At 29.5% G+C, this 72,089-nt stretch overlaps 6 protein-coding genes, 1 long non-coding RNA gene and 1 other non-coding gene across 9 annotated transcripts; 6 read left to right on the forward strand and 2 right to left on the reverse strand.

The window, feature by feature from the left end:
- Nucleotides 1–11,868: 11,868 nt before the first annotated feature.
- Nucleotides 11,869–14,828, forward strand: LOC129315015 (pentatricopeptide repeat-containing protein At1g12775, mitochondrial-like). Its single transcript, XM_054958507.1, has one exon. The coding sequence runs from the start codon at nt 11,948–11,950 to the stop codon at nt 13,613–13,615; it is 1,668 nt and encodes a 555-aa protein (XP_054814482.1). The 5' UTR covers nt 11,869–11,947; the 3' UTR covers nt 13,616–14,828.
- A 6,508-nt stretch (nt 14,829–21,336) lies between these two features.
- Nucleotides 21,337–21,497, forward strand: LOC129316974 (U1 spliceosomal RNA). Its single transcript, XR_008594883.1, has one exon. It is a non-coding gene; the product is annotated as a U1 spliceosomal RNA (small nuclear RNA).
- Nucleotides 21,498–25,969: 4,472 nt separating this feature from the next.
- On the forward strand, nt 25,970–27,003 carry LOC129315129 (uncharacterized). The gene is made up of 2 exons (XM_054958687.1): nt 25,970–26,283; nt 26,670–27,003. The coding sequence occupies exons 1-2, from the start codon at nt 25,994–25,996 to the stop codon at nt 26,692–26,694; spliced, it is 315 nt and encodes a 104-aa protein (XP_054814662.1). The 5' UTR covers nt 25,970–25,993; the 3' UTR covers nt 26,695–27,003.
- Nucleotides 27,004–32,382: 5,379 nt separating this feature from the next.
- On the forward strand, nt 32,383–34,425 carry LOC129316636 (transcription factor MYBS2-like). Its single transcript, XM_054961044.1, has 2 exons — nt 32,383–32,633; nt 34,032–34,425. The coding sequence occupies exons 1-2, from the start codon at nt 32,383–32,385 to the stop codon at nt 34,423–34,425; spliced, it is 645 nt and encodes a 214-aa protein (XP_054817019.1).
- A 2,374-nt stretch (nt 34,426–36,799) lies between these two features.
- On the forward strand, nt 36,800–38,217 carry LOC129315305 (uncharacterized). Its single transcript, XR_008594444.1, has 2 exons — nt 36,800–36,858; nt 38,006–38,217. It is a non-coding gene; the product is annotated as an uncharacterized LOC129315305 (long non-coding RNA).
- An 11,293-nt stretch (nt 38,218–49,510) lies between these two features.
- On the forward strand, nt 49,511–55,819 carry LOC129315219 (probable pectinesterase/pectinesterase inhibitor 47). Its single transcript, XM_054958786.1, has 3 exons — nt 49,511–50,266; nt 54,008–54,368; nt 54,943–55,819. Exons 1-3 carry the CDS (start codon nt 49,592–49,594, stop codon nt 55,644–55,646), a joined length of 1,740 nt encoding a protein of 579 aa, XP_054814761.1. The 5' UTR covers nt 49,511–49,591; the 3' UTR covers nt 55,647–55,819.
- A 629-nt stretch (nt 55,820–56,448) lies between these two features.
- Nucleotides 56,449–60,614, reverse strand: LOC129314804 (putative pectinesterase/pectinesterase inhibitor 24). The gene is made up of 4 exons (XM_054958235.1): nt 59,950–60,614; nt 58,290–58,802; nt 57,404–57,660; nt 56,449–57,213 (listed from the first exon to the last, which is right to left on the reverse strand). The coding sequence occupies exons 1-4, from the start codon at nt 60,509–60,511 to the stop codon at nt 56,794–56,796; spliced, it is 1,752 nt and encodes a 583-aa protein (XP_054814210.1). The 5' UTR covers nt 60,512–60,614; the 3' UTR covers nt 56,449–56,793.
- A 1,979-nt stretch (nt 60,615–62,593) lies between these two features.
- Nucleotides 62,594–67,273, reverse strand: LOC129315953 (pentatricopeptide repeat-containing protein At1g12775, mitochondrial-like). 2 transcript variants are annotated; one of them, XM_054960140.1, is made up of 3 exons: nt 65,513–67,273; nt 63,689–63,750; nt 62,594–62,931 (listed from the first exon to the last, which is right to left on the reverse strand). In XM_054960140.1, the coding sequence occupies exon 1, from the start codon at nt 67,187–67,189 to the stop codon at nt 65,984–65,986; it is 1,206 nt and encodes a 401-aa protein (XP_054816115.1). In that variant the 5' UTR covers nt 67,190–67,273; the 3' UTR covers nt 62,594–62,931; nt 63,689–63,750; nt 65,513–65,983. The 2 variants fall into 2 exon arrangements, with proteins under 2 accessions (XP_054816115.1, XP_054816114.1); XM_054960139.1 differs by having other exon boundaries at nt 63,661–63,750.
- Nucleotides 67,274–72,089: the final 4,816 nt, after the last annotated feature.

The raw sequence follows: 72,089 nt of genomic DNA on the forward strand, positions 1-72,089 counted from the left end.
GGTAGGCATTTTCCACCGAAGTTGCTAGATACATGAGGATTAAAGTTCGATCAGCCAACCATTTATTTAAGTAATGAGTACCCTATTCATTCACATTAATTTTAGTTAATTACAAACTGTAAACATCTTTTAATGCAAAAATGCTCCAAAATCCAAGATTATAGAGAGGCATGGACATGACTTCAATATACCCCATAAAAGCTGCCTGTAGGATGTGTGCAATTGTGGGCATGGATTCTCTCCTCTTACTTTCCATCATCTTCCCTTCTTTCTTTTTTTTTAGCCATTAGATCAAGATTTAGACAGCTTAAATTTGATCACCCAGAAAATTATTATTAAAATGTTAAATTATAAAAATGTAAATAATAAAATTGAAACTCCTAAAATTTAATAAGAACAATTAAAAAATACATTAAAAATAAAATGAAAAGAAATATTTTGAAGGAAATTAAATTTGGATCATCCAAAAATTTGATCTAATGGTTACAAATTAAGATGAGGGGAAGAAGATGAAAAGGAAGAGGAAAGAATCATCTCTTGTGTAAACATTTTATGTTTTTTAATACTATTTGACTACATTTCAGAAAATACATTTATATATAAATTTCAAAAAAATTAATTCAGCCATTAATATTTAAAAAAATAATTAAAAAATTTAGGATAAATATTTATAAATAATTATACTTAAATTATCAAATTTTAAAATATTTGATGCTTTAACGATATTTTATTAAAACAAATATACATATTTTAATAAGTTGTAGATGTTTTCTGCATTGGAGATCACATAATAACGTGGTAGTTGAATCAGTCAAAATGATTAGTTAAAATGATATTTTCATATTTTATATGGGTAAAATATAACATTAGTCTAGTAGAATTTATTTGTAATTTAAGAGATTTAATTAATATTAATTTTCTTATAAGGTTTTTATGTAAATTTTTGGGTCCATTTTTATAATTTTTAGGTCGATTGATGGTTAGATTAACAAAAACTCTCTTCGTTAAAAAATGTAAAGTATTTTTTGAGGAGTTGAATGTTAAAAAATGTAAAGCATTTTTAATCTTTTGAGGTGTAATCATTACTTTTTTTAAAAATATCCTTATTGATAATGACTTTATATTCATTGTAAGATGTTTAATAATGATAAATATGAAAAGATAGGATTACTTAGAAAGTAGGTAACTATTTTAGTGAGAGATGAGATTCAATTAAAAATACTTACCTTCTTAAACGAAGGGGTATCTAATGGAGGGATAACAATATTATACTTCACTTAATTTTAGAGTGCCAAGTGTTAGAGCTAATAATTAAAGTCAAATGTCATGGGCCAACTCAAATAAGTTCAAAAAATTTTAAGGTTACATTTAGTAAAATCATGCTTTTTTTATGTTCTGCCCGAGTATAACAATATTGTACCTCTATTTTTATGTTCATTTTCTTAAAAAAATCATTTTAAAAAATATAATCGTATTAAATATTAATGAGTTCTTTAAGTTTTAGATTTTTTATACAAAAATATCATGTATCTGAATACATGATTAAGATATTTTTAAAAAAAATTCAAAACTTTTATATTATCATATTTTTATTATTTTTAATTTAGAAAATATCTCAACATAATATTTAAATTATATTTGAATATTAATTTTTAAATTTCAAGACTTGTATATTTTTTTAAAAAAAGTCTGAATCTTCTAAACCATTTAAGTATTCCAAAAAATATATTTTATATATTTTAGAAAATAAAAATAATTAATTTTAAAGTAAAAAATTAAATTAAAATTAATTTAAAAATGAAAAAATTAATAATTCATATATTTGAGCTGATTTAAAGAGGTTTAGGACACGCTTGACTAATCAAGCTTTTACTTAAGCTTAAGCTTATTTGAGCCAAACTAAATATACCCGACTTGTTTAAATTATTAGCTTTACTAAATGCACATAAAAAAAGTATAGGGAGAAATTATAATTGTTCCCCTATGTAAAATATTGTGAAAATCTGTTTTGCTTTTAAAATACTTAGAGAAATACATTATCCTAATTCTTTAATATTATTTTTATAAACATAATAACATTGTTTTTAACGATCAAGGAATTCAAACCAAAATATTAATGCAATTTATATGCTGATAAAAAAAATATGAATCTCTTTTATTTTTTGAAAAAAATTAAATTTAGGTCATGCATAAAAAAATTTATTATCAAAAAGTACTATCAAATTTATAAAATACTCTCAAGTGGGCATTGGAGTATGAGAGTATTTTGTAAATTTTAAGAAATTTTTTGATAATAAACTTTTTAATGTGAGATCTAAATATAAGTTTTTTTTCTTTTTTCAAATTCAAGTCAGTCGCACGTGCGAGTGTGTATGGGATCGGTATGATTTTTCTGCCCCTCCCGTTATATAAGACAGATTTAATAATCATTTGTGATGATGCGCATTATTTTGACATAAATTTAACAAATTTGTTAATGTTATGTTTTCTTTTACATTATTTATACGATAAACAAAACTTTTGATAAATTATTCTAAACATTTAAAAATTGTTTTCAGTCTAGTATATACTCTCTTTGATCTTATTTATAAGGCAGAGAGAGAATAATTTTTGTGGTCCTATTCATAAGTCAAATCATTAAATTTTCATCACAAATTTTTTTTTACCATCTATTGAAATAATGAAGAGAGAAAATATATTATAAAAGTATGGATATTTAATAGGGGTAAAATTGAAAACTTATTAAATTTTAAGACAGAGTTTATGAGTTACTAGTAAAACATGTTAAAATGACTTATAAATAGACAGAGGGTATTTGACTATTTTTCAAATTTTAATGACTTCACAAATTTCAATTATCTTCTATTTCAATAAAATATTTATCTTTTATATCATAAGGCTCTCCCAACTAAATTGAAATATATACAAAGGTTGAGATTCAAGCCCTCAACAATTTATTTAAGTGATAAGAATCCTTACCATTCAATTCAACTTTAATTGCTAATAAAATATTTATTTTTATTTGTTTAAATAATTACATCACATGTTTGCTCTCTACATTATATAATTCATATTTTCTTCTAATTGCTTGCCATGAAAAAAGGTTAAAATACAAATCTATCTCTGAACTTTTTTTGGCAAAGTACAATTGGTAATTTTAAGTCCTTAAAAGTATAATGTTTCCTAAACTTTAAAAAACAGTGTTATGCTGCCCGAGTTTAACATATTCAAATGTTTGACTGTCAGTTGACTTTAGTAAGATAGGTGGCATGTACACATATTATCCGCCTCATTTTTTTCCTTTTATAAGTCTAATTCACAACCACATACATACTTTAAAATTAAATAACAACACGGAGGAAGAGAAGAACCCTCTCTTTCATCACACTCGCCCTTCCCTCCATCCTCATCTTCACCTCTTTCCCGTCGCTGGCAAACCCCCTAACCACAATGATGCTACTGTTCATCTTTTTCTTCACTATGTTTGCATTGGGCTCATCTCTCAGATGATCTCCGTTTGAGTCTTGTTCACGAGGTTGGATCTGTTGTTTGTTTCTGGTTGTCACACTCTATACTCTATGGAGTCTTCGGCAACCTCCCTTGCTTCGCGTTTGGATCATGGTGTCACGTTGTTTGGTTGTTTGCTGCTCTTTGTTGCCAAGAACGCCGAAGAATGGTGGCAGCATGGCTGTCATGATTGTCGGTGTTGGGCTGTTGAAATCACCATGGTCAACTTGCCGAGATCTTCCAGCTCTCACATTCTGGTTTGCTTCGATGGAGAAAGTTGCAGATTTGCAAGATATGGTGATTGCTAGAGTCTTCCTTCCATCTTATGGTTCACAATGCCTCAAAGTCAAAGGTAGTGAAGTCGGGTCAACGTAAGAAGGAATTAATTGGGTCATTCTTCTCCAATGTTTGTTGATAACCATAGTCTTGGTTGCAATCATCCCTATCAATTTTTGATATTCAATCGTTCTTGGAAAATTTCAAGCAACACTACTAGTAAATGGAGCTTCGTCCTTCGAACTTGCAAGACAAGGCCATATGGTTTCACAGCCACAACAAACCTGGTCCTCTTGGTGGTCTATTTGTGTTGGTTAACTTCGGCTGATTTTCCTTGCTGCGATCATAAATGAATGATTCAGAAGGGTTCTTGAACACAGGATCTAGACTTGATGGCCACGAAGCTCTCCTGGGTATTTCATCACAGTCAAAGGCATGCGTGCATCTAAAAAACTAATTAGATAATACATACATGCATGCATGCATGCATAATGCATTTATTAATATCCTATATATATATATATATATATATAGATATAGATATAGTGGAATACTCTAAATAACTAATTGCATCTACAAAAGGGATCATGAAATTAGGAAGTTATTAGATCATGGGTTAAAAGGGTATTGAGATGAAGAAATAAAATAAATTATATTCACCAATTAAAAATAATTTTGTAATAGAATCTTATGTGACTTCACATGTGAGTTAAACAATGAAAGATGATCAAAGACTAGTGTGCTAAACAATGGAAGTGACTATCTAGAATTTTCTGTAACTACTTAAAATAATGTTAGAAGACAAAAAAGAACAATTTAAAATTTGTGAGAATTGAACAAAAACAATATGCAAGAAACTATGCCCTTAAAAATGAAGTTAAATTCATAGGGCTAAGTGGGAAAATATGTTGAAAGTTTTTGAAAGGAGTATTAAATATTCTTACCTTTTAGTTAGAGTAATGTTATCCTAAAAGTTTTAAAATGATATAATTTTATCCCATCATTAACCCAGACATTCATTGATTGTTAAGTCTCTTGTTTTGACTAATAAATTGACGTGTTTTGCTTTCCCTCTTTGTGAACTGATCTTTTTTCTCCTTCTCTCTCCCGCTTTGTCTTCTCTTTCATGTTTGCGTCTTCTTGATTTCATCGGTAACCCAACATCAAGAAAGCTAAAAAAAGAAACTGTACCATATCCACCCTAAAACATTCCATTATTTCTACCTATTTATTCACAAAGCAAACGAGGGGGACCCATACACATTCTTCTTGAAGAAAATTCAACAAGCAAAAAGATAAAACATAACTAGGCTAAAATTTTTTAATCTAGAAAAGTTGGGATCCACGAAGCCAAAAGATAGAATCGTCCCTCTGCAATGCACGAATTTGTAAAATATAGTTAGCTAATAACAATGAATTCCTTACTGTGTCACTCCTTTCTATTGGTGTTTATGGAAACTGAATTGTTCTACTCAATCAATGGAAAATAGCAAGATTTTCTACACTTCGAATTAGAGAAAATAGAAAATTTTCAGCTCAAACCAACATATGATGGAAATCATTTGATTGCGTTGACCGTTAAGTTAAAAATGTTAATTGTTATTTGCCATGCAAACCATCCATGTGGCACCATGGTTGTGGTGGATTTGGAATTTTAATTTTATTGTTATGGTATAAGTTGTTGATCTTGATTGTGTTACCATAGTCCTTGGCATTTAGCAAGGTGTAAGGGAAATAAAGCATTATGGTTGTGGTGATAGAGAAATGAAGAATGAAGAATGAATCTGCTTCAAGTTTTTTTTGTCCCCCCAATTTTTGCATGGAAAAGCTGAAGAATGGAGATGACTTATTTGCATGAGGGAAGAAGACTAATGATGTAGCTAAGAGGGAATTGTTTCTTTTTTTAATTTTAAAATATGCCATGTAACTACCAACTATGTATATAATATTCAAATCTCATTGACTTACAATCAATGAGATTCAATCTTAATGGTAGGTTAAATTGTACCAGAATAAAAAAATATCGGAGTGAAATTGTGTCAAAAAATATTTTAAAATATGGTGTGCGTTTTGGTGGAAACATTGAGAACAGATTTTTACCTTAACCTTAAAATATATTAGATAAGTATCTTAAAAAAAATGTGATTGTGAATGTCAATACTAAAGATTACACCCAAGAGGAACTAAAATACAAAATCAAACTAGAAATCATACTTGCATCCATGAAGAGCAAGATTTGTAAGATACCTCAATCCGATGCTCAATCAATATGGACGGCAACCAAGAAGAGCGGTGTGTTCCACATTTCTCCAACCATCATCTTCTCCTCCCAACATGGCATCGAGATTCCCTACCCATGCCTCAGTTCGTGCGCCAATGCTGTTGAAGACCTCACATTGCTAGATAGTGTCACCACACTTAAAACTAAGCTTGACCCTAATTCATCAAGCTTTCAAGCTCATTTGAGTTAACTTGAATTGTTAAATATTATTTTATTTTATTTTATATCTAATTTTAATTTTTATTTATAAAATTAATATTTTTAATTTTTATATCATTTTATTAATAATAAAAAAAGGAATTTTTTATTCATGCTTAGCTCATTTCAGGTTTGTTTGGGCTCAAAGTTTTTTCTAGACTATTCAAATAAGCTTGAAATAAATAAAAAAATCTTTTACACTTTCAAACTTGGCTTTAAGATTTGTTAGACTTATTCAAGCTAATTTATCAAACTTAACTCAAATTATTGCCTCCAGATTTGCGATCCAAGCTTGGATCTCCTAATCTTCCCATATATGTTTTTCTGAAGGACGGTCATACCCATCTACGAAAACCTCAATGGCATCCTCAGGATTGTCGATCCCTGAGTCTCGTCCTCTACCCTTCAGACTTTCTGAACTGTTTCTTGACATTGTTTTTGTGAAACTTTGCATATTGACGTCTATGTCCCATCTCTTCTTTTCGAATCTCAAGTTCCTTCTCAAGCATGTGAAATTCATATTTGATGAAAGCATTTTCCTGCACTGTGGAATCCAACCTAGTGGCAAACAAACCTGGGTTTTGTGTTGTTTCATGGCTTTGGAAGCTAACAAAGCCAAACCCATTTTTTGTTGTTTCGTCTTTTCTCTTCTTCAAATATACTTGAAAAAGAGATTGTGGATTTTGCGTTTTTATGTTGCTTCTAAACTTTTTCATTGTTGTTGAAAATCTGGGTTCGTTTTTCAACTTAGTGATCTAGGTTCGTTTTTGTGCTTTTAGTGTTCACATTGGTCAATGAAGAAAAGCAGCAGAAGATGAAGCTAAAGCACACTAGACGAGAATGCATAGTTTTGCTATTTTGTAGGCTAAAGACACTGCTTTTAATTTTATATAAAATTTTATTTTAATTTTTTAATTTTATAAAATATTTTTTTCAGACCTGTAGCTTTAATGCTAGTAGTTTCATCACAAAAAAAATTTACATTAAACTTTTAAATATTAATAAAATATTTTTAAATGTTGATATATTAAATTTAATTTTTTTAAAAAATAATAATGATTGAGAAAAAATATCATTTAAGACTAACGGTGTTATAGTTAAAAAACTAAAAATATACTTTTTAAAATTAAAAAATCAAATTAAAACATTACATAAAGTTAAACTATTAAAACTATACTTTAGCTTGTTTTTTATTAACCAATTGTCAACCTTATCATGCCGCTTGTACATCTATTGGTCAAACAAAGTTTTTAACAGTCAACTCGAAGCTTGATTGCACTGATTTTGAAAATTCCAAAGTGAACTTATTTTTAAAAAAAAATTAAGATACTAAATGCTTATTGTTAAAAAAGTATGAAGTATTTTTACCCTTTAACCCTATATAATTTTATATATTTTAATAAAGATAGTATTATCTTTACATACTAATTATAAATTACACTCAACTCTATTTTAAAAGATTTGATTGTGGTTTTTAAATTTTGCAAAAGTAATTTATAGATAAGTGGTATGCGAAACCAATACAAAAGTAATCACAATATTATATTCTGTGAAATATATGAAATGATTAATTAATTTATATACTTGCACTGATGCCCATGGTTTATAATGTAGTAACTATGCTCCATTCACTTAGTTGAATTTGTGGCAGTGGCATCATGGGTTGAAACAATTAACACCTAGTGGGATAATTATTTTTTCTTGTTATATGAATTGAAACTATCATCTAGGCCATGATGGTTATTTAGAATTTTGGATTGGTATAACTTATCTTTCAAATGGATATTGACTTGAAAATGACAAGTGATATGATTTTCAGTGTGAAGGAATAGGATTTAGCATTCCTTAATTTGTCTTGTTTGGATGTTTAGCTGCTCTTACTGTGACCATCAAGGTGTGATATAATTGTTTTTCCTGGTTAAATCTGAAAACTATTTTTGCTCATTTTGTGCAGTTTTATGTACAGTGTGTCTTGTATTTGGTCTAGCATTTCCAATTGCAATCTTCTATTAAAAATAAATAACATGTTCCATTTGCCATTCTCATATTAGGGGTGAAGTGGTTGATAAAAGCTGAAACTTGAAGGGATTTGAGAATACATTTACGTGAATGAACTTCTGACTGTTAATTCCATCTGGGGTGTGAAAACTTGGTGTTCAGAATGTTACTTTAGTTGGCAGCATGCCAGGGCGCACCATTTTGTTCCTTAAGTTCTCTCTTTTTGCTTGGTTTTCTGTACACTATTGAATAGCTGCCATATCTAACTTGTGGAATATATGATAGAATTGTTGTATTGTATTGTAATGATTTTGATTTATTTGAATAATTTTTATTTAAATTTATCATAAATTTTAATTTAATGTAATGTTAACATCATGTGGGCTTAATATAGGCTCAAAGCATATATAAATGCAGGTCTTGATAGGCTCAAAGCCTACGTAAAACCTTTAAGGCCTGACTCAAGAAGCCTTTTCTTGAATTACAAGCAGTGGGCCCAGAAGGTGGGCCTTTTGTGAAATTACCGGCAGCCACACAATTAATGCTGACATATTCATGGTCCTGTATATTCTAATTCATTTGTTTGTAAATGCCTTTTTTTTTTTCCTGGTTTTGCAGCGATCTTGGTGATTGTTTTCCTCTGTTATACGCCTAGTGACTGTCTCATTAATTTAGAGGAGGATCGGCATAGCTTGAAAGCTTCGTTTTTGGTGTAGTTCATGTTATTTCTGGTTATTTGCTTCTTCTTTCCCTAAAGGTTTGTTTCAATTTGAAAGCTTGCTTTTGATGACTTTAAGGTGAATATAGAGAATTTGAAATTTAGAAATAAGCAGGGCCTTAGATCGAACAAAATTGATCTCAATATCATTTGATTCATCTCATCAATTTTGACCAAGTATTCTTTAAAAATGAATCATGTTAACCATGATATATCACTCTTGACTCAATAGATTGATAATACAATTAGTGTTAGTAGCGGATATAACTATATATAAGGGTGGGCAAATACCCTCACTCAACTTGAAAAATTTGCAAAGAGTAGGTGAAACTTTTAAAAATTTACCCCTATTACTCAATAATTTTGAACCCAAACCCAAATTAAAATATAGAAAAAATGTAACTTTAAATATATACATTTTGTTATAATTCCTTACACTTTTTTTGATATTCTAAGTTCTTATACTTTTATTTTTTTAGTGTTATAGGTCCCTCCATGAACAAAATGCAAGGACTTTAAAAGGATCTAGAACACCAAAAAATAAAAGTATACGAATTTAGAACACACAAAAAAGTGTAAAAATCTATAACAAAACATAAACAAAATGCAGGGACTTGAAGTTATATTTTTTCTAAAATATGTTTGAGTTAAATTTTTTTTGGATCTTTTATATTTCACTTAAGTGTCGAGTTAAAAATAAGAGCCATGCCTAAATATCAAGTTTGGAAGCCCGGTTTAAATGAGGATTTAAGCTTTAAAAATTAATTTTTTTTAAAGTAACTACGCTTGAGGGCTTAGTCTTGATAAGCTATGTGAAAAAGAGCTCAGACTCGAGCGGCCTTGATAAGCCCAATTATCTCTCTCTCTCACACACACACATATTTGATTGATAATGACACAATTTAGTTAATATTTATTGTGAGTGATGAAGAAAAAGTTGCAAAAATAATTGACATTAAATCTCTACTTCTCTCTTCAACAAGCGCACATACATTTGAGGGATTTAATATTTTTTTTATTTTTAGATGACAATGTGAAAGATTTAGATTTATATTAATAAAGATTTTAATCTTCATCTTAAATTTAAAATTTTAAATCCTTGTCAAATTTTATATTGAATTTTAAAGTATTCTGTTTAAATTAAAATTTTGAATTTTTTTAAAACCTTATAAATAAGAATCGAGCCTCAAAATTAGGTCAAATTTTAAGTAATTAGGCTTTAACGCCTAAGCCTTTAAAGGCCAGGCTTACCTTGATTCTCACCTTAACTTAAGTGTAGTAAATTTTAAATTTTGAATCAATTATATTTAAATTTAGATTAATTTATAAAAATATCATTTTAATTTTTATTTTCTAATATTATTTTACAAATCTAAATATTTATTTTATATTAACTTATTTTTTTTAATATTTTTATATTGCCCAAGGTCTTTGATTAGTGTGAAACCTATATGTTGATGCTATGATGGAATGAAATGCTAATGTAAACTTGCTGCGAGTAAATAAAGACAAAGTAAACGTTAGCAATGAAAATCCACTGTGGACACTAAAAGATAATTATCATATACTATTTGTACAATAAACTCATGAATAATACAAATTACTTAAAGTTGAAAGTGCGGAATAAAATCGTAACAAAGCACATTTATTTATATTGATACAGTATTTACTTTGAAGGGGAAGTTGTATTTAAACTGTCAATCTAATTTAATCACCAAATATTGAAGTCTAAACAAATCTAACTTAAAAGCTTCTTATTATTAAATATTGATACATATGATTTACTCTTCAGAAAGCAAATATAGTATCATGATAACAAAAAATATAGCATCTTAGCAAGAGGCCAAAAAAAATTGTTGTATATTAAAGAATATTCTGGAGAATTAGTATAGTATTTATTTTGTGATCAGTGATATCAATTTTTAATATAATGATAAAAAAGAAAATCAGAGTAAAAAATTACTCAAATAAATTAATCATAAAGAAAGACTAATAAAGACTTTCATTTCAAAAAACCAAGTGTACGTTTTTATTTTAACAATAATTTATTTTATATTTAGCATTTATCATAGTATGTGAATGAATTGCTTGATTGATTTTTGAATGTAATTTTTTCTAAAAAATTTATGTATAATAATCATTTTTCAACTGTGCATCCTTTCCCCTATTTTTTTTGGAATCAATCACACCTTTCCTTGTATATTATATATGTATTGACAATTTATTAGATGTATACTCCCTTCATTTAAAAATATAAGATATTTTTAATTGAATCTCAAACTTTAATAAAGTAGTTATCTACGTTTCAACTAACCATATCTTTATATATTTACTCTTATTAAACACCCTACAATAAATATAAAATTATTATTAATATGGACATTTTTTAAAAAAAGACAATGATTACATCTCAAACGACTAAAAATGTTTTATATTTTTTAACATCCAACTCCTTAAAAAATACTTTATATTTTTAAACGGAAGGAATAATATACATCATTCTCATTGAATCTTTATTATAAACGATTATTTAATTAAATAATTATTTATACACACACTCTTTATTATATAATTGAAATTTTCAAAAATCATTAGCATACATCAATAATTTTTTATTCAATTTTTTAAATAAAATATTTATTATTCTATTTGAAAAAGGAACAGGTCACGTGTTACATTTTGGAACATGCACAAAAGAGTAAAGAGATTCATATATTATCCTTTATACATATAATGATATTCGAGATCAAAAAACCTAATTCAACATAAAATTATTTCAAACAAAAAGGGATGTAATTTGTTTTTTGGCCCATAAAATTTTGTTTTTTCGGCCAGCACTTACCCATAAAAATGTTAACAAAACGTGATTGCTCAAGCAAAGGCTGTCTTCCAAATGCTGTCCCCGCTTATCGACCTTCGCATCTCTCCCAGTAGCAGCACGAGTGTTTTGGCGAAGTATCTAAAAGCTGATGATGTTTTGTAGAGTTTCAAGGTATGCCTTCCCCAAATTTCTTCTCTTCTCTGTATCGTCTTCGTCTTCATTACTTCTTTCTCCTTCAATTGCCCTAACTCTCCACTTCTGTCTCCATTCCAATTCCACCCATCCTCGGAGCGTTGAGGAGGTTATCTCTTCTTTTAATCGCTTGCTTCATGTGCGCCCTCCACCCTCTATTATGCAAATTAATAAGATTTTAGGATCTGTTGCAAAGTTGAAACATCATCGAACTGTTATCCCCCTTTTCGCACAAGCGGAATCCAAGGGATTCACGCCAGATTTAGTCACTCTTAGCATCTTGATTAATTGTTACTGCCATGTGGGTCAAATGACTTTTGCTTTCTCTTCCTTGGGGAAGATTCTCAAGATGGGCTGTCAACCAAATACGATTACTCTGACTACACTTATGAAGGGCTTTTGCATCAATAATGACGTTGGGAACGCCTTAGATTTTCATGATGATCTTATAGCAAAAGGGTTTCAGTTAAATGAAGTTAGTTATGGCACCCTCATTAATGGGCTTTGTAAGTCTGGGAAAACAAGATGTGCGGTCAAATTGCTCCGAAAGATGGCCAGAGGGCAGGTTAAACCTGATTTGATCATGTATAGTACAATTATTGATGGCTTTTGCAAGGAAAGACTGATAAATGAAGCAAGTGATTTATTTCACGAAATGATTGACCATGGAATTTCTCCAAATGTTGTGACCTACAATTCTCTGTTATATGGTTTTTGTTTCATGAATTACTGGTCAGAAGTTGCAAAATTGTTTAATCAAATGATAATCAAAGGCATGAACCCTGATGTTCATACTTTTTCTATATTGGTCGATGCATTTTGTAAGGAAGGAATTGTAACCAAAGCTGAAGCTATTGTTGGCATGATGGTGAAGTATGGTATAAAACCCGATGTAGTTACTTACAACACTTTAATGGATGGGTATTGTTTGATCAATAATCTTGGTGAGTCAAGGGAATTGTTCAATAAGATGGTCAAGAGTGGTTTGGCTCCAGATATTATTAGTTATAATATTTTGATTAATGGACTTTGTAAAATCAAGATGGTTGATGATGCCTTCAACCTCTATAAAGAAATGAAGCGTAGAAATTTGTTCCCCACTATTGTCACATACAGCTCTCTTGTTGATGGTTTGTGCAAATCAGGGAAATTGTCACTAGTGCAGGATATTATTTATGAGATGCATGCAAGTAGTTGTGCCCCTGATATCATATTTTATAATATCTTATTTGATGGACTGTGCAAAAGTCATCATCTTGATGAGGCGATTGCCTTATTTCAGAGAATTGTTCACCAAGGAATTCGGCCTAGCATGCATACGTACACTATACTTATCCATGGTTTGTGCAAAGATAATAGAGTAAATGATGCGTGGCAGATTTTTCAATATCTCTTGGCTAGTGGCCATCCTTTAAATGTCCAGGCTCATAATGCTATGATCAACGGACTTTGTAAAGAGGGTTTGTTTGATGAGGCAAAGGCCTTGCTGTATAAAATGAAAGAGAATGGGTGCTCACCTAATTTTGTAACTTTGGATACAATTATTAGACCTCTTTTGGAAAAGGGTGAGAATGATAAGGCAAAGGATCTTCTTGATGAAATGCTCACTAGAGGTTGGCTATAGTGATAAAAGAAAGTTAGATAGTTTTCTCCCCATCTATTTAACTGTTGATAGTTATGTTTAGATATTATGTTTGATACATACATAATTAATGAGTGTACTTTTAAATATTCAGCTTTCATTCTTCTTGTATTTGCATGTGCTTTTAAAGATTTATGCCAGCTGATGCAACATTGGAAGGTTGCTAGCATGGCATATGCATGCCAGACTCAGCACCAATGGGTGGTTGGGGTACATGTGAATGGAGGCTGTCAATGGAATTGGGGTTTATTTCAACATAGATTTCCCAAAGCACTTGTAAAGATTTCAACATAAACTCCTCCTTGTAATGATCAAATTGAAACTCTTCGTAATTGGATTCACTTATGCCATTAGCTTAAGTGTACTGTTGCTTCTGCTTATGAAGCCTGAATGAAGCACGGCTCATGGTGCCATTTGTGAGCTATGTCATGCTGCAGATGAAGATATAGTCCATATACTTAGAAAATTCACTCTGGCTTTCTCTAGTTGGCACATTGTTGTTCCTCACTCTATCCATTTGTTCTGTGGCATATATTAGGTAGCCAAGGGAACTATGATTTTTTTGTTTTTTATTAATTTTTTGTTTTAAGGAATATTAGGCTTCTCACTGGCTTATGTTGGTTTTCTTCGGCATGCCTTTTCTGAAACGGATGAAAGTTAACCTTAATCCTAAGAGTAGAAGCCAACAGTGGAGAGTAGCATTTGGCATCATTTGTTGTTGAATTATGTTGGATCTCTTCAGGAATGGATGAAAGTTAACGTTAATCCTGAGAGTAGAACTGTTGAGAGTAACATTTGGCATCTTTTGTTGTTGGAAGCTGTGCACTGCTAAGAACTGCAGGATTTTTGCCAATGAATCACACACTGCTTCATTGTCTAGTGAAAGAATCCCTTGTCATCGCTCACTACACAATCAAGGCCTGTGACTTGAATCACCTTTCACTTACTGTGAGTGGCTCTTGACTTTTTTGGCGCTCCTCTCCTCTCCCCATTCTCTCTGTTTTTTATTTAAATCTGAATCTGATTTATAGCTGGGGTTTTTGCTTCCTGGGCTAACTTTATGTAATTATTTTTTAAGTAATGATTATTGTATTTGATTTTGATCAAATGAGACTCGAAGGCATCAATCCTAATGCCTGTATCTTTTTATTTTGTAAAGAAGGAAGCTCCACCAAAACTGAAGCTATTGTAGACATGATGATGAAGCACAGTGTAAAACCCGATGTAGTTACTTACAACACCTTAATGGATAGGCACTTTGTGATCAATTATCTCTATGAGTCAAGAGAATTGTTCAATAAGATGGTCAAGAATGGTTTGGTTTTAAACAAAAAAAAAAAAAATCAATCTATCCATATTAAAAGGCTTCAATTTTAAAAGATATTTATCATCTCATATGCAGTTTCTTACCCTCCTGGTATGAATTTGAGAAAGTAAAATTTAAAAAAATTAATAATTTATCTTTTATGCAAAGTGACTTGTAAAACGATCATCAATTTTTTCCCCCTCTAGAATGTGACTCATATATGAAACTTGATGGAGTGTTTTTTTTAGGTTAATGGATATTCTTCTATTGCATAACATTGAGCATAGCATCGTTGAACTACAAGGGCTTCGGCTTGCATGGCATTGCTTTCGTCCAACATAAATATTAGTTTGGCAATGTTTTTCGTGATCGAAATTGATAGAAAATTTAAAGTTTTATATCATTCAATAAATAAGTGCGCGCGTGCGTGTATGTAAACTATGAATATTGTGATTTCAAATCCTCTTTTACCACCACAAGGCCAAATGACCCAAGTACTAATAACGTATTTTGTATTGATTATTTCATCTTGTCCCTTAATATTTGATGTTAAGCATCCTACCATTAAGAATAGTTTGAATAAATGCATCGAGATGTAAAATAATAATAATTAAAATTAATAGTCAAAACAAATTACCTAAGTTAAAAAGAAGAAGAAAAAGAAGGCAAAGAGATCATGTAAACAAAACAATATAAAAAGAAACAAAGCAAATTAAAAAAAAAAGAGACAGTGCAAATAGAAAAAGAAACAATATTATATATATAATAGGTTAAAGTATATGTTTAATCCTTTAAATTTACATAGTATTTCATTTTAGTCTCGTAACTTTATAAAGTGTTTTTTTAATTTTTTAATCATAACATTATTAATTTTATTTTGACAAATATTTACATTAAAATTTTAAATATTGACAAAATATTTTCAATTGTCGACATATAAAGTTTAATTTTTTTTAAAATAACAATGATTGATATAAAAAATAATTATTTAAAGCTAACAATGTTAAAATTAAAGGATTATAAAGATATTCTACAAAATTAAAGGATCAAATTAAAATTTTATATAAAGTTAGAGGACTAAAGGTATACTTTAACTTATAAAGAGAGAGAGAGGCAAGGCAATGGATTGGGAATGGGGTTTTTTTTTTTTTTTTTCCCGGCCGAAATTGAGAATGGGAGGGTTATTGATACATATATAGCAATCTTGCAGTGAAAGGGAGTCAGGAGGCAATTGCAAATCAACTAAAAGGAAAATAAATAGAAAAGCATTAGCAACAGGGCATTCAACAAAAGGGGAAAAAAAAACGACAAAAAAACTAAGCAAGGGACAGAAGCAATCATGCTTGAAATGGAGAAAAATGTAGGAGAGTCAGGAAGCAAGAAAGATGGCGGGAATATGAAAATAACTGAGTAAAAATTTTCTAATAGGGTTAAAAGTTAGAGGTAATTTTATATGCCTAAAAAATGAAAGCACCACTAACTCAGTAATCATTATAAGGGTTCTTACAATTTGCAGCACTTGAACGATGCCTTTTTTTTAAAAAAAAAAAATCCAGGCATATGTATGATATGTTTCACATATAAAATGTCCTTTTTTTTTCGATTTTATTTTCCTTTTCATTCTATTCCATTACATAAACCAAAGGAGCTAACAATATCAATAAAAAAGCATGCTTGATAGCAATAGTGAGCATAGCAACTTTCTTACCCTTGCCATATAAGAGAAACATGACCTTTGGTCACCATGGCTTCTTCCCAAAAGGCATCATCTTCATGGAGGTTCACAGGGCAAGAGACAATAATTTGCAGTGCAGAGCACAACAAAGATCCAAGAGTTGAGTTGTGAGTTTCATGGTTTATTTTGTTTTATTTTTATCAAAAATATCTTCCACAATAGAGACAAATCTTTCTTAGAGTATACAGGCCCCTTATTCATGGTAGCTTTTAGAGGGATCCCTTCTTGTGAATTATTTTCTAGTTATATTGAAATTTCATATCACCAAATAAACATTTTTTATTATTTAAATTTTTGAAATTAGTTTGAAGTTTTAGTTTTTGAATTCAAATCAACATGAAGTATTATTTTTGTATATGGTAGATTCGATAATAGTTTTTTGTGGTGAATCATAACAATTTTGATATAATTTAAATAAATTTATGATGTGTTAGTTTTGCTTTAAAATATTTATTTGATTGCATCTTAAGCCGATCTGCTTGCATTCAAGTTATTTAGTCCTCCAACACAATTTTGACCCCAATGAGGAGCATAACTTTTCTAAACATTTGATGAATATATTTAGAGTAAAATACAATGGCATCCTTTTGAGTTCGTTAAAATTATAGAAACTCCTTTCTATTTTTAAATCTTACCCTTCAATATATTTCCTAACACTGTTAGGAACATTACTTTTTTATTTTATCTGATGTGGCAATTTTCATCTTAAGCTGATGAATATTTTTTATTTTATCTAATGTGGGTTTTTTTATTTTTTAATTAAAAAATCCAACTCAACACCTATTTGATACATTAGCACAAACTTAACAGTGTTAATAGGCACGTCAATAGTCTTTACATCATTTATGCCACATCAATATCCTTCTAAAATTATAAAAATTAATATTGTAGATGGAAAAAAGTATATACAATTGAAACACCAAAAAAAAAAAATATAAGGACTTGTAACAAAACTCGAGAAAAATATAAAGTCAAAAGTAGTGTTTTTCCTATTTTTTAATATCTATAGTATTGGTATAACAAATTCTTAAATTGAACAATTTTTTATATAATAAAGGAAAAATATATTTGTTGGTCCTCATAATTTCTTTCAAGTTTGAATTAGGTCGCTGAAATTTATTTTGTTTTACTAGAAACTTTATAGTGGTTTGTTCCATTAGATTTTTTAATATCAATCCTTGATTGGTGCAAGTAACAAGAAGAACAAACAAGGATGAACATTCAAAGAGAACGAATTTGAACATGATGCTAGAATTGAAGGAGCTATGTTTGAGGTTGCAAATGTAATTAAAGAAGAAAATGCTATAATTACAGAGAACTACTACCTATCAATGTCAGCAGAATAACCTTTGAAGATGATTGAAGGAACCGGGTGTGATATTGACAAAATTTTTGATATATATATATATATATATATCGTGAATGATCTTACCAAGTTTAGAGTTATTATTGTTTGTTTGCCAAGAGCAATAGAGCATGCAATATGAAGATGTCCAGTGGTTGTTAGATTAGCATGTAGTTATATGTTTAAATTATTATTTTGTTAATATATTGCTGTATGCTCCATGATTTAGTCTTTTATAGGGAGGGTGTCTCTTTTTTATCGTGGAATTTGTTTGTGTCGTGATTTTAATATTTTATTAATATTTTGTTATATGGCCTTTGATGGAGCATCACATTCGCTGTTTACTGTGGACTGAATATTATCATGATAAAGATATAGCTAATGTATACAATTCATTACAAGCTCTAATTGCCCCATTATATATATATATATATATATTCAATGCATGCGTTTACGGCTTCTTATTGGTTTTTATGATGAAAAAAAATGGTGTCTTCGTAGTGCAATTGGGAAGCTCATCAATGCATTTGTGTAATATATATATATATATATATATAATATTATATTTTAGGGAAAACATAGCTATATGTTCCTATAATTTTAACATGTTTTGATACAAATTCCTGTACTTTTATTCATTGTTTCAGTTTCCTTTAGTTTATCCCATGCACAATATTAATCCTTCTATTTTTTAATATATTCAAAAGAATAATGAGATGATACTAACAATATTAAATATACTAACTTATGACTAATATCATTAATATATCTGATGAAGCAAAATTATGCTTCAACAAAATGAAACCTGAAACGTGAAACAAAATAAGTGAACAATGTTGTTAATTTGCCGAATCATAATTTCGCTCAACATAGGTTAATTGTATTAGTTATAGGTTAATATATTTAACATTGTTAGTGTCATTTCCTCATTTTTTTAGGCATATTCAAAAATAGTAGGACTAATGTTGTAAATGGAATAAACTAGAGGGATTTGGAGCAACCAAAATAAATAAATAAAAACTAATGGGGCCTATAACAATTCAAGTTAAAATTATATGGGTCAATAGTTATGTTTTTTCTATGTTTTATAATTTTTGACCATTTATAATTTAGCTCACATTCTATTTTTATTCTTATCTTTGTAAAATGTATAGGTATATTTTATTAAGTATTTTAAAAAGTAAGGAAAAAATAATTTTAATAAGGTAAATGTATAGTTGTCTATATGTTATTATTTATCTTAAACCAAGCAATGACCCTTTCTCCCCCGAACCAAATAGAATGTTTTAGTCTATTTTCTCTTGGCTTGACCCGGATGATTCTTCCTCGTTATTAGTCCTTTCCCTTTCTCTTTTCCTCTTTTATTTTTATTCTTTCGCCTTTATGATTATTTTCTAGGGAGTCAAAATTTTTTTTCCCTTTTTCTACCTATGGGGGGCAAGATTTAGCTACAAAGTTTGTATAACCAATTTATAAAGAATGGCTTCAAACATTTACAAGGAGATAAATAGGGAAAATGACAAACAAATTTTTTTAGAATATGTAAATGACAATGAAGTCCTGCAAAATATTATAATTTATCCTAAGTTTTTAAGAATCTTTGTGGTATTAATAATTTTTGATGAAATGACTAAAATATCTCTAGTTTAAACTAAAAAATAAATGTTTATTTTGTTTTAGTCATTGTAAAAAAAAATAGTCATTACTTAAATTAAAGTAATCATGGATATTTACAACACTTCATCGAATAAAAAATTTGCATGGAAAAAATTATAATTGTTTGTTTTGTTCTGCTTATTATCAAAAGAAAAGTAATCATTATTTAAATTGAGATAGTAATGCATATTTACAACACTTGAACTTTAATAAATAAAAAAATTGCATAGGAAAAAGTTGTAATTGTTTATTTCTTTTAGCTATTGTTAGGGAAAAAAATCATTTTTTAAACTAAAATAGTCAATATTTACAATATTGAATTTCAATAAATTAAAAATTTACATAAAAAAATTGTAATTACTTGTTCTACTTTAATCATTATCAGGAAAAAATAGTCCTTACTTAAATTAAAGTAATTATTGATATTTTTTTGGAATTAGAGTTGTTACTTTTTTATTATTTTAACTTAGAGATATTTTAGTCATTTTATTAAAAATTATTAATATTATAAAGGTTTATAAAAGACTCGAGAAGAATTATAAAATTTTGTGAGATTTCATTATTAATTACATATTTCATAAAAAATTTTCTATCATTTTTTCATAAATATTTGGGGGGTGGGGGAACACCCTTGCAGGGTAGTCGGTCACAACTCACAAGCCTAGATTTTATGCTGCAGGCCAAAAGAAACCCATATCTAAACAAGCCTCATTTTTTATAACACAATTTGCCACTTTTTGTAGGTTAATGAGTTGAGCCCACTCATTAACATGATTTTGGTTATAAAACATAAAAAATAATATTAAATTGGATATTTTTCAAACTCCAAAGTACATAGTCAATTTATAAAAAATAAAAAAATAATATTAAATTGAATCATTCAAATCAAATCTATATTATCTAAATTAATTATTAACAGACTTATTAAAAATATTATTTTTTTTATAAATTTTTATTTTTAATAAAACATGATTGTGTGTTTACAAAGGAGAAACTTTTTTATACACTTATTTGTTACCAGCCATTAGATAAGAATTCATGGTCAGATTTTTTCACTTTCCATCATGATCCATATATGTTAATGGGTGATAAGGAAGACCCAGGGCTTAGGACAGTAATTTCCATTGCACTTAAGAGGGGACCTGCGTTCGCACGTTCATAGCCAGAGGCAATGGGGGCCGTGCGAACCAATGTAGTTTCAATGATTTATTTTTGGTTATATTTAGGTGAGAAGTGACATAAAACCACCTTTCCTTGCATTATATAGTTTTAATTATCTGCTACTGCTATTTTTCCCCTTTTATTAATCTACAAAAAAAAAATTATGTAGTTTTATGGTGAATAGTTCTTACTGTTTTTCCTTCCCTCGCAAGTTCCTTACTATCATGTATTTGCATCTGTATAGGACTCATGGTGGGAGGTTTACCTTTGAGTTCATATCAGAATCCACGTGACTTAATTGATGGAACTACTTGATACTAATATGCATCCATGAGTTTATGTTTCAGTTTGTGTTCTTCTTCAGTCAATATGGCCATGAAGAGCTAGCATTTCCTTTGAATGAGAAGCCGAAGTAGCAGGTTATAGTCCCACATCGTTCAAAAGCAAAAACATGTGTGGGGGAATGGGCTATAAAACGGGAGCTTGACATTCGTTGCAACATACTTACCTGGACGGGGTCAATGGGTGATCTGGAAGGCCCATGGCCTAGGACAGTAACCTCCATTGCACGCTGGAGGGGTGCTGTACTAAGGTCTGTCCAAGTGGCAGAGCCTACGTCATAATTTGTGGTAGCTGGGGCCTGCGTTCGCGCGGCCCCTCCCCAATAAGTTTTAATTCGTTGTATTGTTTTGAATTTGAAGAGTCAGTTCGCGCGTCCCCTGTCCACTGTAGTTTGGGCTGTGTAAAATTTTTGTGGTATTTGGGTTGATTCAGATCGGTTTTATTAATTTATTTAATAAAATTATAATTAATTTATTTTTTATTAATTTATTTAATAAAACTATGATTAATTTATTTTTAATTAATTTATTTAATATAATTATAATTAATTTATTTTTGATTAATGTTTTAAGTGTAATTGATATTAAGGAAATGATTGTATGTTAGATTTATTGAATTTGTTTTTAAATTATTGTTAGAATGTAGTGTTGTTGAAGTTTATTAAGTGTTGTTTTTATTGAAATTATAAATTTAAATCATTTAAACTATAACATAAATATTTTTTATTGTTAAAAATTATTATGAATTTATTATTATTATAAGTATTTTTATTATCTTAATTAAATTTATTAGGTTAAAATAGATTATCGCTTTTCATAAAGGAAAAGGGAAAAAAAAGTTAAGCGAGTACTAAACTAACAGGGCCAGTCTGTCAATCCTATGGACTAAGTCCTGTCTTGTTAATCTTCAGGTTATTACTAGACAAAACTAGACTACAAGTTACCTAACACAATCCTTTTATGAAAGAGACTAGACTTTAGGTTAGGCTGAAGTCCAATGTCATCCAATTCTTTGTGCACCCAGTCTCAACATATTTTTTACACTATACTGCATGGTATCTTGGATTCCTTGCTCGATTTAGACTAAATCTGAACCCCTATTTTGGAAACTTCACTGTGGTTACGGGTACTGATGGAGTGATCTCTTTGATATCACTTTAATTATCACGTCTGTCACTCCTCAAGGTTCGAACCTTCACCTTAAGGAATGCTGGTAGTAGCCCTTACCAACTCTATTGAGCACCTATTGATTTTTTTTTTTGGGTACTAGACCATCTGATATCTTGAGGTATCCTGAGTTCATTGCTCACCTTAGGCTAAATCTGGACCTTCGTGTTGGAGACTGTACGATGGTTATGAGTATCAATAGGACGACCTCTTTGAAATCTCTTTAATTATCGTGTTTGTCACTTTTCAAGATTTGAACTTTCATCCTAAAAAATTATCAACTCTATCGAGTGCCTATTAATTTTTTTTGTTTTTTTGAAAGCGAAAGGGGAGCTCTCTGTGCTCATTGTGCGGTTCCAACTAAAAGGGGGGAGTGTTCCGCGTTAGGACTTAGATCTAATTGATATTCAAATGACCACTATTCCACAATGTGGACTTAGGTTGGGGCTAATGCTTGAGTGGACTGCTAAACCCAACAGTTACTTTACAAATTGTGAGATCCAAGGAACATTCATGCCCACCTTCTTTGGTGGCATTCTACAATTACCTGCTATTTTCTTTCCCCCTTAACTAATCTCCAAAAATTTATGTAGTTTTATGATGAATAATTCTTATTGTATTTCATTCGCCTGCAAGTTCCTCACCATCATGTATTTGCATCTGCATATGACTCGTCGTGCGTGGATATCCACGTGACTTAACTGATGGAATTACATGATATTAGTATGCATCCATGAGAAGTTAACTGTTGAGATCGGAATTATCTGAGACATGCTTGGCAATTATCATTTCACAGGCACATAGGTTATGTTATATAGCTATACTACAGCATAGGCACTTGCATATTTCATGGTCATTTATTTTGCACATAAATTAGTCCTACGCGTTTTGTGATTGAGTTTTAGACTCTTTTCTTGCTTATAACTTTTTTCTCTCTCCTTTTCTATCTGTCTCCTTTTCGTTTATATTTGAATCGAATATGTATCATTGAATCTATACTTTGACCAAAGAACAAAAGGGGAAAAATTGATATGCTTTGGCTGTAAGAATTGTCTGAACTGTCAGATTTTTGTATGGCTGATACGGGGATAGTCCTCTAGTGTGTTAGAGAATAGTGGGAAGTATGAGTTTGTACTTTTAAACTCTCTTTTTTCCCCCCTCTCTTCACTTGATCATCGTTCAAGTTACGTAGTTTATAGCTTATAAATAGTGGCACTTCTTATATATTTTATTATATGCATTACTATATTGATTGTTCCTTTTTTTAGAAAAATATTAGGCTGTTGAAAATGGGCAATATGGCCTTGTTGTATGCTTGTGTCTTACATTAATTATTCAACTAGAAAAGTTGAAAAACATGTTGCGTGCACGATGGTCCTGAAAGCGTTCTCATTCAAGAATGAATATGGCTTTGGCTGGTGAGAAAACTGGCACACTAGTGCTCTGTTTCTGACTTTTGCACGAGAGCTACTATGACCTAAGAGAGAAGATAGGCAGGAGTAATGAGGAACATTATTACTATTATTTATTATTGACAACATTGGAAGTTTGTGAAATGTGTCTGATCTAATTTCTTTCATCTTGATGCCTCTGTTATAAAGGTGTTGAGGTTTTTTTTTCCCCGTCTGAAGAAAAGCATTGCATATGAACATATATCAAATAAATGATAAGAATGAAGCTTACGTTGGATTATTTTTGGATTAGCATTAATCAATTGTAAAATTCTAACCAATATAATATTGTGAATATTAGTAATCTTTATGTTATATTGTGCACTATTTTAAAATGGACCGGGTCTTAATGAATAAACCATAATAGGTTGGAATATTTGGTTTGAGTATACTGGAAGAGATTCTAACTCACTGAGCATATATGTTATCAGCGATCCTATTTAAACTGACAGGGGCATTTTGGTCATTGGATTATATGACAAGCAATTTACATATATATTTGCTTTTGGCCCAGCAAGTGTATGCTTGCTTTCAGTGTGCTTCATGTGGCTTGCTTCTTTCCTTAAGTTGAATACTCTCTCAATCAGTACATTCTCACTTTATCAAACATTGATTTATAGCTGCCATGGACCTCAGCATGTTACTAGGTAATTATCCTAATCCATTTTTATCATTATTTTACTTCAGTTTATTAATTAGATGAGGTTGTTTAGTTAGTTAGAGAATATCAAAGCAAAGGATATTTAGGGGGAAAAAAACAATGGTCTATCTTCTATTAATGATTATAAAGTAGGTTCTTATACTAAGGGCCAAAGGGAGTAAAAAATGTTGAAAAAATTAACGTGTAAAAGGTGTCCCTTGTTATGCTGGTTGTGTAAACTGTAAACAATAGGTGTAAAAAGTGTTTTCGCCCCTTTTTCTATTGGCATATCATACCACTTTTTACATTGAACAATGAACTGACTGGATATTTTTACATCAGTTGGAGAATCAGCGTAAACGGCTAAAAAATTTGTATAATAATGTATGGTAGATCAAACAAGCCCTAAAGATACTCTACAACCTGAATGGGAATATAGTTGGCCGGAGCACAATAGTCCACAGGATTCTTGCTCACCAAACGGCCAAGCTTCTTTCTCTGACTTGGTGCAGAGAACTACTATTTTGGTAAGATGAGAAGCTACTTTACTTGTATATAAAATTTACATTTACACTTTGATTTCAAACCTTGCTCTACCATTTTCTTCTCAAACACCTAGAGATTCGATTACAAAATTCATCCCGATTAACGAGGTGAGATATTTATATTTTTCTGTGGTAGTTTCAGTGAAAACATATATTATTCTTATTATTAGTAGTTACATATGTAGCAGTGATTTGGGTCTGATGAGTTTGAATGGAATTGTAAATCTGAGGGAAAGTAGAATCCAAAGCGGCCAGCCAACCATGTGTCATTAAGTCACATGGTATTTCAGATAAAAATCAATCTCTGCTGATTTTGCTTTGGAACTTGGAAGTTCTTACGTTAGTCAAATGTATTGTCACATGACTCACCTGCAAATCCTTTACATGCAATGTATATTAATTATAACCTAACAATATGCATAAGACAACACACTCTTCCTTAATGTTATTATTCTATTTCTGTATTGTCTTCTAGTGGCGTGTTTGTTGACTCACTTCACTCACTGTTTCAATTTTTTTTCAGTAGAATATCAATGAAACACCTGTGAAATAATTTAATATCTGATAAACACTTGGACCATTGAATACTTGTTAAATAAGAACTTCACTTGTTAATTGTTAATATTTCCTTGTCAGCAATCCTTTTATGAAATTAAATTGCTTGCAAGGTCCTTCATTGATATTCTCCCCTTTTTTTGTAACATTGAGTTTAGATGAGTTGGGTCTGATAGGCACACTTCATTTACGAATATTTAGAGATTATTCAGCAACAAAGTTTTCACTTTAGCAACAAAATTTAATTCATAATCTTATGAGTTATGACTTAAATTCTTACTAATTGGACTAATTTTTAAGGTGACTTAGAGTTTCATATTTAAATGAAAATACCTGACCCTATGCCTAATCACAAAAGTTTTCTCCTTTTTTGTTATATATATATATATATATAAATGGCTTCCTTGATCAACTCATCATTACAAGAAGCACATCCTCTAAGTCAGCAAATCAAGACCATGAATTTCTTCTGCAACAACTCAATCATTGTCCTTATCTTTTCCATTGCAATACTCATGCTTTCCCTTTGGGTTAATGTGTCCTTAGCTAGGACCCTCCCTCACACACACCCACCTTCTTCTTCTTCATCTTCTTCTTTGGATCACAACAATATGTCTTCATCTTCATCATCTTCTCAAACTTTCTCACACAGCAAACAAGGGCCAAACTCAGCTCATGATCAGCCTGCTATGGTTGCTGCTAGCCTCAGAAGGATTCCACCAAGCAGACCAAACCCTACTCAGAACAGGTAATTATTATTATTATTATTTACATTTTCTAAGTTTAAGTGTCCTCCCATGCCTTCGCATATGAAAAATAGGATCGTCTCTAAAGTAACTTTAATACTTGATTTGGATGGAGAGAAAAGTGAGAAGAAAATAAGGAAGAGAGAAAATTTTCTCAAAAATAATATTTTTACTATTTCTGGGAGTTTTCCCTCCTAATTTTTTGCCCTCCCTATTTTTCCTCCATTCAAATCAAGGGTAAGTGACTTAGAGAGAGGAGCTAGAACTTACTTCCATGGGAGCTCAAAGTAACAAAGTTGAAGATCCTCTCTCTCTCTCTCTCTCTCTCTCTCTCTCTCTCACATTTTGACTTTTCATATTTGATTAAAAGGGGTTTATTTATGAACAGGTTAAGGCCTGGGGCAAGAGCTTAGAGTGAGGAACTTTAATTTGATGGAGCTCATGAAGATGTTTCAGACAAAATATATGAAGATGCAGCAGGAATATTATTACATAGGAACTGTTTGTTGCTCCAGTTTTGGTTCGTGAATTTTAAGCTCGATGGTGTCGTATAATGATATATATATATATATATATATATATATCTTAGATTCCTAGATTTCTATGTGTGGAACTGGAAGTGGTTGGTAAGGTAAGAATGTTTCACTATTATGTTTTTTTTCTTTTTGGTAGTAGTTTGATGCTTTAGGCTACAGAGTACAGTAGGGTTACAAGAATGTAAGTACAGGACTTTCAAAGTTGTCACTTTTTTTTAAATTCTGATTCATGTAGTTGTGTTTCATTATGTGTATATATTTAAAGGAAGAATGATAATAAGGTCTTAAAATAAAAAAATAATTACAATTAGATTCCTGAAAAAGAATTTAAAAAATAAATTGTAAATATTAATTTAGATAACTTGCAAATAAGAATTACAATTGCAGCCTGAAAGCTATATTTAGAATTTATATATTTTATTTGTAATTTGAACTCTTGAATTTAACTGTTTAAATCAATATTTTTAGTTAATTTTTTAAATTTTTTTATTGAAAATCTAACCTTCATTATTTTTTATTTTAAAATTTTATTCTCATTCTCCCAATATGTGAATTTCTGTAATGCTCCAATAACAGTTTTATATATATATATATATATATATAATTAGAAGAATTGGCTGACATGTTTTAAATGACACCTGAAATAAGTTGTACTATTTATCTACAAATTAAATAATGCAGGTTCTTTTCTATTTTAAATTGAAAAGATAGATATGGGTTTTTGAATTTCTGAGCAATCATTTTGATTTATGAAATTAGTTTAAAAAAAAGCATGATGTCGAGTTAAAGATAATAAATACATAAGTGTATTTATACTTTAAAATACTAATAAAAAATTTCATTATTTAAGAACAAAAATAAAATTATAAACATTATTTTTATTACTCAAGGAATGAGTAGTAAATGTAGGTATCTTTTCCTGTAGGAGTTTGAATCTTAATTTATTATATTGTGAGGGATTAGCTTTTTTAGCTAGATCTAATTCTTATTTGCATGAAAATATTTTAATTATAATTGTTATTTTAAGAAATTGAAATAATTATAATTATACTTAGTACGCTAAAATGCATAAAATCCTCCTGAATTTTGACATAGTTACATATGACATTTTTTATCTTTCAATATTTAAAATTAATCCCCTAATTTTTAATTTTATTTTTTCAAAACCCACTATCATTAATTAATTATTATTTTATTGATATAGTTATTGTCATGTCATATTAATACAATATACATGGCACAAGACATGAAAAATATTTTTTATTATTTTTAACACAATTTAAGGAGGGGTAAAATTGTAATTTTAATTTTTAATACAAATGATGATGCTCTCATTATTTTTTAGTTGAGTGAAATTATTCTCATCATTTACAAGTAATACAATTTAAAAAATTATAATTTGTTATTCTTTATCAATTAAACCAATCTTTTATATTAAGCAAATGAAAAAAAAATACCTAAAAGCTACCATTGATAAGAGCCATATAAATTTCATTATTTATACTTTTATTTGTTTGTACTTGTTATATTCTTCTTTGAATGAAATTTTCAATACTTATTCAAGTAAAAAAAAATTATGACAACTTTTAGATTTTTTTATTAGTTTAATATAAAAGGCTACTTTAATTGATAAAGAATAATAAAATTATAATTTTTCCTTAAATTGTGTTTTCCATTAATAATAAGAACAATATTGCTTAACTAAAAAATAATAGCATCGTCATATATGTTAAAAATAAAAATATAATTTTTTCCCTCCTTAAATTGTGTTAAAAATAATAAAAATATTTTTTCATGTCATGCGCCATGTGTATTGTATTAATATGAAGTGACAATAACTATATTAACAAAAAAATAGTTAATTAATGGTAGAGGGTTTTGAAAAATAAAATTAAAAATTGGGGAGATTTATTTTAAACGTTTAAAGGTGAGAAGGATCACATAGCTACCTCAAAATTTATGAGATTTTATACATTTTAATCTAATTATAATAAATGAGAAAAAGTGAGTTAAGTTATAAGTAAGAGAGGCACTTAATTATAATGTATATAAGTTTTTCGAGACAATTCATGGAAAAAGTTGTGAGTAAAAAGCAATGATTTAAAAATTAAAATGAACTGAATGGTTAGACCGTCATTCAAAGTTATTAATAGCTCGGTTTGGATCGAAAAATTATTTTTATGATTGACTCATATTGAACTAAAGTTGAGTCATTATTAAGCTAGAAATTAAAGTTGAATAAAAAATTAGAGCGATTTTTAAAAAACGGGATGGTTTTAAACATAAGATTGAAAAAAGTTTAAAAATTAAAAAAAATAAAAAAATTTAAAAATTAGATCCTGTTAAAAGCCAACTTTATTTTTGAACAATTTATATGTATACAATATAATTTGAAATCCTTTTTTATAAAGATATTAACAATTATATATGTAAATACAAATACTTTTAAGTGTACTCATATTTAATTTAATTAAAATTCACTTATATTTGATAAGTTATAAAATTATAATTTATAACACTACTAAAATACAGTTATGTTGTGCCATTTTATTAACATGTTATATATTTTTTTTCTTGTATTTATTTTATATATATCTTTAATATTATTTTTATTTAATTATTACATTAGCAATTCAACCATTGATCCTATTGGGTTGGATCCTACAAATCATAAATTGCTAATTTTTTTAGTTTAATATTCAATCTGATTTTAAAAATATTGGTAAAAAGGTCATTAAAATTTGATAATATTATTTATTTTATACGCGCTTTGCTTAAAGTTAAAAAAATTAATGTAAACTTCTTTAACGGTACTGTGTTACTCTCGACTCTCGTTACTTGTGGGCCCAGTACACTTTAGGCTAACATTATGGGTTTTGAAAGTCCGTTTAGTTTAAATTTGGTCAATTTTTCAAATTCAGCTCGTTTATCTTTAACAAATATTTTTAATTTTTAATGAGGTTTTTTTTTAAAAAAAAACAGAGAAATGATTGAGTTGGTGCATACGTTTCAAAACTAATAAGAATGGATGAGGCAAAGTCTAAGTAACTTATACTCACAATTGATTGATTGATTGATTTGAACAAAAACTCCCAAATCTATTTCTGGAGTTATGATCACACTATGAAAGAGTGAATTGGAGAGACTAGCCAGAGAGTTGAACGAAAAAAATGGGGACAAATATTTACAAAATACTCCTTCTATCACAATTTATAAAACATTTTTAAACAAATTATATACATACTAATGAAATCCATCAAATTCAATTTACAATTTTAATTTTGTTTATAAATTTTCAAGAATATTCTTATTTAGCAAAATAATGATAGATAAAATTGAACTAATCATCATTAATTAAATCTTATCCTTTTCAAAATGCATTATATTTTGAAAAAAAAATTAACCATGTTAAAATTAAAAAAATTAAAAAAATATTTTATAAAATTAAAGGAGTACACTAAGATTTCATGTACATTTAAAATAAAACAGTTGCACTTTTGGCTTCTAAAATTTATTATCCTTCAAAGAAAGTTAATATATTCTTGGGAAAAAGACAAAAATTTATTTAAATTATATAAATAATAATTTAACTCTTCAAAATGTCATAATTTCATTAAAAATTTTATAGACTTTTCTGTTATTAATAAATTTATAAAAATGATAAAATTGCCCTTATTAAAAGTAAAATGATCATAAGTTTTCTTTAAATAGTCACAATTTTTTATTTTTATATTCACAATAATTCAACAGTAAATTACAACTTTGAGTGTCAAATTTTTTATATTGCTACAAATGTTAAAAATAACACTTAATAATCCTAAGTTTTATTTAAATGTTTATAACTTTGCTTCTTACATTTACAATAATGCAATAATAAATTACAACTTCACATGTCAAATTCTTAATATTGTTACAAGAGCAATTTGATTATTTATATAAATTCATTAATGATAAAAAAGTCTTAAAAGATTTCAGTGAAATTATGACATTTCAAAGAATCAAATTATCATTTATATAATTTAAAGAGATTTTATTGTTATTTTTTCTATATTCTATCACCAAACGAAAAAAAGAAAGCTCATATTTCTAAGATTTTAAGTTTTAACACAAATATGTTTTTCAATTTATTTTTGTTGACAACATTCTGATGGATCTATCTATCATCTATTGGAATGTCATATAATTGAGAACAAGCTTTATTGAAAATGGTATAATAATTTCATTAGCATGGTATATCATATCATAACAACATGATATAATAGTATATGATGAAAAAGCACAATTGAAATCTTTTTGATGAGGACATGAGGTTGATTGAAAATTCAACCGACTACTTCCTTCAATATATGATATAGAGCAAACCACGAGCATTTGGATCAACTAGTAAGAATTATTCCAGCTTAATTAGAGGTTTTGAGTTCGAGTCATGAAAATGCAGCAGTGTAAGTAGCCACGGGATACCCATTCTTGTGGTGCTTGTCATGCCTTAATTTAGATTAGTCTAAGCCTCGTTAAGTCCTCACAGCTTGAGTGGGGCAGGCTCAGGACATTAGGTGTTCATACAAAAAAATATATAATAAAGAGCATTGTTTAGAGACTCAGCTTAATTATTCATTATTCTTTTTAAAAAACAATATCTTAAAATTTTAATTGTTATCATTGAATCACCTTATATAAAATATTTAATGAGTATATAATAAAAAATATGTACATTCCTTAAAAAAATATTAATTTCAACTAACTTTTCCAAAATAATTACCAATGACTTACATATGAACTAAAAGTAATGTATTAAATTTATTTTGGAAAAATCACATACAAGGACTTGGAAAAAAAAATATTCACAGACAATGATTAATAACAAGTTTCATTTGAAAAAAATAAATTATATTTTTATTTTAATAACAATTCATTTTGTATTAATCTTTATTTATAAATAACTGTCTTTGAAAGTCTTTAGATGTAATTCTTTCATTTATTTTTGACATTATCCTATGGTGCGTTTATCAATTTCTTCTTCTTTTTCTTTATTGATATGACCATGGTCAAAACCATGCAATTACAAATAAATGAGGATACACCTAAAACGTAAAGAGCCCCTACAATTTAGTGGTGGTACATTACAACCCTACTATATTAAATTATTATAATATAATATCAACTTGATAAGCCAACCAGCACAATAATTTGTTTCTCTCCAAGTACATGATTAATGGAGACCTTCCAATCACACGTAAGATTTCTGATTCTTCTATAATAGAATTGATAAGATGACGGTTAGGTGCGTTTCTCCTATAACGTGTTTACTCAAGTCTTATTTCACTTCCCCATGCAATGGTTTCTTCCTCATCTCCCAACCATAATTCAATCAGTTTCATTCCTTCTTTGAATTTACCATTTTGTCCCTCACTCTCCTTCTCTCTTTCTTTCTTTCTCATCCTATTTAATTTCTTCCCTAATGCCCTTTTGCAAATAGTACTTCATTATTCTTATTACTCCATTCTCTCTCTCTCTCTCTCTCTCTCTCTCCCTTCTACTATTCTCATTTTCTCAGCAATAATAATAATGGAAGTAGAAGTGATTGATCTCACAAACTCTCCTCCATCTTCCCCAGAAAATATAAAGCCATATAAACCCTCAAGAATCATCAAATTCACAGCTTATATTTTTTCCAGGAAAATTCGATTCAAGGTCAAGAAATCTTGCTTACCCTCTTCCTCCACGTTTAACCCTAACCCTAATCCTGCCAATTCGGGAACTTCCTTGTTTTCTCAAGCTACCGATGATCAGCTTAATTGGACTCCTAAGGAGCATCAGTATGTTTTATTTTCATCATTATATTCTTTCACATTCTTGTCTTATTAAATTATTGCTTCCAAATTCTATCTTCCATTGCAATTGCAATTGCTTGTTCTCTGGTTAGTTTCTCTAGTTTTCATCATATCTTGTTATAATTGTTCTCCTTCCACTCCTATATATAAGCCATTTCTAACTATTTTATCAGTATCAGAGTTTTATATTAATCATGAATTAATACTTGTTAATTACACCAAGATAGCTTAAACTACTTTGGAAGGACTTGCCACACACTTATATAGTTATGATTAATTCTCTAATATATCACACAATGTAGGATTATCCATACATCTAATATTTTTCTCATTATTTTTTCTCACTTCTTTTCTGTTTTTTTTAAAATATCAATCAATTTTTTTCAAGTTTCAAATTGGCCTCACTCTGATGTCATATTAATTAGTCTTATTACATTAGTCATAGATTAATGTATCACTTAAGCCAAACTAACTTAAGCTACTTTGGAAGGATTCATCATATGCTTATATAGTTGTGATTAATTAAGTGTGTTAAAGTGTAATTTTGTCCTTAAATTATTCTTTGAGAAGCATCCAGTGTCTTAAACTATTTATCATAACCCTTAAAATAATTAAAACATAAGATATTTACTCCAATGTTAAATAATCCAACATTGACTATTAAAAATGCTAATTAAAACTTGAGTTTAATTGAAAATGTTATTTGTCATATCAAGTGGATTCAAGTTAAATATGCATTTTTGCTCTTGAACTATTCCTAAGAGGAGTGCCTAGTATTCTTGTAGCAATTTCACCTCTAAAGTAATTAAAATATTTTAAAAATGTATCTTACTTGAATTCACTTAGCATGGCATGTGGTATTTTTAGTCAAATTCAAGTCCAAGTCAACATTTTTAATAGTCAATGTTGGAATATTTAATGTCACAGGCAAATCTATAAAATTTTAATTGATTATTATAACAAATAGTTTATAAGAATGGGTGCTCCTTAGAGAATAATTTAGGGATAAAAATATACATTAACCCTAACTAATTCTCTAATCATTCAATGTAGGACCATCCGTACACCTAATAACCAGAACTAAGGAGATGTATAATTAAATTATTGATACTACCTGAAAAAGATAGAAAATTTCCAAAATTTAAAAATATTTTTCTCTCGTGTAATTTTTTATTCAACCTATTTACAATCTGCAACATCACACACATGACTAGCTACTACAAAGAGTTACGGTGAGTTTTGTAACGTTGACAACAAGTTATGATAATAATCTACGTTATTAATTATCAACCTCTAGTCATCACCACGATATCATGCATGAACAATATGTATGTATGTATGTATGTATGTATAGATAATTCGATATATTTACTTATGTGACAGGCAATTTTTGATGGGGCTGATGAAGTGTGGAGTAGGTCGATGGAACAAAATCGCCAAGAAGTTTGCGAAGAACAAGACAGCAAGACAAGTTGAGAGACATGCCACCAATTTCTTCATCAGTTTCCTCCAAACGCATCTCTCTTCTAATAATGATCTCATGAACACATTGGCCTCTGCTTTGAAACCAAACCCTCAAAATAAGATGCAAGAAGAAGAAGATCATGTGGGCCCACTCCCACCACGAACCCTCATGCTCTTCTCAGATAATGGAGAATCTAGCAGCACCAGTGAGATCTCTGGGATGATGAACACGACAAGAACATCATCACGTGTTGCTGATGATCACGATGATGATGATAATGGTCAAGTTGATTTAGAGCTGCGTTTGGGTTGAATCTTGAAGCTGATGATCTCGATCGGGTGTCATGTATGTTCATGCACCGTGAAATATATAGTAAATAAGGGTCATTTAGCCATGTTTTGTTGGAATATTTTATGAATTATATTATGAATATTTAAGTAATTATGAGTTTGAGTAATTCAGTTATGTTATTTAATTGAGTCCAAAATAAATTGATCTTTATAAATATTTGCATATGTACAGGGGCAAGCAGGGTTCTTGCCCCCATGCATCATATGCCTCTTAGTAAAAATTATACTTTTTGCTTGTAAAATAGTTTAAAATGGATTTTGGCTTCCCGTTCTTTATTTTCTTTTCAATTTGACCCTCTCAACTAGTGAACTCTAAATCTATCCCTGCACATAAGTAAACCTATTGAGCAGACACCCAATGTACTTTTACCACTTTTTAGTTGTCACTTTTATCATTATCACAAAGCTGAATTAGTCATCAGAGAGCTTATAGGAGAATTAATTAATTAACTTATTATACTGAAGTGGTAACCAATCTAATCTTCAACAAGTTCAATATCGATCTCATCATGTTTAACATACTCATTCTCTTTGTTTTCTCTTATACTGCGCTCATTCTTTTTATAAGGGTCTAGTAAATTGTGAATTTGCATACTTTTGAGGTATGGCAAGATCCTTACTTAAATTGATATTTTTTTCTAACTTGCAGGTATGTTGGTTAAACCTAACTCTAATTTTTTTATTTAATTATTGAGATATTTTCATTTTCAAAATGTTTGGTGCACGAAAAAATAACTTTAAAAAAGAAAATAGAAAATACGTTTAGATAGAAAATGAGATAAACGCATTCCTCATTTCCTTTTATATGTGTATGTTAATTGTCTGTGATTTTTTATTTGCTTATGTTTATTTGGCTGTATTTGATAGTTGTTTATGAGTAAGGACTCAATTATAAAGTTATTGTGTGTTTTTCCAACAAATGTTTACGTACACTTGAACGTAAGGACATTCATGTCATTTCGCGATTCAAATCTTTTAGATAGAAAAATTTTCCGGTGCGTACAAGATACTATCCTCCGATTTTTTTTTTTTTTAGTATTTTTGTGGAACATTTGATATTTGGTGCAACAGATCCATATTTGAGTAGTTTACAATCCTTTACCCACTTCTTTTTTGTTATTGTTCCAAAAACTCAACCGTATTGTCAGGGTGAGGGCCCATTTGTAAAAATAGGCCCATTTAGTGATACTAAATCTCAAATCTAGTGCAAACCCCTTTCCATCCATGCACACTTTTATTATCAAATAGTAGAAAGAGCATAGAGTTCGATTCATAAAATTGCATAAGGGTATTCAATCTGAACCCGTCTCGATTATATCGGGACGGGTCTTGTCCCAACTCAAAAATAATCAGGACGAGACTTTATGAAACGGGACAGGAAAGGGGTTCAGGACAGGACGAGACACGGGATTATCATCGGGACATCCCGTCCCGTCCCGAATAGTATATATATTATTTTTTATTTTAAATATATTAATTATATTAATATAATTTATACTTATATTAATTATATCAATTATAATTTTAATACTTACAATTCTTATTTAAAACTAAAGTTTTTTTATATTGATAATTTTAATGGTATGGAGTAAACATGGCGATATTTTTTTATAATATATTAATTATATTAATATAATTTATTCTTATATCTATCTATTTAATAACTTTTATTTATAACATATTTCTTGCTTATTTTTAGAAGAGTAATTAGCTTAGTACATCTTCACTAAAGTAGAAGAACAATTATTTGATATTGTATTTGACTTGCTTGTTGTTGCAAATCTTATAGCATAAAGATCACTTATATTTTTTATTATAATATGTAGTTGTGATTAATATAATTCAATAATTAATTTTAAATTATTGTTATTTATGTACTTGTGTTATTTTGATTTTAAACTTAATAAATTATATAATTTAAAATTTTAATGAACATTATTATCCAGATTTTTTTTGATATTATTTCATTTATCGGGACGACGGGACGTCCCGATCTTGTCCCGGTCCCGTCCCGTGTAACATCCCAATATAAATTTTAATAGTTAATTTGGGTTAATAGAAAATTAAAAAAAATAATTTAAAAAAAAATAAAAAAATAATAATAAAATAATATTATTAAATTATTATTATAATAAAAAAAAGGTGTAAAAACAAGAAAGAAAGGAAGAAGAAGAAGAAAACGAATTTGCTTCGTCCGCCGCCTCAACAGTAACAGTAATAAAATAATAATAAAAAAAAAGAAGAAGAAGAGAGAGAAAATAATTAAAAAAAATGTGGACCCACTGAATTTTTATAAAAACTCACCTGTTCCTTCATTTCTTCATTCCTTCTTTCGTGCGTGAGCTTCGGCAGAGAGAGCATCTGTGAGCCAAATTCACCGGTGCAGGGTTTTAAGGTAAGAGTTTTTAATAGGATATTTAGGATGTGATTTTAAGCTTTTCAAGACTAAGTAAGTGTTCTAAAATTTTTCTAGTCATCCTTTTTCTTTTGTTTCTGAGTTTGTAGTGGTAGAAAATTTAAGATCTGGAAGAGGGATGAATTTATGTTGAATAAATATGTTTTTGAGGTTGTTAGTAGTATAATAAATATTCTAGAGTATAAATTTATTGGTGATCTTTGAATTTGTGGCTTATGGATCAAATTCTAGACTAGATCTGAAAATATATGTTGATTTATTGAGGTTTAGATGATTATTTGGGATGAGAAATGAATTATTATGGCTATAGGATTATGATTCTAAGCTAGAGACTTAATTTTTAATTTTTGAGTATTTTAGGTACGAATTTATGAAATAAAAAGAAAATTTTGATAATAGAAATTAGTTTAGAAGTTGATTTTTAGATTATTAATGTTTATTGATAATTAAAAGAGAAGTTAAAAATTTTACTTAATAGTATTAACTATAGATTTGTATTAAGATTGAAATTAGGAATTATATTATATTTTTAATTCTATTATTAGAATTATTTTATTAGTTTCAAAAATTGAAACTAATATTTATAAATAATATGTTATTTGTAGATTGTATTACTGGTGAAGATTGTGGTGAGAGAGAAATTTTAAGGAATAATTTATTAAAAAAGCCACAAGGTAACCATGCTTTTAATTTGTGATTAGTGTTACTTCATGTTAATTGGGTGATTATTGAGAAAATTATGAATTTTGTAATATGTATAATTGTGCAATATTATTATGAATTTGTTTGATTATTGTGGGAGGTGTTGGGAGACTTGCTATTGTTGTTGTATTTATGTGCCACGTGGTACGCCCCTATTGGAGCTCAATAGGTGGCTTGTAAGGGCTCGGGCTAATCTACCTTTGGCCGGGTAATTTAGCACCGAGTGAGGGCTACGGCTCGAGGTTAATGGAGGGATATAAGGATGGTTGTTTGTATTTATTATAATATTCCTTATATTTGTTGGAATTATATTATTTTTAATTCTCACTTAGTAAGCACACACTTAACTGTTTGTATACACTATCATAAATTGGCTTTGGTTACTGGGACTTTTGAGTCTCATTATGTGGTTAACAATTTTCAGGAGAAGAGCCACGAGTGACACGTGGAGGAGTCCCAGAGGCTTAGTGGTATAGATCCACTGTCTCTTTTGGGTATTTAATTTATGATTTATAATGTGTTATATTGCCAATATTAGGGCTTTTTGTTTATTGTCAATTATATGAATATATAAATGTAATCATGCCTTTCAAACTATTTCTATTTTTAGTACAATTTGGATGACTGTAATTTTAATATTTGGTTTACTTTGGATTGGTTAAAATGGCATGATTATAAGGCCAAATAACTGGCTTGTGTTGAAAATTTATTAAATTGCTTATTTTACTTGTTGGGAGTATAAGGATGGACAAATGTGATTTAGTTTACTTGTTGGGAGTATAAGGATGGACAAATGTGATTTAGCCTAATGGCATGTGGGAGTTAAAAATTTATCTGAAATGTTAATTATAAAATATTTTATATTGAAATTATTGATATAAAAATGTGTTGGGTGGCTGTAACCCAATTATGGTTGAGTTAAATTATTTTAAAAAAAAATTTTGGTGTGTTACATCCCGACTCTTAACCGGACGGGATGGGACACGGGACCAAAATTCAGTCCCGATTTTTTTTTGGGACTGGACACGGGATGGGGGTGTCCCGGTCCCGTCTCGTCCGTGAACACCCCTAAAATTGCGCATGAGAAAATATCACTTTGAGAGAGGATAATCTTTTAAATAATGTTTAAATTTTTTTAAGGGATTAGTCTCATGCCTTTTGAGTGTAAGGATACCTTGGTCAACAAAATAAAGTACAAAGAGGAAAAAATTGTTTTACCAAAATAGAGGAAAAATAATAACAACAACAACATAAACATAGAAGGATTGAAGTGTTTAACTTATTATAAATTATTATTTTTTGTACTAAATATAACGAGTAGGCTTTGCATAGTAAATAATATCTCTTTTGAAATATTGAGAGTAATAAGTAGACATCTCTCTCCTAAATCACTGCATGCATAATGACTATGATTTGAATTCTTAGTTACTTGTTTAAGTGGCCCTCTATTATTTATATCAACTTTAATTGATTTCTAACTCATTACTATTGATTGAGCAAACATGTCTTTACCTTAAAAATAATAATAATTTTTGGATTGACATTTGAAATTGCAAGAGTGGAAAAAAATTATAAGAACTACACAAGATTCTACATTTTACATTCGACAAAATTTCTAAAAAATATTTTATATTATATGTCAGATATAGTATATTTGTAAGTTGTTAGGGAGTGATCTATAATTGTACTTCGAGTACATGAAAAGAAAATTAAGAAAATGTATTAAAAATACTTGTGACCTTAAGCCTTAAGGTAATATTTGGTATTGAAAAAAATGTTTTTTTTAAAGGAAGAAAACTATATTGCCTTCTTAATGTGTGTTTAGTTTTTAATTTGTTAAAAATTTATTTGATAAAAGTTCATTTGACAATAATCAATTTAATGAAAGTCAGTTATTATAACGAAATTTATGTTTGAATGTATTTTTTTAAAAGCCAGTTTTGTAAACTGAATTATGATAATAAAATATACTTTTAAATATATAATTACTAAAAAGGATATTGATTTATGATAATTTGTAACTTTTGTTATACAAATATAATATATTTAAAATATTTAAAAAATGTGATAAAGATTTTAAATAACATAAAAATTTGATTTATAATACTAAAATCTTGATCTCTAATTATTTGTACTTTTTTAATTTATAATTTTAAAAAATGTGATAAAGATTTATAATTTTTATTATACATTAATGCTAAAAATTAACATAATTAATTAATTAATTATTCAATTTATAATGCTAAAAACTTGATATCTAATTATTATTTTTTAAATGATAATTATATTTTTAATAAATTAACTATTTTTTAAATAAAAGAATAAGAGATTAAACTTTTGATAGTATGATTAAATAAGATCATATTTTTTAAATTCACTTTTCAAAACTAACAAAATGGAGCTTTTAAAAAGTACATTTAGCTCATCTCAAAAGGACTTTCAAAAAGCACATTTGACTGTATTAAACTACACCCAAACAACTTTTTACATCCTAAAATGAGAAAGTATTTTTAGAATGTGAAAATTACAATAGCAAAACGGTACCTTATTGCCTCACGCTGTAAAGCAGTGTCTTTTTTCATTTTCTTTTTTTTTTTAAAAAAAAATTCTCATCCGGTACCAAACATTGCTTGATGCTTTGAAATTTTAGATTAGGATATAATGTTAAATTTACTTAATATATATTTCATCTCAAAAGTTTAATAAATAGATAACCCACCGAAACAACTATAATAATTTTTTTGGGGAAAAAGTATTATTTTTTTTAAAATTGAATAATATTAAAAGTTGATAAGTTTAAGAGAAAATTGATTCAATTCATGATTAATGGAACTGATAATAAGATCAATTATTACAGAACTCAAACGGTGATATATAGAAATTATGAAACAAAACTAAAAAAAATCTAATGAAAGGAACAGCATGTAGTGGAATGTCCTCACTTTAGTGGCCATGGGCTACAGTGTGTACTTGCCTTCCCTTGTAGACGCACATGGGCTTGCTTTCATATTGTGCAACTCACTCTAGTACCACCCCACGGCATAAGCACTACCTTTGACTAAACGTTCAATAATAAACTATCAAACTAACAAAAGTTGATCACTAGGGAATTTGACCCATGATTTATAAAACTGTTATGAGAATCTGATCTATAATTATCTATCTAATACTTTAATTTGAACCATTTAGATTCAATTTATCTAAATTTTTTATGATTTTTTTACAGTTATATAAAACCTCTCACTTTTAGAAGTTAAAAATAACTCTCTTAATTTCTTTATTTTTTTTACCACAAACTCCTCTTCTGTTATTTTTTAATTATTTTACTAATGGAAATTATTATGTCATATTTAAAAAAGATACATAGCAGTTTAGGCAACATCCAATGTAAGTTTATAATAACAGAAAAAATATAATGTGGATAAAATCTTTATAAGGCTATTATTAGCTTTCAATTCATTGGTTGTTGCATAAATTGCTGCATATTTTTTTTAAAATAAAACATGACAACTTCTGTTAATAAAATAATAAAAAATAATATCAAGAGAGTTTGTGGTAAAAAAAAATAAAAGATTATGGTGGTTAATTTTAAATTTTTAAAGATATGAAATCTCAAAATTTAATAGATTTTTGTATATTTTAATTTAAAATATTTTTTTGTCAACAGCTAGTTATTATAATGGCAATGCCATCTCCCTTTCGTAAAAGAAGTTTTGGTTCAAACCAACGTTAATATGTTTGTGAGCGTGCATGGGTGAGCATCTTCCTTTCTTATGAAGAGGAGCTAGATTAAGTGCAAATTTTTTAAAAATAATACAATATCTTTGTGAATTTCCATTTTATTTTATTTTTAATTAAAACAAATATTTCTTTTCTGGAATGTCAACAAAAGCACTATATATGGCATGGAGAGTTATTTTCAAACAAACCAGTGGAAACGCATAGTGCGAGCACATGAAATGTTTTTCTATGAAAGCTGCAAGAGGCAGGACTGACATATCCCATACCCAATTTTGTACACAAGGGCAAAGAGCGTTTCATTAGAAACCGCATTGATTTAATTTAGCATAAGCTTATTAATTTGACTCTCGTCTTGAGAAAATTAATTGATGCACTATAGGAGTTACCCTTTAATCGATTAGGTGGAAGAAATGGGAAAACATATTGACTCGCCTTGATTGATATTATAAATACAAGTTTAAAGGAATAGCATATCAAGGGAAAAAACTAGTCCATCATAAGAATGCATGTATTCTTGAATTTATAAATTACTACTCAAGGCGGTGGAGGCTAGAAGGCAAGTGAGGCAATTGCCTTGGGCCTTCGAAAAAAAATTTATTAATAATCTCTATTATATATATATATATATATATGTTTGTAATTGATATTTATATTGTTATATATTTAATTATAGATGAAATAGAATAAAAAATATTCATTATTTTTCCTATTGAAAATTTTTAATCATTCTTATTATAATATTAACTATTGAGCTAAGTTCATTATCTATATAAAAAAAATAATGAGATCCATAAAATATTAGTTTGCACTATATTAGCTTGCGTTAAATTTATTTCACAGTCTCACTTTTTATTTTTTTTTCTTTTCTTATTTTAAAGCCTAAAACATTGACAAATATTAGTATCAGGATCTTGTGTAATTTTATACTGTCAACATGATACCTTTAAGCCTTATTAAAAATTTTGTTTATAATTTATATAATTATTATTATTTTTTCATATTAATCATTGATATTATTAGTCTTAATTATATCTTTTTTGTTAAAAATGTATTGCCATCCCATATCATTATTAATATTCTATCCCAACATATAAGATGGGGTAGGAACACTTTGTCAACACTAATTTTCATTTAACTATTGAATTAATTTAGTACTTTATTAGAATCACTATATTATAAAATTTTAATAGATAATTTTGTAAAAAATGATGAGCGCATTTTTATGTGAAGGGACAGTTACACATACTAGGTTTTATCAATAATTTTTCCTTAAGCCTTAAAACATCTTCACACGATCCTATTACTACTAGAAAAATTAAAATTAATAACAAATATTCATTGATGAATTTTCAATTTATGACTAATTATAGGCATTAATGAAGGAACTTTTGTGATATATTTTACCAAAATCTATCACTAATCAGATAAAGCAATGATAGACTAGTAATATGGCATGATGATTCAAGTATCCATGATACAACAGGTGATAAGTGATGCATGTCTTTGGATAACATCCCAGCCTAAGTTGGGACGTCTAAATTTTTTTTTTGGATTAAAAAAAATTGTAACTAACATTAGAGTTTGAATGGGTGTCTTTCACAAAGTCAGTTACCCTAGATTTTACAATGCCGTGTTGAGTGGGTGATGGACATTGGGCTTCTCTCTCTTCATTATCTTCACTATTCGATCTTCTCCTAGCTCTGTTTCACCTCTGAATGGTCCTTCATTCTATTATCTCCATCTCTTTTTCCTTTGCTCTGCTAGATTTGACTAAAGATTATCGCCATTGCCATTTGATCTTGACCGTGTGTGTGGCTCGCATTGATTCTTGCTTGCCGTCGTCCCTTCTTCTTGCGTTGACAGCATCCTTGTTTCAGGAGTGTGGTCGTTGTCATTCATTCTTCTCTTATCGAATCTAAACTTGCTTGCCTCGATGCGTTCTTAAACTCAAGGCTCTAACCTCAACACATCCACCTCCAGTAAAGAAGCAACTAGGGCTGCTGCGGAGATCACCCATGATAGTTTTGGGTAAGGAGAAAGGGAAGGGGGGAGAAAACAAACCGAGAGAATAAGCCACGTAAAAACAAAGTATGTGGAATAGAAGCTAGTGAGGGAGAGAAGAGAGATTGAAACTAAAAAACTTGAGCAAGAGTTTCTTTAATTACTTATTTTTTTGGCTTTTCTGTTGATTCTTCACACTGCTGTAGGTTTGCACAATTGGACAAGACATGGTATTTTTTTTTTTTTTGACCAACGACATGGCAATAATTTAATAGATCATTTTTAAAATTATTTGTTATAATTATTATAATTATATAATATCTTATTAGGATATTATTGTGGTTATATATATTTTGGTAATTTATAATAAAAAACATTGAATATAATTAGTTTTAATTTTATTGAACAATTAATTGATATTTAATATTAATTAATCAAATCACTTTATGCTGCCTAAAACTAAGTTATATATATATATATATATATATTGTTGGCAATTTGAAAATTCAGACTTTTTATTTATTAATGTATTTTATATTTTCAATCTAATTCTTTAAAAATTATAATTTTAAGTTTAATATTTTTTCCTAAAAATATCAAATTAGTCACAAAAATATAAAAAAAAATTCATGTTCATTTTTGTCATTAAATATTTTAACTGATTTTTAATTAAATTAATAAATAAATTTTAATTTATATAATTGACTTCTAAAAAAAAGGTAGGGTAAGGTGTAAATTTGATCATATACTATTTTTTGAAGAATATCTAATAGCTTAAACTATTAGATGTTGCAAAATAAATCATAAAGTTTTAAAAATAGAGCATCCAGTAACCCGTTGTTAATTTCAGTTGATAGACGTTATGTGGGGTTTGCAATGACATATGGCACGACATGGGTATGACACATCAGCATTATAAAGGTGTAAATTTAGCTACAAACTATTTTTTGAGGAGCACTAGATATCCTTTATTATAAAAAACAAACCATCTAACACCTTCTCCTCGGTTTTGACTAAATACTGTTTATTTTCATACTTATAAGGCCTACAAAGTATTAGTCTCTCAAATCTTCTTGCTTTTATTCTCAATCTTAGCTTAAGAAGAAGAGGTTCAACTAGTTCTTAATTGAAGACATTCGCAAAGACGATGCTAACAAAGTGAAAGAAATAATTATTGACTAAATTAAGCTAGAATTAAGCTTCTCTCATGTGTAGCAAAATTAAGCTTCTACTTAATTGGTATCGTCATTATGAATGTCTTCAGTAAAAACTCTTTGAACCTCTTTAGTTGATACTAAGAATGAAGACAAGAAAATTGAAGAGATTAATGCTTTGTGGGCCTCGTAAGTATAAAAATAAATAGAATTTGGTCAAAATTGAGGGGAAGGCATTGGATGATTTATTTTTTTTTATAGTAGAGGTTATCCAATACTCTTCAAAAAATAATTTGTGGCTACATTTGCACCTTTACCATGCTGACGTGTTGTGCCTGTGTTATGTCATGTGTCATTATGAGCCCCACATAACATCCGTCAGTTAAAGTTAACAGTAGGCTACTAGATATTTTATTTTTTAAATTTCTTGATTTATTTTGCACTATCTAATAGTTTAGACTACCAGATGCTTCTCGAAAAATAATATATGGCTAAATTTGTTACTTTACCCAAAAAGGTATTCAAATATAAATTATGTTCTATTTAATGACTTTTTTTAATTTTAATTTATTAATATTAATTATAAATTTTTTAATTCAAACACACGCAATGTGCACTTGAAAGATCACATGTGAGGGACATGATAATGATTGAACTTGTAAAAAAAAGTTTAATTATGAATTAAATTACTGATAAATGTAATTAATGACGGACTAAATTAGTGACATATTCATTTTTGTCACAAAATGAATGACTCCATATTTCTGAGGTTGAAAGAATGGAGGTTTGGGAAAGCATCTTACCGTTGGTTCTATCAGGTTTTTATTCGATCCTGGATTAGTCCACTAATCCATCTTTCATGTTGTTCAGTCTGTGGGATTGAGAAATTAGTCCACTAATTTCTGGATTTTGCTGTAATCCTTTACTTTATGTTTTTAAATGAGCAAAAACATAATGATTAATCTTTATAGTTTCAACAAAATTGGGTGGCGTTGTTATTCAAATCTTTATAATTTCAGTTTTTAAATCTTTATAAGAACTTAAAATATTAAAAAAATTACAAAAACTAAAAACAAAATCTGAAAAATTATAGAACCAATAATTATATTTTCTCTTTAATATAAGTTGATCTTCGTTTAAAAAAATTTATTATTCTTTTGGCTTGAGCCTTTTTCTTTGTATATTTTAAAAGATAATACTCACATCAAACTTTACAAATGTAATTCCTTTGTTATCTAAGCCAATTAGTGAATGAGATTTTTTTTGACCATCAAGTAATGAATGAGGTTAGGAGCATACATTATTTTGTGTTAAAAAAATGGTCTTTCTTATCCCTCAAAGAAATATTCCTCTATTAAAAAATATAAAATATTTTTAATTTTTTAAAGTATAAACATTATTTATTTTTTTAAAAGTGCTCCTATTAAAGAGATTACTTTATATTTTTTTAGGGTAAAATACCTTATTAAATAGAAATAAATATGAAAAGATAATATTACTTTAAAAATAAATAATTACTTTATAAAAGTGCTTTATATTTAAATGAAGGATGTATGAGATATATCATTTAAATATCATATTAATTAAATTAAATTAAAATGTACATAAAAGTTTGTAATGTTGATTATATTTGGGAATAAAGGCTTTCCCCATTTTCGACCAAAAAAAAAGGGTTCCCCCATTTTTTTGCTTAAATTAGGTAACAAAGGAGGTCTATAAATATTATATATAAATCATTTCTAACTACTATTTTATTATAATAAAGGAGAATGAATTAAATTATTATGATAAAAACAGATACTAAACTTGATCTTAGCCAAAAAAATCAACAAAAGGTATTTGAATTAAATTATTGACACTGTTTAAACGAATTATTTTTAAAAATGATTTCTCCCTTATATGCAATATTTTACTCTACTGATCGCAAACTGTGAAAAGGATAAAATTACAAGAAAATATAATGATAGTACATTCTTTTCAATACAAAGTGACTTATAAAAAAATCATTAACTCTTTGTAGAGAATGACTTAGATCCGATGAAGCATTCCCTCTAACTACTATTATAAGATATCTTCCAAAAGAATTTTTTGGCCTTTAATACAAGGCACACAGAAGGCTATTTATTATCAATTTTCAATTTCACCCATGTTTGTATAGTTCAAAATTTTATTTTAAAACATACTTAATGAATTGACTAATATTTCTTAATTCTACTGAAGTACTTGAAAGTGAATTATAATAAAAATGGGAAGGCATGCATGTAGATCGATAGATAGTGAAATGACGAACGAACAGTGATGCTGCAAATGCAAATTGAGGTATACTACCCTCTGATCCCTATAATAAGATATTTTTTAAAAGCATTTTTTATTCTTAATACGAAGCACATTATGGATTATTAATTACGTTTTTCCAATATCATATTAATTTAAACTCATTAATTATGAGAAAGAATATGATATAAATTTGAAAAATTTTCATTTATGTGTAGGTAAAATTAAAAGTTTATTATATTTCAAATAAAATTAATAACTTAATTAACTATTTGTCTTTAATTCTAGCAAGGTAAACGAAAGTACAGATAAATTGGCCCACTAGTTGAACAAAATCTTATGTCCAAAAATATGGATGAGATTTTAAAAAATTTATGAGTATGGCGATACACATTGATATACAAAATTTTTTTATCATTGATATATATGAGATTTATCATTAAAAATTTAAAAACTTACAAAAGAGTTTATTAATAATATACAAATATATATCATTAACAAATATAATAAATTAATAATAATATAAAATATAATAAATATTATATTATTTATTTGATTTGATCCTATAATATAATATGAGTTATATTTAAAAAAGCTTCATGAAAGTACCTTACAAACGGGAGGGAGTAATTGGTAAGCTCGCAAGGGAGTTTTGCCACTATGATTGAGAGCAATAGGGAATAAATTTTGGGAAAATGATTTAAAAAGGAAAGGAGAGAGGGACCCGAACCTCAACCTCTACAGTCAAATGCATAAACTGATGAATCATTGAATGAGTAAGAATTACTCCTCTCATCTTATTATTACAAAGTAATGTGAAAATATTAGTTTTGATTCTATTTATAAAATATCTCCTTAATTATTATTATTATTTTTATTATTTTTCCCCTATTAATTGTAAAAATGTTTATTAAATATTAAAGTATTTTATGTTTAAAAAGGTATTTTTAATAGGGATAAATTTAAAAATTTATTGAATTTTAAAATACAGTTAATAAAATTTAATTTTTTAATTTTAATAAAAATATTAAAAATAATTTATAAATAAGATGAAAGAAATAAGAACTAAGCGAAGAAGAGAGAGAAGCGAGTACCTAAAATTCGTTCCAGTCTTGGCTTGCACGTTCCCGTTGTCCAGTCCACACCGCGTCCGGCCTCGACACTGATTATATTATTTTTGATGAGATTTCGATCTTCAAAATTCAAAATTTATATTTTTATTAAAGTAAAATATTTTAATAAACCTGTTTTGCCGTTAATTCGGATAGTCCATATTCAATTTAAATAATTAAAATTTAATATTATTTTTTTATAATTTTTATAAATTAATTATCCTAATTTATTTAAACGATTTAAATTTAAAATGTTTAACTTATAAATTTTTAATTTTTTTTAAAATGTCATTTAAAATATTATTTTTATTTTTAATATAATATTTATTATTTATCAAAATATAAATTTATAAAAATTATTAAAAATTTTAATATTAAATTTAAACTGTCTATAATATACTAGAATAGTTAATTCATAAAAATTATAAAATTTAATATTAAATTCTTCCATCTAAATAAAATATGTAAGGTTTAAATTATTAATACACAAATTTATTAACTTAAAATATTAAAAAAAGTGTATGAATTTATAATAAAATTTGAATAAATTGTAAAAACGTAAAATTACATTTTTTTTAAATTTTAATAATTTTATGTAAATTTTTATTAAATAAATATAAACCAGCCAGATTTATCAATCGGAGTATATTGCTCGGACGATCGACGATGCAAGCCGCGTCCAGTCACACAGTCCCCCTAATGTAGTCAACATGTGGCTTGTGGGTCCCACCGCCTCTGTCTCTCTCTGTTTGCTGAAACCGTCCGACACCCACACCCACAATACCAACTTGCCTACGTACTCCCCTCCCTCTCTCGATAATGTCTTCACGCGTATTCATTACTCTCTCTTCTAGTTCCAACCATCTCCCTTTCATTAATTACCTCTTCTTAATATTTTTTTTTGAAAATAAATCCAATCCAAGAAAATATTAATTCAAAGTTTGTTTACGTATATAATTAGATCCAACCATATTCAAAGCTGTATGCTTTTAATTTTCATAACAAAATATTGCATTGAATTTCTTAGAAGACTTTCTTTTATGGCATCGTGGAAGAACCTTGGGTGAGCCATTCCAAAGTCGAATTTGCCTTTTAATGACTCCCTCAAGTGAAAAATATAAAATATTTTTTAATTTGATGTTAAAATATATAAAATATTTTTAATTTTTTTATCATATAATTAACAAGATTTTGTTTTAAAAATGCTTCGAATAAATAAATCACTCAATCAGTTCTTCAGCTTTAGGTAATAGCATACTTTATTAAATAAAAATAAATATGAAAAGATAATATTATTTTAAAAAATAATTAACTAATTTCTTAGGATATAATTCAATTAAAAATAACTTATATTCTTTCGGGTTCAAAATATAAGCATTTTTATAACAATAATTAACATACCAATAAAATTTTTATTTTTATAAAAATATATATTATTTTCTTTTTATTCTCAATTCTAATTTATGATGAGCAAAAAAAATTTCATAAATTTACAGACACAAAAATTTATGTTGATAAATACAATGAGTAGAATGGAAAAAATTCCTACAAGTATTAAATTATTTATATTTTAAATTAAAATTAATTGAAAACAATGCTTTGTATTTTGAACGGGATAGGATATCTTTGAACGGAGGAAGTTATTTCCCCCATCTATCTATCCCTCACCATATATTCTTAGTCCTCGAAACCCATTATTCTCACTACCCGACACAACAACACAAAACAATGTCCCCAGCCCCAATGTCCCGTCTCAGTACTCTTCTCTTCTTCCTCTTCCTTCCGTTATTCCTCCTCGCTCAACCTCCTCCTCCACCTCCATCTCCTTCTTCTTCTCCTTCTCCTTCTGCTCTCTGCAAGTTCACACTGTACCCCAAACTCTGTCGTTCCATGCTCTCCATCATCTCCTCCTCTCCCTCCGATCCCTACAACGCCGGCAAATTCTCCATCAAACAGAGCCTCAAGCAAGCCAAGAAGCTCCTCAAGGTCTTCGACGACTTCCTTGTCAGCAGCCGCCGCCGCCGCTCCGACTCTGTCGAAGTTCGCGCCCTCGACGACTGCCGGGACCTCATCCTCCTCAACCTCGACTACCTGGAGGCCGTCGCGGCCGACCTCCACGCGAACTCGGCGGTCTCCGCCGAGCTGACGGATAAGGTGGAGAGCTACCTGAGCGCGGTGGCGACGAACCATTACACTTGCTACGACGGGCTGGTGGCGGCGAAAAGTAAAATCGGGGAGGTTCTGGCGGTGGCGATGAGGAATGTGACGGAGGTGTATAGTGTGTCGCTTGGGTTAGTGAGTGAGGCTTTGAATGAGAATGTGAAGAACAAGTTCCAGACTCGCAAGCATGGACTTCCTTCTCAGTCTTACAAAGTCAGGGAGCCTCTCGAGAAGCTCATCAAGGTACGTAATTTGCCCTCTCTCTCTCCCCCCCGGCCCCCGGCTTTATCCAGCTCGTTGTTGTTGTTGTTGATGTTGTTGTTTTAATATCCAGCATATTATATTATTTGGAGAAAATTACCTATGATATGAGATGTTAGAGTAATTTTATTGATAGATAATATGAAAATTTTTCTGTAAATATTATTTAAATTTGGAGATATATCCTGATTTTAATGAACTCAAGACTCAATTTATATAAATTTCTTATATAAAAAAGATCAACTGATTTCATGACTTTTTTTTTATTTAGATTGTTTTGTGTGTATTTGTAAGTATTTATTAGTAATTCGAAGTTGAGAATGGAATCTTAATGTAACATAGCTCAGGATTTAATCCTCCGAAATTGAAAATCAATGAATTTCATTTAGTTTGCTTTTTAAAAAAAATATAAAAAATGTGTGTTTTATAAAATATAATAAAATCATAGAAAATATAAGAAAAAGAAAAACTTTGTATAAATTTATGAATCTCAACTGAAAAAAGATTTAAATTCCAAGTGTGAGTATCGAAGTCATGCTACTCTTTAAAATTGATACGTACAACCTGCAGACAATACTAAAAACAATACATAATAAAGTTCACTTATAACAATGGGATTTACTTATGTATCGATCTTTCTCTAATTTTTATTGGAGGCGGATCCAAATTATTTTATGGGTTATTGTTATTGTGAAAATTATAACAATAAGTAGTATTGTTATATCATCATTTGTTTTTTGGGTGAAAATTGTCATCATCATGATCATCATCATCATCAGAGAGGGTTCGTGTTCTGGAGTCTCGTGGAAAGTTACTTTTGTAATATCTGGTGTCCCGCTTGAAGAGTGAATTGTACAAAGGCCATCATTGGACTTCTCACTAGACAAATTTAAATACGGTGTCGTTGGGCTATCAGAAAAAAAAAAAATATATATATATATATATGACATATTAATATTAATATTTATATTATTAGCATATTTGGAAGTACTTAATTTTTATTTAAAATATAAGATATTTTATAATGATTAATTTTTTTAATTTTATTTTTTATTAATATAAAATATTTAATATAATTATATCATTAAAAAAACTATTTTTTCATGAGATTAAGAAAAAAATAATTTTTTTAAGAAACGTGAAATAAAAATGAAAAGAGTATTAAATTTGTCGTATCTGTATGTTCTCTATCTAAAGTGATCTCAAAGTCAAAGCACGAGGGCAAAAAGCCAAAAGGAAACATTCTGTGGCTCAGGCATTACCCACTTCACTTTTGATCACCGACGTACTTTGATTTGAGATTATATTTAGTAAATTAATTTTTTAATAATTAATTATTTTCCTCGAAAATAAAAGCTGGCCAGCACTTGTTGGTTTCAAATTGAATAGATTAGGTGTAACTTTAAATTGTACTCTTCCTAAGTTAATGATAATGCTGATCTGACTAGATTCAGCGGAAGACCTCCTAGATCAATAAATGCCTATGTAAATCAATGAACTACTGTAAGTGACAATTATTTGTAGTAGTTGAGAAATGAGAACTATAAATTTAAATTACATATTATAAAAAAATTTAAAATCATTCTAAACCTTCAATTTCATAAATAATTTTAAAACAGTAATGATCTTCTACACAAATTAGATGGTAGGTTATTATAAATTTTATACTAAAATGCAGAAGACTTCCTTAACTTTGAAGCTTGAATATAATCTCATCACCTTTAAACATTTAAAATTAATTAAAATTAACTCTCTTAAATTATAGTTCATCTGTCTCTAATTTTAAAACACTTTTAAAAAAGATTTAGCATCTCAAAATAATTTTTTTTATAAAAATAAAGTTTTATTAGTAATACTTTTTTAATATTATTCTTCTCATACATTTTTTTCTTTAATATTTTTTTATCAATAAGAATTAAATAAAAAATATTTTTAAAATTTTATATTTTTATATTGAAAGAGTAAAGTTGTAAAGTATATTTAATGAGATTTATTGATATGTGAGATTTTGTCTAAATGACTTTTAATTTGAGACGGAGGCAGTAATTTTGTTTTTTAAAGTCTCCTACTATTAATTAATTTATTATGTTATTAATAGAGTTAGTCATATCATATTAATAAAATACACATGACACTTGATATAAAAAATATTTTTATTAATTTTTTAACACATTAAGAAGGAAAAATTGTATGAGTGATATTATTTTCATTATACATTGTTAGTACAATTTAAGAGAAAATTTATAATTTTATTATTTTTATCAACTAAAAACAACCTTTTGGCAAGATAAATGACATTTTAATTCTTATAAAAATAAATAATTTTGATATAGTTATTATGATGTCACACAGAGTTTTTATGTGACTTTTTTTAATTTGACATGATAAAATTTATTAATAATACAATATAGTAATTAACGTTAAGAGAGTTTTAAAAAATAAAATTAAATATTAAGGGGTTTAATTTTAAAGATATAAAAATAAATGAGATATATGTAACTATTGCAAAGTTTAGAAGTTTTATGAATTAACTAAATTTTATAGTGATGTTAAGGAAATGATTTTAATTTTTCATAAAAATAATTTTAACCTTCTATTTTATATATAATATTTTTTTACTAAAAAATATTGGGCATGTCAATTGCAGTATGGTTGCGGGTCAAGCTCGCAAACCAGCTGTCATTTATTTAATAATTAATCTGCACTATGTAGTAACTTCTACGTCTGTCATCTTGGTCATATCACGAGTCACGTGGACACGTGTCAATCTCACATGACCAGCTGCATGCTTTTACTGTTTTGGGAAGCTGACGCACTGTTTTTACTTTCTGTATCAGTAGCATCACTAAACAGTTGAACAAATCAGATTTTGGCTTTAGCCTTGCACGAGCTTGATGATACCCCAGCTTAGTGAAGCCGTACTTTATTCAATCACTATTTTTCAAAAAAATTATAATTTAAGTATTGTTTTTGTTTTTTTATAATATTGCTCTTGGAATAAATTTTATACATTATATAATTCTTCCATTCCCAAAAAATTGTTGTTTTAGAGAGACAGAAATATATAAATTCTATTTGAGTTTTATTTTGAATCTATAATAAATCTCTTACAATTTTATAGACATTATGGCCAAAAAAATTTGTACACACATACATACATGTGTGTTTATATGGACATATATATATTTTTCTTTTAAAGGGGCAATTTTATACACACACACACACACCTTTGCATGTATGTGTAATAAAACTTGTAATGACTAATTGTAATTGAATCTACCAAATAATTAAAAACATATTACTTTCTTAATAGCCAATCATGGATAAGACAGCAATCTTAAGCACTGTTGTCTTCTTCTTTTTTTTTTTTTGCCAGAAGCACTGTTGTAATTATGGAAGTTGTGTGTTCTCCCTTTTTAGGTAATAAAATCAGTTTCCAAAAATCACATTAGTCACGTCAGATCACATAAAGTGCGAAGCTTCCTTCGTCTCAATTTTCTCTACACACAATACTTGAATTCGAGACTTTATTTAAAGGAAACGTATGTTAAACCAATCAGTTTTCAAAAGCTATAATGGATTCTAATTAATCTAGATCGAGTCTAGTTCTGGTCAGACCACATGTGTGTAAAGCTATTTCTATGACAATCTTTTTATACACAAGACTTGAATTGAGATTCTATTAAATGGAATTAGAAAATGAAGGGCTAATATTTGCTGCAGGTTCTGCATGAAAAATACAGTTGCAAGGCAAGATCAAACTGCACAAGCAGAAGTGAAAGGATTCCTATGAGAGAAAGTGAAAGCAAAGGGATTCTATTAAATGGGTATGCAACTGTGAGCCATTATGGGACTGATAACTTCACCTCCATTGGACAAGCCATTGATGCTGCACCTGCTGACCTCAAACCAGAAGATGGCTACTTCCTTATCTATGTCAGACAAGGATACTATGAAGAATATGTAATTGTTCCAAAACACAAGAAGAATATCTTGCTCATTGGTGATGGTATCAACCAGACTATTATCACAGGCAATCACAGTGTCATTGATAGTTGGACCACCTTCAATTCTTCCACCTTTGGTAAGAGTTGTGTGTGTGTGTGTAGCATAATCAGTTTCTCACGAGAATCATATTCTTGGCATATGAGTTTGTTTTAAGAGTAAATCACGAAACTTTCCTGAGTTTTACTGAAAGTTATATGAATATCCTATATATCTTTAATATTTACATCCATGTCATCTTGATGTGCATTATTTTTTCTTTATTTTTAAGGGAGGTTCTTATAGATGCATATAATAGATTTTTCCTTTTTTTTTTTTTTTTTTTTTGGGGGGGGGTGTGTAATTAAAAAAAAAAATTAAGGGAGGTTTGTACTGGTTTTAAAAATAGATGAGACGTTTGTGAAATTTTAATAAAATTCAGGAGTAGTTATAATGTATGGTTTAATTTTTGTTACAAACTTATAATGTATACTAAACACTACTCTTGAACTTCCATTCATTGATAGAAGCTTGAACTGCAATAAGTATGCCCAAGTATTTCAAATGCATAGTTATTCACTGCCCATCCATAATTTCTTGAAACTTGGTTGTATTTTTCATGAACATAAGCTCCATTTTTCTGAATCTAAATCCATATACTGTGGATATTTCAGCTGTTTCTGGAGAAAGATTTATAGCAGTGGATATCACATTCAGGAACACAGCTGGTCCAGAGAAGCACCAGGCAGTAGCAGTGAGGAACAACGCTGATCTCTCAACCTTTTATCGATGCAGCTTTGAGGGATACCAAGACACCCTCTATGCTCACTCTCTGAGGCAATTCTACAGAGAATGTGAAATTTATGGCACAGTGGACTTCATATTTGGCAATGCAGCTGTTGTGTTCCAAGGCTGCAAGATCTATGCCAGAAAGCCACTTCCATTCCAGAAGAATGCCATCACAGCACAAGGCAGAACCGACCCTTTTCAGAACACTGGAATCTCAATCCAGAATTGTAGCATTGAAGCAGCACAGGATTTGTCTTCAGATTTGAACTCTACTACTGTCTTGACCTACTTGGGAAGGCCATGGAAGTTATATTCTAGAACTGTCTATATGGAGTCTTATATTGGGAATGTGATTGAACCTTCTGGTTGGTTAGAGTGGAATGGGACTGTAGGGTTGGACACGTTGTTTTTTGGTGAGTTCAATAACTATGGACCGAAGGCTAATACTAGCAATAGGGTTCAATGGCCTGGTTTTAATCTTCTGAATGCTACTCAGGCTTTGAACTTTACTGTCCTGAATTTTACTCTGGGAGATACTTGGCTTCCTGACACAGATATACCTTATTCAGGAGGATTACTAGATCATTAGGAAGTGAAATTTTGCTGGAAAGTAATAAATTTGATTTATTGTTACTCAGAAAGTTAGCGTAAGTGTAACTACTTGTTTTCAAAAAGGATATGGGAGACATGAATATTGTAATGTAATTCAAAAACAATGTATTTGCAGATGAAGTTTACCATATATTTACCAATTTTCAGTATTGTGTGCATACTGCAAATATAGCCTAATGCTACATGAAGCCCTGGTAGTTCAAAATGATGTGACATGTGTCAGTACATCTAAAAAGTTGAAAATTTCAAATCGTACATTCTCCTGTAATTTTCGGGAAAAAAAATGAAAATTTTAATTGTTCACTCTACATGCATGACTGAAATTAACATAAAATTTCTGGCTTCCAGTATGCAGTGTCCCATGATAAAGCTGATCAAGCTGCATGATGATACTAACAGTAGAATTCAATGGCTTGCTTAGTTATTTAAAATCTTTTGTTTGTTACACAGGCTTGGAACTTTAGCAACCCAAATTTTACATTCACTGCCATGCATATAGGCAAATACTACTCTGGAGGATTACTGTTAATTTAGAAGTGCAGTAACAGGGTGTAACTATTTAATGATTCATTTTAAAGGAAGAAATTCTTCAAAAAGGTATGAGGGAAATGAGTTTTCTGATTTAACTTACAGTATATCTGCAAATATAATGTGCTCAGCAATTGTTACTTAGTAGTATCACACCAAAGTCCAAATTGCAAAGGAGTTTCATTTAAAGTTCATCTTTCCAACTAACCCAAAAAAGAAAGTTTTGAATGAAGACTGTAGTTCAAAGACAAGATCATATCTGATTCTCAATGTAGCTTGATTGCCATTTTTATTGGACACTAGTAGAAACCAGAGACCTTCTGTTTATTACATTCATGGGTTTATAAATGAAGATTCAATATTAAGTCCTTCAATTTGGCTTCATTTTGCTTTATGAAACACTCATAAGTAATGTATCTAATAATTTCTCGAGAATGTTAATCCAAATATTGAATTAAATAAATCAATTCAGTGCTGTGAGGTTAACAATACAAAGGAAAACCATGAAGGCAAAGAAAAAACCGAAAAAAAACCAAAAAAACCAAGAAAATTATCATAAAAGAAGGTTTGCATTGTATTAATATGAAATAAACTTATCATAGATAAGACTTGTAGGGGGTGCTTGTCCCCGGAATCCATCGGTCTCCTTGAAGAAAAGTCTTGACAGTGAATCTATTTGCTTCTTTAGCAGTAATTGTTCTTAAACCCTTCCATGTGACTCTACCTTTAGTTGAAGCACCAGGTCCAAAATTCCGAAACTCAGCATAGAAAATGGTGTCTGGTGCTGAGTTTCCTACCCACGGCAACCATCCACTACGGTCAATTAAGTCTCCCATTGAAGACTTCATGAACACAGTTGTTGAATAGTTCTTCCATGGCCTTCCAAGATATGTTTGCACAGAACTCAAGTTCCCAAAGGGTGAAATTCTGCAATTCTGAATTGAAATCCCTGTGTTCATGTTAGGGTCAATCTTCCCTTGTGCTGTGATTGTGTTCTTCTGGCCCAACATAGGTACCTATCAACAGAATCAAGTGATTTTAGAAGCTAACTAAATACAATTCCTCATGTATTGCATGGAATCTGAGAAATGAGCCCTACTATTCATGGCTCATGAATAGTGCAGCTTGTTGTGGACGGAGTTTAAGGGTTTGATTGAATTCGAAATTATGAATGACTACTTTTTTCTTTATGAATTTTCTTTTTACCTTTGGGAGGATGTTGCAGTTTTGAATCACAACGGCAGAATTTCCAAAGATGAAATCAACAGTGCCATAAATGTTGCATTCTCTGTAGAACTGGCGCTGTGCATGAACATAGAGAGTGTCCTGGAATGCATCAATTTGACATCTGTAGTACACAGCCTGATCAGCACTTGTCATCAGTGCCACTGCTTGGTGCTTTTCTGGCCCTGCCGTGTTGCGAAATCCCATGTCCCTTGCCATGAAGTTTCTCCCAAAAACAGCTGAATCACAGAGAGTCACAAGTTCAAATGGCTGGTTAGGTTAGGACATGTTCAAAAACATGTTTGTGAAGAAGACTTGGTATTGTGTGATATCAAGTTCTATATTAAGTAGTGTGGGATGTTTAATATAGTATTTGAGTGAGTTGGTTCTCCCATCCCAAGAGCTAGCTCTTGGGTAGAGTTCTTTGTCCCATTTAGATAACCATTAATTGGTATTAGAACATTGATAGAGACTTGATAGTACGGGATATCAAGTCTCACAATGGGATACTCAATAAAGTATTTAAATGGGCTGATTCTCCATCCCAACATCTAGTTTTTAGGATAGGGTTTTTCATTCCATTTAGATATTCATCAATTGGTATTAAAGCTAAGTTGCCGATAATTCTAATTGGCAAGAGGCCGAGTTAAGTCCTATGGGTAGTTTTTTGTCTCATTTAGATACCCATCACTTTATCAAAGCCAAAACTATGGACCATTTCTTTCATCAATGCGTCTTTAAATTCTCACTAAGTACCAAAACCATGGTTTTCAAAGCATGTTTCCAAACATGCACTTAGTGAGAATTCAAAGACAGTCTGATAAAAAAAAAAAAGATTATTATGAAGATAATTAAGATGTGTAAATACCAAATGTTGCAGATGAAAAAGTCGGCGTGCCATCGACAAAGTTGAGACTACCAGACACAATTGTTCTGGACATTCCATCACCAATCATCATGACGTTCCACTTTTTCTTCTCTACTCTAACATTCTCATAGTAAACTCCTTTCTTCACATAGATCACAGTCCTCTTGTTACTCTTTTCAGGGACATGCTTGAGTGCTTCAGAGATTGTTCTGTACTTTCCAGAGCCATCTTTGGCCACAACAATGTCTGCTTTCTGCTTCACGTCCTTGTCTGATGCAAGAAGCTTTCTGTCTTTCTGATGAAGCCATGCTGGTGCTTCATTGTCATCATCTTGCAGGGTTAATAAGCGTCTTCTTCTCAAGTTTAGCGTGCTTGCAGCTTTGTTAAGCCAAGTGATAATGGCGAGACTGTTGCCGGTAAGCTCTGTAGAGTTCTTTAGGTAGCTTCTGACTCTGCTCTTTAGTGATTCTTTTGCTTCCTCTAAGCCATCTATGCATGTTTGTTGGTATGTTCCTGTGGTAAGATCACACAAGCAAACAAATGATAGTGAGGATGATAGTGTTCTTAATTGTTCATGTCAAGTAACAATCATTGTGATATCTCTAAACATTCATATTTTTTTATTTTGTTGCACACCATATAGCATATATATATATATTTGGTAAAATATAGAATATATTTTTATTCTATTTATAAATCAATTTTAACATATTTTTTTTGGAATTAAAGAATTTTAAAACTCTTTAACTTCATCTCCATTAAGTATACATACTTCAACAGTATATTATTATTTTTTTTTCTAACATTTAATGGAGGATAAAAGGAGAAATTTGTGATGAAAAATTCATGATGTGACTTATAGATAAGATTAAAAAAACCCTTCTCTCTTTGCTCTATAAAGAGGACCCAAGAGAGTATAACCGAGTCAAAATAATATATATATATATATATATAATTTATAAGAAGTCAAATAATTCATAGATTATGAACAATGCAACTCAGTTCTCAACTTTCATAATATATTCTCCCTCTAATTTTTCTTATTATATACTCCTTGTTTTACTCTTCCTTGTGATTGTTAATAATATAGGATGTTGATAACTATTTTATGGTTCTCAAGAAGTTAGTCAAAATCTTAAGGTTTTAAAGAGTTATATATCTTTTCAATTATATCCTCATTAAATATCTTATATAAGTATTTTAATAATGACAATTGAAATTCCAGTGGATCATTTTTTTAAAAGAAATAATAAATGAAGGGTATAATTGAAAAAAAATATATGAACTGCCTATCAATATATGGTTTAAATCAATCAGAACTTATAGAAAATATCCTATATTATGGATTAGAGGGAGTATTTGAATCTTATAAATGGAATAAAAAAGTGCTTCTCTCTCTTTATCATAAAATGACAATTCAGATCAACCCTCCGAATTAAATCAGTAAATCGTTAAACTAATATTTAGACTGATTTAATAAAATATTTGTTTATGATCGAGTTGATCACAATTTGATTATAATTTTAATCATTAAATCTTGAAACAATGCTTTAACTAGTTCAATGATTGTCCCAGTTTTCAATATCCTACCTTGTAAATAAAATTAGACAGTAACCACAAACTAACAACACAAAAAACTGATAAAATTAAAGGAAAGTACCTGAAGCAGTCAACCATGTTTGAAGATCATCAAAAAGCTCAAGAACAGAACTCTGCCCAGAAGACAAAGAATCATTGAGATGATCAACAGCAAGATCCAAAAGCTGCTTGCAATTGTTGAAAGCTTCCATGGTCCTATTATCACCAATCATCATCAAATCCTCAAAAGCTCCTTTTTCACCAGAAAAATACTTATCAGCAGCACCAGCGACTTCATCCAATGCAACCTTTAGGGACATTCTGAACAAATCCTCAGGCTTAATCGCCTGTCCTGATGTTGATTGAACCACACGTCCGAGGCTGTCATAACAAGCATCCTTGTACAATGTCACGTCACACACAGCTTTCACCGAAGCTGAAAGACCGACATTATTATTGCTGCTTCTATTGTTGTCGTCGTGGTCGTCATTGTTGTGAGCAAGAGTTGTTCCTAACACTGCAGCCACAACGACGCCGACCAGGACCACGGCTGACAAGCTCATGATAGCGACTCGCCTCCTGGTTTTCCGGCGAGCTTCGAGCTTTTCCTGCTCGGATTCAACGAGTTTGCCGTAGGGAGACATGGTGGAGATCAAGCTGGTTGATGAGTTGATTATGTATTTGTTGCTGTTGTGAGTTTCAGCAACGAGTTTATATATATATGAGGAAGAGTGGTGACGAGGTTTTACGTGCGAGGCACGAAGTCTTTACATTGCATGCTATACATTAATGAAGTGCGTCCCATGTTATGCATTTATCATTTTTATATGTAATTATGTAATACTGGTTGACAAGCTAATTATGTCTACATCAGACTGAGAAATCTAGCTATGGCAAAAAAAACGTGTCAAGAGGTTCATACTTATTTTTGTAAACTTTATTTATGCTTTGCACTAATTTTTATTTTATTTTGGGATTAAATTTCCCCATTCTAGGTTATAAAAAAAAATATTTTCCCGATCAATAAGAATTATATTATGTTATTATTACCAAAAAACAGAATTATATTATGTTGTTAAAAGTTAAACCTCAAATAATATGGATCAAATAAGATAAATTTGCTATAAAACATGAAAAATTTTCGACAGCCATTTTAATTTTCTGGACTATATCATATTATGATGATGATGATCGAAATTAAAGCCTTGGTCCCTAAACTTTCACTTGTTTTTAAATTAAGTCCCTATATTTCAATTTTTTTTACTCCCTCCTTTACTTTTTATAGGAACCTTTTGATCACGTTATGAAGATTAAGAAGTTAGTTAATTTAGTCCAAAGCAATAAATATGTAAATAGAGGTATTTTTGTTAACAAATAATCATATATGAGGAGGGCAATAACAAATATGTTACATTCACTGATCATTATACTCCCTTGATCCTACTTACAAGATAGAGATAGAATGATCTTCTTTTATTATATTTATAAGGGATGTTAATATTTTATTTTGGAAAAATTTCTCATAAATACTTGACCAGAAATTTAATTGCCCAAAAGTTCCTAGGACATATTTCAAAAAGTAGTACTTAGTTGTCAATAATTGTTCAAGGATAAGTGACATAAATACCTTTATTTCATTTAACATGACATCACACGAGATCCTTCATTGTTAACATCTTAGAAAAATATTTTTAAAATATTCATAATTATCCAAAAGTTCTTAGGACATATTTCACTTTTAATATGTCACAAGAGATCCTTCACTGTCAATATCACATAAATCCTTTATCATCATTATGTCACTCAAAGTCCTTTGCAATCAATAATTTCAGTGCCAGTATGTCTAATAAGGTCCTTCAATATCAATATATCAAACAAGATTCTTTTATAACTCTCTTTAAGAAAATGCAATTGGCTTCCTTATATTCAAATATGTTTTTTTTTTTTTGCATGATCTGATAAAAAAAGTCTTAGTGTCAAATTTTTATATGGAATATAGGTATATTCCCTTATATCAATGCACACTTCCACAGCATGCAAGCTCTTTTCAAAGAAACACAATTGGCTTTTTTATATTCAAATATGTTTTATTCTGGAAAAAAAAAAAAGTCCCGAAGTCAAATTGTTACATGAAATGCGCGTGTGTACTCCCTTACATGAATACCTGCACGACATGCAAGCACTCTTTAAAAAAATACAATTAGTTTTCTTACATTTGAATATATTTTTTGCATATTTTAAAAATACAAATAAATATTCTAAAAAAAGCAAGATTTATATACATAATCTTATATACTTAATATACTTATATAAAATCAAATCATGATATGTGAATCTTAATGTATTAATTTAATTTATAAAAAAATTATTATAAAAAAATAATTCATAAAAGATCCCAATATCTTAATTTAATTGAATACAAATACTTCAATTATATAAGCATAAGTATATAAATTTTTTCCTTCTAAAAACTTCCTCACTCTTTGTAAAAACACCAATATCTGAAAATGAAAATAAATATTCTGAAAAATTCCTCAATTCTCATAAAAACACCAGCAGACATTCTGAAAATACAAATAAATATCCTGAAATTTCATTAGCAGATAATCAAGAATTGAAAGAGAAATAGGAACAATTTGCTTAAACGAGAATGGGATTGGAAGACATAACAGCAGCACTGTAGCATGGTAAAATATTAAAATGTACAAGAATGGAACTGGAAGACATAAACTAACACTAGTGATCCTTCATTTGAAAATTGACATGCATAAATTAATCCTTACAAGCTACTACAATTAAAAATCAATAAAGTGTGAATTCTCATAGTTCTGTAACAAATGAAGAGTTCTCCAGAATAACAAATAGCAGATACACACTTTCTGCTAAATCCTAGGAAGGAGGCAATCGTTCTCATCATTCTCATCAATGATCGTAAACTTGTTTTGCTCAGTTTTTAACATCTTGATCTTGTAGCTTGCTTTTGTCCAAAGAGTGTAGCAATGTCCAAAATATACACAGGACATCCACTTCTGCACAATTTACAGGAGTGGTCCAAAACAATGACCTGCAACATTATTACATTTTATTTTTCAGCCGAGTATGAGAAAAGAAACAGAGAGATTAAAGGACTATCTACATATCTCCATTTAGCACACAATGATCAGAATACATTTGCATAAACAATGTCATATCTTAATAAAGCTAAATTGATGCCAGCAATCTGACACGACAATGCCCAAGATATCACAATGCTTTCAGAGTTTGGAGGCATATCATATGACAAGGAATGGACAAGGAATCCAATTCTGTCCTCCTCACCAAAACGGAGCCTAATTTTCTTTTTGGTGGCATTTTTTGCATGCCTCAGTTCACTTCGCTTCAAGATTTTCACATTCTACAACCACGATGAAGTACAGCAAAAGGTGTAATTCTCTCATTTTTAGATGCTGTTCTCAGTTCACGGAAACACAGTCAAGAGAAAATATGTTACAGAGAAAGCATCAGTGAACAAAGAGGAAGATGGGTTTTCCAGTGTGGTTATTGGTAATAAGAACTAAGCACTTTTGAGTTTTGAAGTATGTCTGAGTAAATGAAATTCAATTTCCTATCAGCTACCACCAAGGTTTCATGGATTCGTGATGAGATGAAATTGAAATAAATGAAGCTTGACCGGAGAACAGGGTACAATGCTACAATAAATTGCACAAACACTATCATAAACAAATAATATCCTCTTTCATACATATACAATCAGAATGGTTTAAAAAAACAGATAATTGCAATAATTCCTTACCTCCAAAGCTATCTCGTTATCATCATACATAAATTTTGGAAGCTTCTTCATGAAATCAGTTTTGTCGGATCCAGATATGGCCTTGCTTATCTGGAAAGTTCAAACAATAGAAGCTATCAAATTCCCTACATTCTCCTTGAAGCCATCAAAAGCAAGCTTTCAAATTGAAACAAACCTTTAGAGAAAGAAGAAGCAAATAACCAGAAAATATATGAACTACACCCAAAAAACAAAACTTTCAAGCTGTGTCCAGCCCTCCTCTAAATTCACGAGAAATTCACTTAGGGTACAACAGAGGAAAAGAATCACTAAGATAGCTCCAGGCCAGAAACAAAAGCATTTACAAATTAGTCAATAAGAGTATACAAAGGGCCATAAATATGCCAAGTATTAATTGTTTGGCTGCTGGTAATCCTGGAAAAGGTGCAGCTTCTAGCGCTCATTGCTGGTCATTCAAGAAAAGGCTTAGAGCCTATCAAAACCTACATTTATATAAGCTTTGAGCCTATTTAAAGCCTACATGATGTTCAAATTAAATTAAATTAAAATTTATAATAAATCTAAAAAAACATTATTCAAATAAATCCAAACTATTGCAACAATGCAATACAACAATTCATCATAAATTCGCAAGTTAGAGATGGCAGCTATTGAGTAGTGTACAGAAAACCGAGCAAAAGAGAGAACTTAAGGACCAAAACGGTGCACCCTGGCATGCTGCCAACAAAGGTAATATTCTGATTCTGAACAAAATAATGGATGACCAGATGTATTCACACTCCAGATGGAATTAACAGTCTCATTCAGAAGTTCATTCACTTAAATGTATTCTCAAATCCCTTCAGCTTTTATATACCACTTCATCACTAATATGAGAATGGCAAATGGAAATGTCATTTATTTTTAATACAAAATCACAATTAGAAATGCCAGACCAAATAAAAGACACATTGTACAGAAAACTGCACAAAATGAACAAAAATAGTTTTCAGATTTGACCGGGAAAAACAATTATCACACCTTGATGGTCACAATAAGAGCAGTTAAACATCCAAATAAGATAGACAAATTAAAGAATACTAAATCCTATTTCTTCACACTGAAAATCATGTCACTTGACATTTTCAAATCAATATCCATTTGAAAGACAAGCTATACCAATCTAAAATTCTAAATAACAGTCCTGATCTGGATGATAGTTTCAATTCGCACAACAAGAAGAAATATTATCCCACTAGGTGTTATAGTTTCAATCTATAATGCCACTGCCACAAATTCAATTAAGTGAATGGAGCATATTTACTACATTATCTGCCATAGGCATCAGTACAAGCACATAAATTAATTAATCATTACATATATTGCATAGAATATAACAGTTCAAAGGAACATACCAAAAAATTCAGACCATATTCACTTCGAAATTGAAGAGATCAGGAAGCCTAGGCTTCAAAATAGTGCACTTGGAGTACAGTTAAGCTGGTAGTTTACAAGTACTGCTCCAAATATTTTAAACTTGAAAAAACATGCTTGGCCTGTTCAGGGAGACTACATAAATGCTGCTAAATAGGCTTTTGGCCTCCTGTTTATAAATAGGCCCCAACCAGGCTAGGCCATAGGCTGCTTGATAGGAGCCTTACCTACTTCAATCTCTAGTCTCCACTCTCAACATCTTCAAAGGACACAACTAGACCATGGGTCTGAAAACTATGCTTCTCTTTATTTATATAAACATTTTAGTACACAAAATTAACTAAAATGAAACAAATTTGCTAACTATTACAATAAATTTCATTGCCAACATGAATGTCAACTATCAACAGTTAAATAGATATGGAGAAAACTATCTAACCTTCTTTTATCGCCATAGGAGACCTTTGGTGAACATTTAATCCAAAAGATCCTTGGCCTTATCATTCTCACCCTTTTTCAAAAGAGGTCTAATAATTGTATAAAATGTTACAAGATCAGGTGAACATCCATTATCTTTCATTTTATAAAGCAACGCCTTTGCCTCATCAAACAAACCCTCTTTGCAAAGCCCGTTGATCATTGCAGTATATGCCTGGACACTCAAAGGATGGCCATTGGCCAAAAGATACTGAAAAATCTGTCGTGCATCATTTAAGCTAGTACCTTTGCATAGACCAATAAGTAGTATAGTATATGTGCATGCATCAGGCTGAATTCCACGATCAACAATTCACTTAAATAAGGCAATTGCTTGATCTAAATGATGACTTTTACACAAGCCATCTAACAAGGTATTATAAAATATTATACCGGGAGTATGACCGATAGCATGCATCTCATAAATAATATCCTACACATATGACATTTTACTTGATTTGTACAAACCGTCAACAAGAGAATTATAGGTGACCATATCGGGAAGCAAATTTTTGCTCTTCATTTCTTTAAAGAGATCCAAGGCATCATCCACCATCTTGATTTTACAGAGTCCATTAATCAAAATACTGTAACTAAAAATATCAGGAGCCAAACTACTCTTGACCATCTTATTGAACAATTCTCTTGACTCCCCAACATGATTGATCAAACAATACCCATCCATTAAAGTGTTGAAAGTAACTACATTGGGTTTTACACCGTGCTTCATCATCATGCCAATCACAGCTTCAGCCCTAGTGACACGTCCTTGCTTACAAAATGCATTGACCAAGATATCAAAAGTATGGACATCTGGGTTGATGCCTTCAATTTTCATTTGATTAAAAATTTTTGCTGCTTCTGCCCATTTGTCCATCAAACAAAAGCCATGTATCAAAGAATTGTAGGTCACAACATTGGGAGATATTCCATGACGACACATTTCATGAAATAAATCAATGGCTTCGGTTATGAGTCCTTCCTTGCAAAAACCATCAATAACTGTACTATACATGACTAAACCAGGTTCAACCAACCCTCTGGCCATCTTTTTGAGCAATTTGATGGCAGTTAATGTTTTTCCTGATTTACATAGACCGTTGATAAGGGTGCCGTAACTAACTTCATCTAAGTGAAACCCTTTTGCTATCACATTATCATGGAAATCTAAGGCCTTCCCAACATCATTGTCGATGCAAAGGCCATTCATCAGAGTATTCAAAATTATCGTATTTGGCTGACAGCCCATCTTAAGAATCTTCCCTAAGGTAGAGAACGCGAAATTCATTAGACCCACATGGCAGTAACAATTTATCAAGACGCTAAGAGTAACGAAAGAAGGCGTGAATCCCTTAGATTCTGCGAGTTCATAAAGGGAGATAGCAGTAGGATAGTGTTTCATCCGTGCAAGAGATCCTAAAATCTTAGTAATTTGGACTATAGAGGGTGGGGGATGCCCATGAAGCAAGGTGTGGAAAGAAGAGACAGCCTCTTCGATGCTATGAGGATTACTCGAATTGGAATGGAAGAAGTGGAGAGTTAGAGCACATGAGTCAGAAAAAACGGATGAGGATAGAGACGATGCAGAGAAGAGACAAACTTTGGGGAAGGCATACCTTGAAGCTCTCCAAAACATCATCTTTACCTTTCAGATCCTTCGCCAAAACACTCGTGCTGCTACCGGGAGATGCGGAGCTCGACGAGAAGAGACAACAAAAGTAGTCTGAGGAATCACCGCTTGCTAAAATCGGAATATTAATCCATTAACCAATTAGATATAATTATTTCTGTAAACCACTTCAAATTTATGGTTATACCTTAATATAATTCAAGGTTAATATTTTTTTTAAAAAAAATGAAATCTCAATCATTCAAATTTTACTCCCAATCATAGAAATCGTTTTTTAATCCTGTTACTACTTTTGGCTTGAATTTCTTAAAAAATGAAAATATAATATTATCATCGAAGAACTAGGATAATGGTTTTATCTTGGTTTTTTAAAGTAAAAGAGGTTTTCGAATATTTTAAATGAGAAATGTAAAATTAAAAAAGTATAAACTTATGCCCCATTTGACTCAAAAAATTAAAAGGAATATAATGTAATATAATGCTAAAGAATGAAATGTAATGTAACAAGAATTACATATGTTTGTTTGGTATGTTATATGAGGAGGGATATTTTGATATAAATTATGGTTGTAATGAAGATTACATATGTTTATTGATGTAATTCTCTTTACAATGTATGATATAATTCCCTTTACATGATGTAATTTCTTTTACTTTGTCTAGTACCAATCAAACAACTGAAATCATATAATACATTAGGATTATAGCATTACACTGCATCGAACCAAATGGCCTATTAGTCTTCATCAATTGGAGGATTTTAAAGAATTTTTTCTTTTAACAAACTTGGGAGAAAGATCCTCTAGTGAATATGTTTTGGTGTGATATTCAGATGCTGTTAAACTTCTTTAAATTTCAATTTTCATTGGATGGAGTGCTTGCCAAACCAGTGAAGGGATTGGTGGAATCATATTAGTTGTTCTTCTATTTACTATAAATTTTCTCTTTGTAAACTAATTTATGTTGGCCAAAACTCTTTGTAAACTAATTGCAATTAAAAAATATATTAGGATATGTTATCTTAATGTATTTTAGATTTCAATACGTTAAGATAAATTTTTTTAAAAAATAAGTTGTAATATTAATTTAAATAATTATAAATTCAAAAAATTTAATTGTAAATCAGACATTTAAATTTTAAATATAACTCCTAAATTATAATTGAGATTTTTATTTATAATATTCTGCATCAATATTTAAAAATTTGTAATGAGCAGTGAATCTAGGAATTAAAAAAATTGATAAATAATTTATTTCTTTATTTATTTATTTTTATTTTAGCATTAAAAGAAAAGTTGGTGCAACATAGGAATATATATATATATATATATATTTATGTTACAGGAAATTTAAATTTTTAATTCAGATCCCATTATATTTAGGAGGGAGAAAAAATAATATATATATATATATAATTAAAAAAATTCTAAAATATCCCACCAAAGATTTATTATAATAATACACTCTTTCCAAATTTCCTTTTCATTACCGTCAATACCAATGGGGAGAGAGAGTTCGAGAATCTTCACTGCTTCACTCTTTCTCTTTCGATATTTCTTCCGCATATCATCGGCTGATGGGAGGGAGTGAATTTTTTCCCTTGCTGTCATGGTGGATGTTGAAGCTGTCATAATCTTCTTTCTCCGTTCAACCTGGCATTGACAACGGTCTTCCTCTTCCTTCCTTAGTCCTGCGTTGCTGTTAGCCTGGTGTGAGTGAGGTTGCTTTGATTCTTCTCGCTTCTCGTTGCCATCCATTTGTTGTTACAGATTGCTGCTTAGCTTGCGATTTTTTTTTTCTTCCCCTATTGCATCGCCTCTGTCTTGTGTGGATATTGAGAGCTTCATGTGTGTTTATCATTTTTGGCCCCTCATTTCTAGTCTGCTTGTTGTGGTGTATGAAAGATTTAGATTTATTATTAGATTTAAATTTAATTTTGGTAAAGAATGAATTTGGGAAACATAGTAAATTTAAATGTTGATGATTGAAAAGTTATGGAAAAAGAGATTTAAAGAGTAAGATGATTGTTATATATTTAGATCTTTGAATGCACATGAGATATTTAATAAAATATTTGATAAAAATATTTTAATCTATAATAATTAATAAAGGTGATGAATGTATTATTGTTATTGGCTAAATTATTATAGTAGAGAATTACCCTCTATAAGGGAAGGTTGGAAATAGAGTTAAGGAAATTTTGTTATTTGGTTGATAATTTTATATTTGAGTTTGGGTGTTCATATATTGGCATTTGGCTGCATATTAAGTGTTCAATGAAATGTTTGAAAAGAGAAGATTATGAATAGAAGATAAAATTAGATAAGCTTTTATTATGCATGTCCAAAATTTAGATACAAGCCCTTGGAATTTGTCAGACTTTTTACAAGGTGTCCTTACATACTAAAACTTGTTATGATTCTTGATTGATAATTTTGGATTTACAACATGTATGAAATAAATAAATGATATTATTTTGAGATTGACAAATTGAGAGTTGAAATTGAGATTTTTGCAAGTATTTCTATAATGATAAAAATCTTTTTTATTTTTGAAAGAAATCTTCTACAAGCATATAAAAAATCTATGGAAGAAAGTTTGAAAAAAATGGCTTATGGACAGTGTTTGGATTCTTTTACAATAATTTTTTTTTACATATTGAAAAAAATTGATTTTTGACATACTCGGGTGATTTTTGACATACTCGGGAGAGGAACCAAACACAACACGCCTATTATTCATGGCCTTCATGTTGCGCTTGTTATTCGTGGCCTTTTGTGCTACGCTTGATAGTTGATATTCATGGCCTTTCATGCCGCGCCTGCTATTCGTGACATTTATGTTGTGCCTAATATTCGTGGCTTTAACTTATGTCAAATTTGTTACTTATCTTCGTGGATTGTGTGTCCACGCTTGCTTCTCATGGTCTATGAGCCACGCCTGTAACATTTAAAAAAGTATCCCCTTGATTAATTAAGCTAATAAAGGGTAAATTTATATAAATATAAATGGATTTAAAAATAGTTAGAGACAACTATTAGGTTTAATTTTATCTTTTAGATTAGATTTGAAAGTGAATTGATTCGCTTGAGCTCAAATTGAAGAGAAAAGAAATTAGATTTTTGGCTTAGTGCATTATACTACAGCATAAAAAATTACGTTGCAGTATAAATTGCAGAATCAACTTTTTTAAAAATGTGAAAAGAGAGTTGTTCCTCTGCTAGGGTATCAACTCTTAAGCATTTTGAAGGTGATTAGAGCTTAATTTCACCTAGGAATGTCTTCCTTATCTCTTCTTTTCTCTACACGTTTTGGAAGTGAAATTTGAAGTTGGAAGATAATAATTTTTGAATCTAAGGCTATGGGTCTAAATTCATTGGTTTAAATGGAACTAATAAGAATTGTTTAAGTTATTTAAGCCTAGCTATAGTGGTTTTATACATCCATGAGAGTGATCTCTCAATTATAGACAAAATTATGACCTAAAGTGTTATAAATGGTGGTGTTTAAGGTAGATTATTGCCATTGATGTTAATTAAGGATTGTGTTAGTGTTAGGTGGAGTTAATGAGAGCTAATAAACCTAATGTAGTGATTAAACTCAATAGTTGAGAGCTTTGGGTTATTACTCTCGTATGGCACAACAACATTAAACCTTTATTTTCTTCTCCTTTTGATGTTTGGGTGGCCTAACTTGATATCGGACCTACAATTTGAGCTGAAATACAATAGAATATGATTATTAAACTTCCCTGGCCATACACTACTATAATTTAATCAATTTTTCTAATTGAGTTTAAGAATTTAGGAAATTAAAAATCGAGATGTTATAGTAACCTGCTTGGGTTATTCACATGATTACCATAGAGGTTTTGACTAAGTGTTAGAGTAATAAGGATGACCTTGGACAAAGAGATGACTAATTCTCACACAATATCACTTAATTATTTTAAAGAGAGAAAATTGATATGTGAAATTAACAGTCACATTGGCACTAGGTTGCCTGTGCTTTTATATTCAACTCTTTCCAAATAGGATTGAGCCTAGTTCCCTTTCCAAATGTTTAATTTACTCAAGTAATTCATATATTAATTACTAAATTAACATTTAGTTTGATTTACAAAACGCTAATTTCTTTCATCATAAAATCCCCACCTACAGTAGCAATATATATGTATATGCATATACATGCTATTGAAGATTATGAAAGTCATAAAACTCTGCCTGGAATCAAATTTTAAACGTACACTTTAAGAAGAAGAAACTATAAGGAAATGAAATTTTCATTTAGTATGTGAACTTCCTCTACATGTTCAAGTCTATTGTTTTGATGCAATCCTAAAAAATGGGCCAGATAAAAATTCATCAAATGCCCTTGTTTACAACCATGATTTATTATCATTTTTCATTTTGTAGCATAATTTTAGCTTAATTTGATGGATAAATTAGTAAACTTGCACTTGATCATTAATATATATTTTTCTCCTCTAATATGAAGGATCAAATGCTGATAAAATACTAAAATTCATGTTTATTTGATTAAGAAGGGTTACAATTTAAACATAACAACAAAGCATGCATGGAGATGGAACTCTCAACATATCATATGAACAACATTTTTCTAAGTATAAAACAGTAGTTACTTTAATGAGTGTTGATGCTGCTGACTAAGCTACCAATCTTGGATCTCAAAGAAATGTAGCTCTCAATAAACCTCAACTTATTCCACTTAGTTTCCTCCACTTCCACAATGCTTGACAATGAATCTTTGAGAGTTAGATCAGCTAGAGGAGGTGGTGATGAAGTCATCCAACTGGTTGGTTCCAACTCCAATGAAGCCATAGTAGCTCTCCAATAGGTAGCACAGTCCTCATTCTCAGGAATGAGAGAGAAAGAGACAAAGTTCAAAG

The sequence above is a fragment of the Prosopis cineraria genome, unplaced genomic scaffold (assembly GCF_029017545.1).
Source record: "Prosopis cineraria cultivar Desert tree isolate PC_DT_omini unplaced genomic scaffold, ASM2901754v1 PC7, whole genome shotgun sequence".
NCBI lineage: Eukaryota > Viridiplantae > Streptophyta > Magnoliopsida > Fabales > Fabaceae > Prosopis > Prosopis cineraria.

Excerpts from the sequence above, each read along its gene's own strand:
- LOC129316636 (XM_054961044.1), top strand. The coding sequence starts at position 32,383 with ATGGAAGTAGAAGTGATTGATCTCACAAACTCTCCTCCATCTTCCCCA. Across the intron at positions 32,634-34,031 it reads TGGACTCCTAAGGAGCATCA|GCAATTTTTGATGGGGCTGA; the intron begins GTATGTTTTATT and ends CTTATGTGACAG.
- LOC129315129 (XM_054958687.1), top strand. The coding sequence starts at position 25,994 with ATGAATTTCTTCTGCAACAACTCAATCATTGTCCTTATCTTTTCCATT. Across the intron at positions 26,284-26,669 it reads CCAAACCCTACTCAGAACAG|GTTAAGGCCTGGGGCAAGAG; the intron begins GTAATTATTATT and ends ATTTATGAACAG.
- LOC129315015 (XM_054958507.1), top strand. The coding sequence starts at position 11,948 with ATGATGTTTTGTAGAGTTTCAAGGTATGCCTTCCCCAAATTTCTTCTC.
- LOC129315953 (XM_054960140.1), bottom strand. The coding sequence starts at position 67,189 with ATGATGTTTTGGAGAGCTTCAAGGTATGCCTTCCCCAAAGTTTGTCTC.
- LOC129315219 (XM_054958786.1), top strand. The coding sequence starts at position 49,592 with ATGTCCCCAGCCCCAATGTCCCGTCTCAGTACTCTTCTCTTCTTCCTC. Across the intron at positions 50,267-54,007 it reads CTCTCGAGAAGCTCATCAAG|GTTCTGCATGAAAAATACAG; the intron begins GTACGTAATTTG and ends TATTTGCTGCAG. Across the intron at positions 54,369-54,942 it reads CTTCAATTCTTCCACCTTTG|CTGTTTCTGGAGAAAGATTT; the intron begins GTAAGAGTTGTG and ends TGGATATTTCAG.
- LOC129314804 (XM_054958235.1), bottom strand. The coding sequence starts at position 60,511 with ATGTCTCCCTACGGCAAACTCGTTGAATCCGAGCAGGAAAAGCTCGAA. Across the intron at positions 58,803-59,949 it reads AACATGGTTGACTGCTTCAG|GAACATACCAACAAACATGC; the intron begins GTACTTTCCTTT and ends ATCTTACCACAG. Across the intron at positions 57,214-57,403 it reads ACTGCAACATCCTCCCAAAG|GTACCTATGTTGGGCCAGAA; the intron begins GTAAAAAGAAAA and ends TTCTGTTGATAG.